Source organism: Nicotiana tabacum, chromosome 4 (genome assembly GCF_000715075.1).
Source record: "Nicotiana tabacum cultivar K326 chromosome 4, ASM71507v2, whole genome shotgun sequence".
NCBI lineage: Eukaryota > Viridiplantae > Streptophyta > Magnoliopsida > Solanales > Solanaceae > Nicotiana > Nicotiana tabacum.
The window spans coordinates 74,559,026-74,631,114 of NC_134083.1; the positions used below are offsets into that span (position 1 = coordinate 74,559,026).

Sequence of the window (72,089 nt, forward strand, 5' to 3'; positions counted from 1 at the left end):
CAGGCAAGCCAACACTAAATACTTAATTCATGTCTCATTTTAATATTTTTGAAATCATAGTTTTCCCCTCAATTAAATAGTAGAAGATGGAGTTTACAAAATACATAGTAATATCTTTAAAAACTCCAATACAGTGCAACCCATAATCATCACAAAATCCGGTGTCACAAGTGCATGAGCATTAACTAGGAATGTAAAATAAAATACAACAGCTGTCCGGAATACAAATTGGACAGGAAAAATATAAGTACTCTGAAGAAGACTCTGTTGGCTGCGGAGCGTCGTATAGAATGCAGCTCACCTAAGTCCCCTCCATAATCGCGCCTCTGCGCCTACAAGGTCGCTAAACATATGCGTACTAGCACAAAAATATACAGTAAGTGTAGCATGAGTACGTAAATCAACGCGAACCCAGTAAGTATCCCGTCTAACCTCGAAGAAGTAGCGACGAGGGGTCGACTCAGACACTTACTATAGGCTATAATTAATATACCAATGATATGATGAATTGTGGATTTTATGAGGCAATGGTAAACACAATAACATGAGGCAGGTAAATAATTCTCTTATTAATAGGGGATTTCAAAATTTATTTTCATCTTTTAACAATTTATATCTCCGGCCAATGAGGCCATATCAATTATCAATAATTCCAAAATAATCAATTAAGTCATGTGCAAATCATGCCGAGGTTGTACGGCCCGATCCAACATAATATTAAAACTGTGCATTGACAGAGGGTCGAATGGCGCGAACCATAGACTACCCGAACTTAAGCATAATAGTATCTACGCACGGACTCTCGTCACCTCGTGCGTACGTAGCCCCCATAAATAGGAGCACACCTTAATTTATTTCACCTATGGGGTAACTTTCCTCTTACAAGGTTAGAAAAGAGACTTATCTCGCTCTGAAACTCCATAACTGGCTCCCAAGCCCTTCCGACGACTCAAACCGATGCCCAACGCTCCAAAACTAGCCAAACAATGTGTAAACAAATGAAAATATACTCTAACACTCATAACAATTCAATTTACAACAAATTCCCAATTTCGCTCGGAAAGTCGATAAAATCACCCTCGGGCCCAGGTGCCCGGATTCCAAAATTTTTCGAAGATAAACACTACCCATAAAATTACAAACTCAAATATATAATTTATTCCCAATTCCATGTCCAATTTCGTGGTCAAAATTCAAAAATACCTAGTTCTAGATTTTTCTTCAAAATCCCAAATGTTCACTAATTTCTCATAATTTTCCAAGTAAAATTCTAGATATAATCCAAGTATTTAACTAGCAATAGGTGGGAATCACTTACCTTGACATAGATGATGAAGATGGAGCTCCAAAATCGCTCCTAGGTCGGCTCCCATGGAGGAAAATGAAATGAAAAGGGCCAAACTCTCGTTTAAAACAATCTGCCCAGATGTTGCCCTTCTTCTTAGCGTTCGCGTGACCAGTGTCGTATTCGCGAAGGCCTGTCCATGCACAGCACCGTGTTCGCGTTCGCGTTCAAGCTCTCGCATTCGCGGTAGCTAACTGCCCTCCTTCTTCGCATCCACGATCACTGCGTCCCGTTCGTGTAAGCTTGACCACACCTTGCCTTGCGTTCGCATTCGCGACCACACTTCCTTCACGTTCGCGAAGAAGGAAATGAGATACCAGAATCAACAGTTCCAAAACAGCTCCAAATGATCTGAAACTACCCCGAAATACACCCGAGGCCCCCGGGACCTCAACCAATCATACCAACCAGTCCCGTAACACATTACGAACTTGCTCGAGGCCTCAAATCGCATCGAATATCATCAAAATCACGAATCGTACCCCAATTCAAGCTTAAAAAACTTTAGAACTTCAAACTTCTACATTAGATGCTGGAACCTATCAAATCACGTCCGATTGACCTCAAATTTTGCACACATGTCACATTCGATATTACGGACCTACTCCAACTTCTGGAATAGAAATCCGACCCCGATATCAAAATGTCCACTCCCAGTAAAACTTCTCAAAAACCTTCAAATTCCTAACTTTCACCAAATGAACTCAAAATTACCTACGGACCTCCAAATCCACGTCCGGACGTGCTCCCAATAACAGAATCATCATACAGAGCTATTCCCAGGTTCGGAATCCCAAACGGACATTGATAATATTGAAATGCATTCAACTTAAATTTAAGAAATCTTTCTAAAAATGCCAACTTCCATAATAGGTGCCGAAACGTTCCCGGGTCATCCAAAATTCGACTCGGACATACGCCCAAGTCCAAAATCATCATACGAACCTGTTGGAACCTTCAAATCCTGATTCCAAGGTCATTTACTCAAAAATCACACCTTAGTCACTCTATCTAATTTAAAGCTTCCGAAATGAGAATTTTCTTTCCAAATCAACTCCGAACTTTCCGAAATTAAATTCCGACCACACGTACAAGTCGTAATGCCTAAAGTGAAGCTGCTCAGGGCCTCAAACTACTGAACGACACGCTAGAGCTCAAAATGACCGATCGGGTCATTACAAATCCGTGCTTGCGAATCACACAGTTTTCATGCATATTTCTGTGATATAGCCATTCCCCATTCATGTGGGGGATTGTTGGATTTTTAATCTTAGTTTAGCTTAAAAAAGGGTGAATGAGAAATTGAGGGAAAAATGAAAATTCGATTTTCCGTCCTTGATAAAGGAACATTGTCCCATATTGGAGGAGGAAAGCTCATTTGTTGAGTATATATATGATTACAATTCTTCTAGTTCTTAAAGAGTTGAGAAGAAGGCAAGCCTCGCGTCGTCGTCGTCGTTCGCTCGGCTTCATATTTGAATTTGGTCAAATGATCGATCGATTGATTAATTTTTTGGATCAAATTTATTTGTTAAATATTATTAATATTTAATCCAAATTGACCGTTTTTGTAACGGTAATTTAAATTTTCCCTCTGATTTTATTTTCCCATTTTATTTTTGCATAAATAGCCACAACCGTTTTACATGAACGGTCATCTTGAAGAGTTGCACCTCTTCATTTAAACCCAACCTGTTGGCTATATATAGAAGGTCATTTCTCAGATTTTTCTTACGAAATTTCTGAATTCTCCTCTTTCTTTTTTGCATTTTTTTCTTACAAAACAAACAACGTAAGTGTGATTTACACTGGGGTTTGAAGTAGCACTACACCAGTGTGTAATCCGTTCTATCCTGGGAGGAAATAATCCACAACCTCGGGTACTAGGAGGGGATTAAGTTCCTTAAATAAACATTGTGAATTCAATGGGCTTGGATTAAATTTTGTTTCTTCTACATTTCTATTTATACATTATTTTTCTTCTCTAGAATTATTTTACAAGTGCAGTATACTAATAATTTGAGTTGAAAAAATCGGGATTGGCTTTTCTTTTTACTGCTAGGTAGTACCGTTAGTTTTTAAATAAATTTTGTTAGTAAGACTAAAAGTGCTCTACTTTAGTAAACTTAAGGGATTAAAGATGCTCAGGGCAATATTTAAAGGATAAAAATGAACCTACTCTCAAAGATAAGGGATAACTTTAGCCAAAAACTCGCATGTCCTCTATAATTAGTTCATATCAGCGTTTAAAAAGGGGTCCATTAGTTTATGGCCCATTAACTATTTTATTTAGTTTTATGTAAAATATTCTACTTAAAAAAATACAAAAGATTTTCATAGAATTATTTTCTTCTATTCAAATTGCAAAGGATTTTATCGAGTCATTCCTTTCCAAACACATAAAAGGTTAGATAGACAAACGCTTGAACTAGACAACGATAATGCGACCGCACCTTCAAACCGACACAAGTGAACAAGTAAAAAAATAGAATGCTTGAGAGAATCATGCCGAAGGAATTCGACAAAATAATTCCGTAACTTCGGACAAGGGGTGCTCTCCTACTTTGACTTTGTTTATATACCCCATGCCAAAAATTAAAAGGTAACGAAAGGTGTATATTGTCAAATTAGTCCATACTTTAGATTGAAATTTTGACCAAATTAAATCCATGGTTATGATTGGTCTTCAATCTTTGGCAGATCTTTCAAAAGTCGTGCTTTCTTTTTGGATAACATGTTAACATCCTTGTGACATGTAAGTGGAGCTACTGGAATCCCTTCTTCTCTCAAGTTCGAGTCCTTTCTTTTTCTTATTTTTATTCTTCCTCTTCCTAAGTTTTCATGTCTCCGCTTTTTCTTTTTCTTTTTCTTTTTCTTTTTCATATCCTAAGCTAATATGTGCTCTTCGTGTGTCACGAGGAGTTGTCTTTAATATCAGCTCAAACGAAATTTGGGACAATTTTAAAAGGATATCAAAGATGGATATACAGGTAAATGCATCGATAATATAAATATATTTTTTATATAGATAAAATTTAAATTTGTGTTATATGTTAGTTATTTTTATCAGATTATTAATATAATAGTGCTCAAATGAAATAAAGGTCGATAGGGAGATAATTGCAAACATAAATGGTAGATGGAATACCAAATTTGGCAATTTGATCGAAGGAAATAAAAAGGAAGTTAAGAAATTTGTTCTTTCTTTACTTAGTTGGTTTGGCTAAAGAAATATACAAATGAAACTGAGAGAGGGAAATTCTTATTTTGGATCCATATGAGAAAATTAAGAGAGAGAAAAACTTAAAAAGTAGAAATCATTTCTCCTATGGACCTCACCAAAATTTACCTTTCTCGTGAGATTCTATAAATTCGTTTTCCTCCCTCCTTCCGCTCATTTGAATTCCTAACCAAATAACGAAAGAGAAATCCCAACTTTTTCTCATTATTCTTTTCTTCCCTCCTTGATACCAAGAACATGATGGTTGTTTCTAGTCCTTGCATAAGACACTAGTAAATTTTAGGTAAAATGGTCTTTCAATCACCTAAACTTGCAATGATGTTTTAAGCCGGTAAACAAACTTACGAATTTTCTATTTTGACATTTATACTTCACAATATAGTTACTAATAAACACTTCCGATTGAGCGTGTTCTACAATCGCCGTGACATGGATAACATGTCATATGCTTAGCTTGTTGTTGTTTGACACATGTAATTTGTGGGTCCTAACCTTTTCAGTTTATAAAATTCATTTTTTCTTTTTTCTTTCTCTTTCTTCTTCCGATGTTAAAACCAGTTCTACCATCACTAATACCATTCTACCGGACTACTCGCCAAAAAAAGCTCCTCATGTGCCATATTTCTTCTTCAAAGTATCAACTTATTTTTCTTTTATTATTTTTCTTAAAATCATTTCTAAGAGACTTCCAAAATTCATCACTTTCAGATCAAATCAAACTCCACCCATCCGACAACAGAAATCTATTTTCCATCTCCCCCAGCTTCACAAAGAAACCATCACTTTATCAGAGAGATATTTTTTACTTCAAATGGTTGGAGCTAATTGATTGATTCGAAGAAGAAGACCCAATAAATAGAAAAATTAAATTCTTTACTACCGATTTGACCCAATTTCAAATCTCAGAAAGCCGATTCTTTTTTCTCCGGCAACTTCTCCGGTGATTTGCTTCACATAAATTTGTGGGTTATCTTCTATATCTTTTTTCCTCCTCTCTAAATTCTTATACTCAGTAGAAGAATAAAACGCCATAAATTCGTTTGAAATAGAGAACAATAATAAAAAGAAATAAAGAGGAAAAATGGAGAGGGAAGATGGGTTTGGGACCCGAAAAATATAAGGATAAGAAACAAAAAGTAATGGGAGGAGAAAGGGATGGTGGGGCTGGGAAGAACTGAAGAAGTATTTGGGTTTGCCTTTTTATTTATTTATTCTTCTTTTATCTTTTTATTATTAATACATTCTTAATACTTTTTCTAACAAAACTAACATACTCACACGCCTTTTAAGCGTGAGTTGCATGTACTTTGACCATGTCAGATGTATTGACTCCACATAGGCATGGTCAAGGGTCAAAGACACTTATTAGTTATTCTTTTGTAAAGTATAAGTATCAAAATGGGAAACTCGTAAGTTTGTTTACCGGCTTTGAAAAATTATTGCAAGTTTAATTGGCTGGGAGGCCATTTTACCTAAATTTTACGAATGAGATGTGCAATTTGGTCTTTGAATTGATCTAATAAAGTCAAGATTTATCTGATTAAAAACTTCAATGTAACACTATCATAATTGTTATTCAAACATGTTATTTTCATACCAAGGACTAGGGATGTACATGGGTCGGGTTAGTTCAGATTTTCTAATTACCAAACCAAACTAATTGTATTGGGTTATTAAATCTAAATACCGAACCAAACCAACAATAGTCAGGTTTTTTAATCTCGGATTTTCAAGTTTTTTCATAAAATCTTCATAGCACAAAACATAAAATTTGTTCTCCAAATATTTCTATAATCCTAGTAAGACAGAACTATATAAGGTATTTTTTAATAAAATAACATAAATATGAGATGAGTCATGGCATTGTACTAAAATATTCAACAATAAAGATAATAAAATCACGTAAAATAAATATTATTAATAAGCCATAATAAAAACAAACATCATTTAAAATTATGACTAATAAGTACTACCACAATGTGGGATAATACTGGGTATGTTATTGTTGTTATTGTTGTTGTTGTTTTATTGTTGTTGTTGTTGTTGTTGTTGTTGTTGTTGTTGTTGTTGTATGACTAAGAAGTACTAGTATTATTTACATGACTAACAACTAAAAGAAAAATAAGTTATATATTTTGTTGATATCCAATTTTTCTCTCATATTTTTTCAAATAATATATATACTTTCAAAACATTATTTTTGCATCATTATTTAGCTTACAAATCTATACAAGAACTTTTTATAAATTTTCATAATTTTTAGAGGTTTAAAATTAATTTTCTTGCATTTAAATTACATAAATATTAAGTAATTATCCCTTTGAATTATTTGTGATGACTTAATTATACATAAATATTTAGTAATTATCCCTTTGAATTATTTGTGATGAATTAATCATCCAAAATTACTATTTTGTATCCTCATATATGTCTCATAATATTTTCACTTTATTTTATTTTATATATAATTACATTAGCATTTTAAAGCTATTTGCACAATCTTGCAATAATAGCCTATATTCATATACAAATGCTCCTTATTTATATTATTGGCGTCAAAATAGTATTTTTATATTTTTATAATTCTAAATCATTATTTTAAATCATCTTAGTACATAAAAATATTTTTATTCATTTACTAATTATTTTTATAAATTATTTTGATAAATTATGTGTGTTTAAAAGGTTGGCCCAATTTTTAAACCAATTTTCGGACTAAAAAATGGCCCAAGACCTTAGCCCAGTAACCCCAGTCCAAAGTCAAACAACCATTTTACAAGATCCGGTCGGTACCCGTTTTAATTAACCCACCCCGTTCATTTTAAATCCCAGCTGTTGATCTTTCAAGATCAACGACCCTCATTTATTCCCCTCATTTTAATTACCCACCCCAACCCTAATCCTCTCATTCTCTTTAACCTGACGCCCTAAAATTCTCTCTTCTCCTCTCCACAGAAACCCTAGCCGCCATCACAAATCTCTCCAAATTCGTCTCAACCATGGATTCTCTCCATGACTTCCTTACCTTTTGTGTGTTATCTCGTTATTTTCTACAAAACTATGGTATCACCTAGTAGTTGCCTAAACATGGCAAGTACTATCTCTCAGAATCCGGCCATTCAACTTCAATCGCTTGAATCTGGAAAGTATTTAGTCCAGATACATCATGACCAGGCTATATGGGTCCGATTAGCCAAGATTTTCGACCAATTTTCGATTTCTGTCAACTAGGGTTTACCTTCTTCTTTTTTCTAATCTGATTTTTATTGATTCTGCGTGTTATTACTTACTTATTTATATTTGATTTTACAGTGTTTCCTTGTTTACTTGTTCGATTTATGTCACTATATAAACCCCTCCCCATTCCCCTTTGAGAGAGAGCGGAATCGATATACTTTCACTAAAAATTAGAGCTTTGTTCTGTGATTCCCTCATTCTCTTATTCAATACTTTGTTTTTGGCCGGCTGAAAGCCAAGGCCACTGAGATTCTATTATTCGAACTTTCTCTTGGTGCGAGCATTGCCCAGGGTTCTTTTGAAGCTCTTGGGAACTTTGACACATTGAGATTATGGGTTATTGTGAAATTTTTGTTCTTTATTGTTGTCCGTTTAACTGGTAAGCCGCTTGACCTTTTGCAATTTTATTTTTTATGTGTCTCTGATTTGCATGTGCTCTCGCTTCTAAAATTTATGGCTTAATGCGTTTCTGGGCTACTTTATGCACAACTCTGTTAGTTTTACACTTGTTTTAAATCTCTTTAGCATTTAACTTCTCCTAATGTTGCTAGCTCTGAGATTGTCTATGTCTAACTTGGATAATCTGAACCCTCCTAAGCTCGTTTAGCTAGTGTATTGGGGGCCTGAATGTTCATGAATATGCTTACCTACTTTGTCCTGAATCTCTGTAATGAATGCCTCACATCTGTAATAACCTGTGTTAAGACCTTCACTATTAACTATCACTTGTTTCCCTGCTATTGTGTCACTCGGCATGCTCACTTGATCATATACTCCTTTAGTGATTGCTTGAGGTTTTAGAACAATTATCTCAACTTGTTTTCCCTACCATGTTTGAACTGTTTTGTTTCATGATATTAGGATGAATCCCTCGCATAACTTGGACCTTCTCTAGTTAATTAGTATAGTGTGTTAATACCTGAATGCCTACATTTGCTATTTGACATGAAGTTTACTCTGTTCTGAATCTTTGCAATGATAGTCTTGCATATGTAATGTGTTATAATCTGTGCTAAGACCTTTTCTATCAACTATGATCTACTCCCTCACAGCATGTTTCTGTTTTGCTTAGTCTTATATCCTTAATGACTATTTGAAACCTTTAGAATGGCCATCTTAGTTTGTGTTTCCATACCATGTTTGACATAATTAGGACCTTTAGGCTTCAAATCTCTAAGTCGGTGTCTTACTTAAACTTGTTTGGTATTATGCACCTATGTATGATAACTTTTGCCATTCCTGCAAACTTGTTTCTCCCTAGTGTGAGCACTGCTCGGGGTCCATTTGAGACTTTTGTGAACTCTGACACACTAGGGTTTGGGGTCTTTTAGCCACTTTCTCTACTACTGAGACCTGAACTACACCACTCAATTCCTTCTTCCTATTGTCTAATGAACATGTAAGCTGGTTGGTTTAAGTGATTTAATGCCTGGGTAATATGTTTGATCTATGGTTGTGTGATTTGGCTTTGAGCTCTTCTATGGATTCTGAGTTGTGCTGATGAATATGGTTCCTTGTCAAAAATATGGGTAGACCACGGGAGAATTGTTGAAGGACCACCAGTGTTGGGTATTTCTTTTGGGCATGTTGTGGGCCTACTGTCATTATTTGTATAATATTTGTAATCACATTCATTATTGGGCCTGTAATAACTTTGTAATAAACAATTGGGTGTTAGGAGAAACGGGGGATGGGTAAATTCTGATGTTTGCATGCAATTTTAGAAAACATGCCTATAGGATTCAATGATTCATCAACTATATATGCCATTCAATCTCTATGTGCACTGTAGAAATCGAGGCATTAAGAGAAGCACACACTCACACTACTTGTCTATTAGCAAAGCATGAGTTCAAATGCTTCAATTATCCCTGCTGCTACATGTTATTAGAGAACCTGCCCATAGGAAATAAATATCATTGAATTTTCCTTCAATTTGCATCGCTGCAGCATATCCACTAAAAATCATGCCTATAGGATTTTAATCATTTCATTCGCTATTGTATCGCATTGTTCGCCTAGAAAACATGTCTATAAGGTTAAAGTATAACAATAGAATTGGTTCTAATCGCCAATTGTTAGAGATCCTGCCTATAGAGTATTACTACTCGCCAAAAGTGTTAATTTTCTAAACGTTGTTTGCTGCTCGAAAAGCATGAATAATTATGGGCTTTCGTCCAATAGATTTCATTGTCACTTAGTGCGTAAATCACCTAGACACAACATTTATAGGTTAGATAACTTGAAATCTGCAATCTCAAATCAGCATGTAACAATCGTATAATTATTTGGAGATAAGCAGCGCCTAGCCTCTGAAACTTCTTGTATGTTTTAATGCATAGTCACAGAAAAATCATGTCTATAGGGCTTAAGGTTCTTAATTCTGAAACGGCCTAACATGAAAACATGTTTCGCGTGCATTTATTGCTTAAGTGTGGAGGCTAACTTGAGCCCTTAACTGCCCATATTTTAAGTCCAATATGTATTTTGTATGTCGCCTAGTTTTGACATTTCTTAGCCACCTAAGTAAGGTCTAGAACCACCCTAGTCGAGGTCCAATACCTCATGGACCATAGGAATGGGACGGGTAGTGCACGCATAGAGCACGACTTAGAATTGGATTAGCGCGCTTTAGGTAAACAACTTTAACATAGTAATCAGCTAGCAGGAGATGATAGTCTATGCCCGCTAAATAATATGAGTAACTCCCTATCTCAAGGGAGTTGCGAAGTATTATTTATGTTACACGGGGTGATCCTTTAGGCCAAAAAACTTAGGATCCCCATCCCCCTCTTTTATATGTTGTTATTAGATCCAAATAGTTGTATCCCTATATTCGTACTAAGTTCTGTACTAATCATGTTGTAATGAAATTCTTTGACCTTTACATTCGCTTTGTTTATTTGATCACTTAGCCTAATTATAATCTACATAATCTTAAGTTTGGCCAGGACCCACAGTTGTGGACCTCGAGGAGTGCCTAACACCTTCTCTTTGAGGTAATTTAAGCCCTTACCCGATCTTTGGTGACGTTGACTAGTCAAACAGAGTCATTTGCATAATAGGTGCCCTAACGCACCTTAAAAATCATTAAGTGGTGACTCTTCTCTTTTAATACCTATACTCCCACTAAAAAGAGTTGTCACAACGTCGAAAGCCCACTTTCGCGAGAAAACGGGGCACAACAGCATGACAACTCTGCTGGGAAAATACTTAGGCTCTTACCATAATGAACTTGGCTTATGTGGATTATTTTCTTTGTTATAACATGCACATCCTTTCTCTTCTCCACCTTTATTTGTTTAAATTTATTTTAACATGCACATCCCTTCCCCATTATTTGCTATGACTGCTATATCATGCCTCTCCCATCCCTACTCCCTTACTTGTTTTATTACATTCTTGCATATATTCCACGAACTAACTTCTTCCTTTGTCTTTCTTTCTTATGCTTTTCATGTTTTAACTTATTACCGTATTTGCTGCTTTTACATATTTATCATGCAAATACTTGGCAACGTGTTATTATCTCTGTATAAAGCATGCTCCACATCATACTCTACTCGTGCCAATTATCAACATAGCGGCACTAGATGAGTGTTTGCGCTCTTCCAGAATTACCCTTTTTAAATCGGAAAGGCTTATTTGTGGTAAACTAGTCGATCAGCGGTGCAGTCGACGGTCCCGTGCCTTTTCCTCTCAAGTTGTCCATTTGAGAGTACTAGTCTAGACCATTCTAGAAACCTTACACCACCATCAAATGTGCATGTATCATGTTAAAAGTTCGACGGGGTTTCCATAATCCCAATGGACACTACCATGTTATGTTCATTACTTGGAGAAAATGTGCCAATATGTTGATCATTATTGTGTAAATGGTCGAATTTGGAGGGGGAGAGGGCTAACTCTATTTGCTTGCACAAAATGAAGCACGAAGTCCCCAGGTTCGGCATGGTCCAAAACATCCCACCTCTTCTACTTGATTGGTGGAAAAATCTCGCGCCTTGCGATAAGAATCATGTGAGAAGGGTCCTTGGTAATCTGTCGTCCTTGCTAGATATCCGACCAAATAGGGTATTGATTGAGGCTGCTACCATATTCTGGGATGAGAAAAGGGTTGTCTTCCACCTTTGTGACATAGAAATGACTCCTCTCCTAGAAGAAATAGGAGGCTTCGCTAAGCTGCCATGGGATAGTCCAGGGTTATTAGTGCCAGAGAATCGCGCCCCTCGCGGTTTTCTAAAAATGCTAGGTTTCAAGAAAAATGATGAGTTGCTTTGTTTGAAGAAGTCATACATCCCATTTGAATTCCTTTATGAGCGTTACGGGCACAGTAAGTCATATCGTCTTCATCATGAGGAACTTGCCATTACCTCCTTAGGTTGGACGCACCGCCGAGTTTATGTATTCATCATTTGCTTCTTGGGTTTGTTGATATTTCTAATAAAAGGGGGAAGGATTCACACTCGTTTAGCTATGGTTGCAAGAACTTTAATGGAAGGAATCGAGGGAAAACCTACACCATCATCCCTATGATCCTAGCTGAACTGTACCGCGCTCTAGATCGATGCAAGCAGGGGTTCGGACATTTTGAAGGTTGTAATTTATTATTACAAGTCTGGTTATTGGAACACTTTCAGAGGGAAGAATACCGCCAAGATCTTCTGCGACGACCGTTGAATGACTACATAGCTTACCATCACCCAAAGAAAATGACATTCATCCCATATAGGTTTGCATAGCCCGGAGGTGTTGTAAGTTGGGTACGTTTCTTCAGCAATCTGACAGACAAGAAGGTACATTGGATGTTTGAGTGGTTTCCCAGCAGCGGGTTCATCATCAGGTCGAGGGATACTACTCATTTGGTATTGATCGGGTTACGAGAAATTTATCCTTATGCTCCTATAAGGGTAATGAGACAAGCAGGAAGAAAACATGTCATACCTCGGGTTTCCAACATGGTCCAGTACAATGCAGATTTCAAAAGGGACATCATTCCTTTAAAGTTTGAGGCACAACATATGTGGAGCCAGAAGGTCATTGTGGAAAGAGAGACTATCGAGCCAGACGGGTACCATGCTGGTCATGTGTATTTCTATCCATCATGGTTGGTAGATGATATAGCGGGAGACGTCAAGCCAGGGGTCAATTTGGAAAATAAGACCATTGATGATGATGCCGAGGCACATGTCAAGTATAGAAGGTGTCGCAAAAGGGTTTTTGAGTCTGAAGCTAGACATCTGGAACAACATAAAGTGGTCATGAAGGCAATTAATGAATGGAAGGAAATCACCACTAAGTCCACCGAGAGATTGGAATATTTGGAGCAAGGGTTGATGGAGTTTGAGGGAAAGATGAGGAAGAGGCTTTCAGATTGTTAGAACACGGATGGCAATGAAGGAGGGCATCTAGCAAAGTCTTACCTATTGTTGGATATGCGCGACCTGGGGAACCTGATTGACGGAATCAAGAGAGCCAAACATGGAGAAGGTCCCTCAGGGACCAAATAGATTTAGCAAATGATGTTCTTTACTATTTTCTAGCTTAGTTTAGATTTCGATTGTAATAAGGCTAAATGTCATTAGTAACTTCATTATTATTGTTGATTTAGTAAAAGTTTGGCTCGTTTTCACATTAATGAAATGACGCAATATTGGCATAAATTTTCTCCGAGTCTATGTGTCGCTTAGACCTACCTCGGGCACAATGAGGTCCCCAATTAGGACGCGAATTATTGCATGATTCTACAGAATATGTTTAAATACAACAAGCATTCTTTCAAATATCTCTACTGACTTGGTTACCTTTGTTTGTTTTTCTTTCTTTTGATTATTCCCATTCCCCAAGGTTAGTTTGTACATACTGGCATCATCTGTATATCACACTAGATCCAGAGGTCCTCCACCTCATCCTCCACCAAGTGATCTTAAAGATAGAAGCAAGCGGAAAGGAAAAATGGATGATTTTAGCGGTATCAGAAAAGACAATGCTACTATAGCAGAAAACGTTAAAACTTTAGATGGCCGAAGTATTCCGGCATAGAACGAACTGATCTTACGCCTGGAACAGAAAATCCTGGAGATACAAGGAGAACTTGAGCAGGTCTGAAACTTGGAAAATCTTTCCCTCACCCTAAACGTCCCTGATATCAACCAACAAAAACCAAATGCCCAAAACCCGGCACCACCCCAAAATATGCAGAACCAAAATCCACCATCGAATCCTCCCGCACCACATCAATACACCATAGCTCCTCAGAACCACAACCCTCTACCAGTACCTACTCCTCAACAACACCACCATCATCCGACTAAATACCCGCAAACCACCACTTATCACGCTCCCCAAAATGCGCCACAACCTACTCTTGATCCCCAAAACTCAACCAATGACCATCCTTATGCCCAGATTCCTGGAGTTCACCAAAGCAATCCCATATATGTGGAAACTTTATCCTACACCCCACAACAAACCCTATATATACCGAAATCAACCGAGAAGGACATGCTCATCAAGAACATGGCGGAAGAACTCAAGAAGCTCACTGGCAAAGTTCAGAGCGTCGAATATAGTAAGGGCATTGAAGGTATGAATTATGAGGACTTGTGCATTCAACTAGATGTAGAACTGTCGGAGGGTTACAAACCTCCCAAGTTCGAAATGTTCGATGGAACTGGTGATCCGAAGGTACATCTAAGGACATATTGTGACAAACTTGTAGGAGTGGGCAAAGATGAACGAATCCGTATGAAGCTGCTCATGAGAAGCCTCACGGGAGATGCTTTATCTTGGTACATCAGTCAAAACCCGAAAAAGTGGGTTAATTGGGTGAGCATGGCGTCAGATTTCATGGATAGATTCAGGTTCAACACAAAAAATGCACCAGATGTTTTCTACATTCAAAATCTCAAGAAGAAACCAATAGAAACTTTCCGCGAGTATGCTACTCGATGGAGATCTGAAGCTGCAAAGGTAAGGCCAACGCTTGAAGAAGAATAAATGAATAAGTTATTTGTCAGAGCTCAAGACCCGAAGTACTATGAAAGGCTGATGGTTATTGAAAACCATAAATTCTCTGACATCATCAAGCTGGAGAAAGAATAGAAGAAGGAATTAAGAGTGGAATGGTGACAAATTTCGAAGCACTACAGGCCACAAATAAAGCTTTGCAGTCAGGAGGTATCTCTAAGAAGAAAGAAGTGGGTGTTATAATGGTGGCCCAGGGTCTTAAGTCTCCTCTCACATACCAAACACCTCCACCCACATACTAGCCCTCACCCCCAGATACCAACAACTTGCCACCACCTACCACGCCTATAACACCCAACTCACATATTATCACTCACCACCACTCGCCCGCCAAAATTACCAAAAACCAAGACCAAACTTCGAACGCAGACTACCCAGACAATACACTCCAATCACTGAACCCATAGACCAACTGTATGAGAGACTAAAGGTTGCTGGTTATGTCACTCCCATTCCCGCCATTTCTATGGAAAACTCTTCTCAGTGGATTAACCCAAAAAAGACATGTGCCTATCACTCAGGCATGAAGGGCCATACCATTGATGAGTGTCGCACTCTGAAAGACAAGATTCAGACATTGATCAACAACAAGGTCATACAGGCAAAAGAAGTCTTACCCAATGTTCGTAATAATCCTCTTCCGGATCATAGAGGTGAGGGAGTGAATGTGATAGAGATCGATGAGGAATGGGATCTGGAAGGGTCAATTGGACTCATTCGGGAGGGGGATGATCCTAAAACATCTCTAGTCACCCTCACGCCCATTGTGGTACAAACCCAAGCACCGCTTGAAGTTAAGGTAACCGTACCAACACCGTTTAAAGTTGAGGTAACCAAACCCTTCACTGTGATGGTACCACCCACGCCATCTTACAAGTCTGATGCTATACCATGGGATTATGTTGTAGAAGTGAGAAGGAAAGGAAAAGCAAAAATGAAAGAAACATGTACAACACAAGGCATGACCAGAACTAGCAGGGTTTATACACATGAGCACTTGGAGGAACAAGCAATGAAGCTGCATCTAAGCCGCATGTCATTGAAACTGGCCCTGATGACCTTTGGAGAAAAGTGCAAGCAAAAGAATACTCTGTGGTTGACCATTTGAACAAAACTCTGGCTCAGATATCTATCTTGTCACTGCTACAAAACTCTGAGACACACAGAAACCCTGATGAAGGTGCTAAATGAAGCCTATGTACCCACCAACATCACTAGTGGGGAAATGGCCAACATGGTTGGGCAGGTACTGGAAAGCCACCAAATCACCTTTCATGAAGACGAGCTACCACCAGAAAGACTAAGTCACAACAGGGTGCTACATATCACAATGCAATTTGAAGATAAATTCATCACCAGGGTCCTGATAGATGGGGGTTCGAGTCTCAATATATGTCCACTGACCACTCTAAAGAGATTGGGTAAAGGCCTGCATGAGATACGAGCATGAAGCATGAATGTAAAGGCGTTTGATGGATCTCAAAGATCCACAATCGGAGAAATCAACCTCAGCCTACAGATGGGCCTAACCTGGTTTGATGTTGAGTTTCAAGTGCTGAATATATCTGCTACCTATAATCTATTATTGGGACGACCCTAGATACATGCCGCTGCGGCAGTGGCCTCTACTCTGAATCAGGTCTTGAAGTTTGAATGGAACCACCAGCAGATGATCATCCACGGAGACGAAAGTAATCCAATTTATACCAATCATATTGTTTCGGTCATCGAGAATAGGAAGAAGCTAGGTAGAGAAACATACCATCGCATTGAGCGCATCAATGCAATTGAAAAGGACAAATGGTGGAGCAACATGATAGAAAGCATACTAATATGGATATGGTATGAACCTGGCAAGGGTCTCGGCAAGAACCTCCAAGGGATCACCAAACCGGCACATCCGAAGCATCATGGTACAACTTTCGGACTTGGGTACAATTATACTTGGCAAGAGTACCAGGATTGGTCACCACCATGGCGCGGTCCTTATTATCCGCTGGAACAACCGGTACCACATTTGCACCAGACATTTCATCAAGCTGACATGATATGGGAGTCTGAGGAATATGAAGAGCTGGCATAAGGAAGCTATTTCTGGATGACGAAGACATGGATTGCAGTGCGATAGTTGAGGAGGAGGAGGAAGACCTTACCATTCAGACCGTTGAAAAATGAGCTGCTCTCAAGAATTGGACTGCTGCACCATCCAGGCCCGTCAATGGGGAATGTACTGCTATAAAATGATATTGTTTGGCCTGAAGAATGCTGGAGCAACTTACATGAGAGCTATGACCACTATTTTCCACGATGTGATACACAAGGAAATAGAGGTGTATGTGGATGACGTCATCATCAAATCCAGAAAAGGCGCAGATCATATAGCATACTTGAAGAAATTCTTCGATCGGCTTCGAAGATACAATCTGAAATTGAATCACGCAAAGTGTGCCTTCGGAGTCCCCGCCGGAAAATTGCTAGGATTCATCGTCAGCCGACGAGGGATTGAATTGGACCCGTCAAAGGTCAAAGCTATCCAGGACTTGCCACCTCCGAAGAACAAGAAATATGTGATGAGTTTCTTAGGGCGTCTCAACTACATCAGCCATTTCATAGCACAATTAATTGTGATCTGTGAACCGATTTTCAAAATGTTGAAGAAAGATGTTGCAACAAGCTGGACTAAATAATGCCAGAAAGCCTTCGACAAAATCAAGGAGTATTTATCTAAACCACCTGTTCTGGTCCCACCGGAACCAGGGAAACCTTTGTTGCTTTATTTGTCCGTACTAGATGAGGCTTTTGGTTATGTTCTCGGACAACATGATGAGATGGGAAGAAAGGAGTAGGCCATATATTATATGAGTAAGAAATTCACACATTTGAAGCACGGTACTCTTTACTGGAGCGCACCTGCTGTGCTTTGACATGGATAGCTCAAACGTTAAGGCACTACTTCTGTGCCTGCACCACATATCTCATATCAAGGATGGATCCGCTGAAATACATCTTCCAGAAACCCATGCCTATGAGAACGTTAGCAAAATGGCAGATATTGATGAGTGAGTTCGACATCATTTATGTAACTCATAAGGCGGTCAAAGGGCAAGCGTTGGTGGATCATTTGGCAGAAAATCCTGTAGACGGAGAATACCAACCATTGAAAACATATTTTCCCGACGAGGAGGTATTGTTTGTGGGAGAAGATATCACCGAAGCATACGATGGTTGGAGAATGTTCTTCGATGGAGCTGCAAACTTCAAAGGAGTGGGTATCGGAGCTGTCTTAGTGTCAGAAACAGACCAATACTATCCGGTATCCGCAAAACTCAAGTTTCCATGTACCAACAATATGGAAGAATATGAGGCTTGCATCTTGGGACTCAGGTTAGCCATTGACATGAATGTTCAGAAATTGCTGGTGATTGGAGATTCCGACCTTTTGGTGCATCAGGTTTTAGGAGAATGGGATACAAAGAATACCAAAATATTGCCATATCTGTACTGTGTGCAAGAGCTGATCAAGAGGTTCACGAAGATAGAATTCAAACATGTTCTGAGGGTTTAGAATGAGTTCGCAGATGCATTGGCCACTTTATCTTCCATGATACAACACCCAGACAAGAATTTCATCGATCCTATCCCAATAGGAATTCATAAGAAGCCATATTATTGTGCTCATGTTGAAGATGAAAGTGATGGAAATCCATGGTTCCACGATATCAAAGAATACTTGGCAAAAGGAGAGTACCTGGAGCACGCAAATCATACTCAGAAACACACACTCCGAAGGTTAGCTAACCATTTCTTTCAAAACGGAGGAATTCTGTACAAAAGGACTCTTGACCTGGGGTTACTATGGTGTGTCGATGCCAAGGAAGCATTCAGATTGCTCGAGAAAATACATGCCAGAACTTGCGGGCCACCCATGAATGGTTTTGTCTTAGCCAAGAAAATACTAAGAGCATGGTATTTCTGGATGACTATGGAAACAGACTGCATCAAGTATGTACAAAAGTATCACCAATGCCAGATACATGCGGATATGATACGAGTGCCACCCAATGAACTCAATGCAACAAGTGCACCCTGGCCTTTCTCCGCTTGGGGCATGGGCGTCATCGGTCCGATTGAACCCGCTGCTTCAAATGGGCATAAAGTTATTCTAGTGGCCATAGACTATTTCACAAAATGAGTTGAAGTCGCATCTTACAAAGCTGTAACTAAGAAGGTCGCTGCAGATTTTGTTCGGGATCACATTATTTGTCGATTCGGAGTACCATAGTCAATCATCACCGACAATGCCGCTAATCTAAATAGTGATTTAATGAAGGCCATGTGTGAAACTTTCAAGATCAAGCATAAGAACTCCACAGCATACGGGCCGCAAATGAATGGAGTTGTAGAAGCCGCCAACAAAAACATCAGGAAGATATTGAGGAAAATGGTAGATAATTACAAACAATGGCACGAGAAGCTACCATTTACTCTGCTTGGATATCGTACCACGGTTTGCACATCAACCAGGGCAATTCCCTAGTTATTGGTCTACGATACAGAAGTGGTTATTCCTGCCGAAGTAGAAATCCCTTCTCTAAGAATCATACAAGAAGCTGAGCTCAGCGACGCAGAATGGGTACAAAGCCGCTTTGAACAATTGGACCTCATTGATGGAAAGAGAATGGATGTAGTATGCCACGGTCAACTCTACAAGAACAGAATGGCAAGCTCTTTCAACAAAAAGGTCAGACCAAGGCAATTCACACCGGGGCAGTTGGTACTAAAGCGAATTTTCCCGCATCAAGATGAAGCTAAAGGGAAATTTTTACCCAATTGGCAAGGTCCCTACATGGTTCATCGAGTATTAATAGGAGGAGCACTTATACTTGCAGAAATGGACGGAGAGATTTGGCCAAAACCTATCAACTCAGACGCAGTCAAGAGATACTATGTTTAGGATTGCTTACATTTCTTCATTTGATGTAACTGGACTACGCTTGACCTGATTCCCATTTAAGAGGGGATACGTAGGCAGCCCTGTGGGTTCGGTCACATCTTAATAAAATCTTCACTTTGACATGATCAGAAACTGAGGCAGAATTTTGAGGAGGACCCTCAAAATTCTAAAGCAAGTCCAGCCAACTTCATCATATGCGAAATAGCCAAAGTATTGTCAGAAGTATTGCGCTTAAACTAGGGCAGAATTTTGAGGGGGACCCTCAAAATTCTAAAGCAGAGAGGTCACAATGTCTCTAAAATATGTCACAGTCATCGGTTCATCTAAATTACTTGATATCGCATACTACTACATTTCAAATAACTATATTTATCAAATGCATGCATATGTTTTCGAAAACTTTATTTCTATGACAACCAGATGTTACCCAGGGTAACTCAAACAGAATCTCAAGGCAGGAGCAAAGATAGAGCAAGAAAAAGAAAGCACGAACCAACCTTCCCCACATAACTCACAATTTTTCTTTGGATGCAGGCACAATAAGACAATATTATCCGCAGATACATCAAGTCACTACCTTCATGACGACAAATTACCTAGTGCAAACACCTCCAGCTAAGAAATACTCTACTTTCACACTGCCTTCTCATCATTTGCATGAGGTTAAGCTCTACCTCCATCCTAGCATAACGCTAAGCATTGTCTTTCCCTGCATGAGACTAGGCATTGTCTCCTATTCTTGCATGGGGCTAAGCATTGCCTCCCTAATTGCATAAGGCTAAGCATTGGCTTTTCCTGCATGAGACTAAGCATTGTCTCCTCATTGCATGAGGCTAAACATTGCCTCCTTAATTACATAAGGCTAAGCACTGCCTTTCTTCGCATCGAGACTGAACATTGCCTCCCTAATTGCATAAGGCTAAGCAATGCCTTTTCCTCGCATAAGATTAAATACTATCTCCACTACGCTATCTCTTTATTCACCTAGGGCTAAGCGATAACCCTCATCTCACACAAGACTAAGTCTTGTCTTGTCTCGATCTCGCATATGACCAAGCATAATATCTTTGCATTTCATGGGCTGAAACATCGCCATTTTGTCCAAAGGCGTCATCATCCTCATAGCCGGGAGACACCATTCCATGGCTTGAGGATCTCTCAAAATTGCACTCCATTATTCAAAGGCGTCATAGTCCAGAGGCACCATCCTCATATCCTGAGGACACCATTTCATGGCCTACAAATCCCTTATCACACGCTTCATGGACCAGGACATCATGGTCTAAGGATATCATCCTCATTGTCCAAAGACAACCTTCATGGTCCAAAGGGAATTTATAACACGTTTAAATTCTTGCAATAACCTGTATATATTCACATGCGCCATGTTTTAAGTTTTGCAGGTAATCCAAGAGGTAACCGTTCTCCAAACGGGAGCAATCTTCGCTCCGGTTTCCGTTCACAACGTTCACATCCTGCAATTATTTCAAACATAACCGACTACCATCAATCCCCGCCTTTCACTCTATGACCATTCAGATATTTGTTCAGTGATATATCCGCAACATTTCAAATTCACATTCATAATTTCGCATAAATTCATCTAATACTATCCTACCCAAAAGAGCCCTTTTCCAAAAACATACGATCATTCTTATAACAACTCCCTCGGTTTCATTCGCCGTTGGATCCAGAACTACACACGGCCTGATTCCCGTAACACCAGGGATATGTAGGCAACTCAGGAACCAGGGTTCGGTCCCCATTTTTTCAAATCATATCATCCCTCATTCAATTCGACCAAAATTGGCCATCATTTTCTTTACCCGACAACTCTTTCATCATTCTCGGGTAAAGTGGGGGCAGTTGTAGATACCCAAGTTTGCCCTCATATTTTTTCAAATAATATATATACTTTCAAAATATTATTTTTGCATCATTATTTAGCTTATAAATCTATACAAGCACTTTTTATAATTTTTCATAATTTTTAGAGCTTTAAAATTAATTTGTTTGCATTTAAATTACATAAATATTTAGTAATTATCCCTTTGAATTATTTGTGATGAATTAATCATCCAAAATTACTATTTTGTATCCTCATATATGTCTCATAATATTTTCACTTTATTTTATTTTATATATAATTACATTAGCATTTTAAAGCTATTTGCACAATCTTGCAATAATAGCCTATATTCATATACAAATACTCCTTATTTATATTATTGGTGTAAAAAGAGCATTTGTATAATGCTAAATTATTATTTTAAATCATTTTAGTATATAAAAATATTTTTATTCATTTACTAATTATTTTTATAAATTATTTTGATAAATTATGTATGTATAAAAGGCTGGCCCAATTTTTAAACCAATTTTCGGACTAAAAAATGGCCAAACACCTTAGCCCAGTAACCCCATCCCAAAGTCAAACGACCCCTTTACAAGACCTGGTCGGTATCCATTTTAATTAACCTGCCACGTTCATTTTAAATCCCGGTCGTTGATCTTGAAAGATCAACGACCCTCATTTATTCCCCTCATTTTAATTACCCACCCCAACACTAATCCTCTCATTCTCTTTAACCCGACGCCCTAAAATTCTCTCTTCTCCTCTCCACAGAAACCCTGGCCGCCCTCTCAAATCTCTCCAAATTCGTCTCAACTATGGATTCTCTCCATGATTTCCTTACCTTTTGTGTGTGATCTTGTTATTTTCTACAAAACTATGGTATCACCTAGTACTTGCCTAAACATGGCAAGTACTATCTCTCAGAATCTGGCCATTCAACTTCAATCGCTTGAATCTGGACAGTATTTAGTCCATATACATCATGACCAGGCTATATGGGTCCGATTAGCTAAGATTTTCGACCAATTTTCGATTTCTGTCAACTAGGGTTTACCTTTTTTTTTCTAATCTAATTTTTGTTGATTCTGCATGTTATTACTTCCTTATTTATGTTTGATTTTACAGTGTTTCCTTGTTCGATTTATGTCACTATATAAACCCCTCCCCATTCCCCTTTGAGAGAGAGCGGAATCGATATACTTTCACTAAAAATTAGAGCTTTGTTCTGTGATTCTCTCATTCTCTTATTCTGTACTTTGTTTTTGGCCGGCTGAAAGCCAAGGCCACTGAGATTCTATTATTCGAACTTTCTCTTGGTGCGAGCATTGCCCAGGGTTCTTTTGAAGCTCTTGGGAACTTTGACACATTGAGATTATGGGTTCTTGCGAAATTTTTGTTCTTTATTGTTGTCCGTTTAACTGGTAAGTCGCTTGACCTTTTGCAATTTCATTTTTTATGTGTCTCTGATTTGCATGTGCTCTCGCTTCTGAAATTTATGGCTTAATGCGTTTCTGGGCTACTTTATGCGTTTCTCCCCTAACTCTTTCAATATGTGGCTGCTTATGTGCTAGTTGAAGTCCTGCTGAACCTGCTTCTAAGTCCTGTGATCTGCTTGATTTGCTGCTCTATATGTTCAACTTTGCTATGTCTACTTTAAGCTATAAGTGCATTTCCTCAACTTCTGTCCCTTAACCGTTGTCCATTCTCTCTCATTTGTTACCTATGTTATTCTGAACCTATCATTCTTGGCCGACTGAAAGCCAAGGTCACCAAGGCTCTTGCTACTGACCTCCCTAGTGTGAGAACTGCTCGAGGTCCATTTGAGACTCTTGTGAACTCTGGCACACTAGGGTTTGGGGTCTTTTAGCCACTTTCTCTACTACTGAGACCTGAACTACCCCACTCAATTCTTTCTTCCTATTGTCTAATGAACATGTAAGCTGGTTGGTTTAAGTGATTTAATGCCTGGGTAATATGGTTGTGTGATTTGGTTTTGAGCTCTTCTATAGATTTTGAGTTGTGCTGATGAATATGGTTTCTTGTTGAAAATCTGGGTATACCACAGGAGAATTGTTGAAGGCCCAGCAGTGCTGGGTATTTCTTTTGGGCCTGCTGTGGGCTTGCTGTCATTATTTGTATAATATTTGTAATCATATTCATTATTGGGCCTGTAATAACTTTGTAATAAACAATTGGGATGTTAGTAAAAATGAGGGATGGGTAAATTCTGATATTTTCATGCAAGGGTAGAAAATATGCCTATAGGATTCAATGATTCATCTGCTATATATGCCATTCAATCTCTATGTGCACTGTAGAAATCATGGCATTAAGAGAAGCACACACTCACACTACTTGTCTACTAGCAAATCATGAGTTCAAATGCTTCAATTATCCCTGCTGCTACATGTTATTAGAGAACCTGCCCATGGGAAATAAATATCATTGAATTTTCCTTCAATTTGCATCGTTGCAGCATATCCACTAGAAATCATGCCTATAGGATTTTAATCATTTCATTCGCTATTGTATCGCTTTGTTCACCTAGAAAATATGCCTATAAGGTTAAAGTATAACAATAAAATTGGTTCCAATCGCCAATTGTTAGAGATCCTGCCTATAGGGTATTACTACTCGCCAAAAGTGTTAATTTTCTAAACGTTGTTTGCTGCTCGAAAAGCATGAATAATTCTGGGCTTTCCCCCAATAGATTTCATTGTCACTTAGTGCGTAAATCACCTAGACACAGCATCTATAGGTTAAATAACTGGAAATCTGCAATCTCAAATCAGCATGCAATAATTGTATAATTATTTGGAGATAAGTAACGCCTAGCCTCTGAAACCGCTTGTATTTTTAATGCATAGTCACATAGAAATCATGTCTATAGGGCTTAAGGTTCTTAATTCTGAAATGGCCTAACATGAAAACCTATTTCGTGTGCATTTGTTGCTTAAGTGTGGAGGCTAACTTGAGCCCTTAACTGCCCATATTTGAAGTCCAATATGTGTTTTGTATGTCGCCTAGTTTTGACATTTCTGAGCCACCTAAGTAAGGTCTAGAACCACCCTAGTCGAGGTCCAATACCTCCTGGACCATAGGAATGGGATGAGCAGTGCACGCATAGAGCACGACTTAGAATTGAATTAGCGCTTCAGGTAAACAACTTTAACATAGTAATCGGGTAGTAGGAGATGATAGTCTATGCATGCTGAATAATATGAGTAACTCTCTATCTCAAGGGAGTTACGAAGTATTATTTATGTTGTACTGGGTGATCCTTTAGGCTAAAAAACTTAGGACCCCCCTCCTTTTATATATTGTTATTAGATCCAAATAGTTGTGTCCCTATATTCGTACTAAGATCTGTACTAATCATGTTGTAATGAAATTCTTTGACCTTTACATTCGCTTTGTTTATTTGATCACTTAGCCTAATTGTAATCCACATAATCTTAAGTTCGACCGGGACTCACAGTTATGGATCTCGAAGAGTGCCTAACACCTTGTTATGGATCTCGAAGAGTGCCTAACACCTTCTCTTTGAGGTAATTTGAGCTCTTACCCGATCTTTGGTAACGCTGACTAGTCAAACAGAGTCATTTGCATAATAGGTGCCCTAACGCACCTTAAAAACTGTTAGGTGGCGACTCTTCTCTTTTAATACCTATCCTCCCACTCAAAAGAGTTGTCACAACGTCGAAAGCCCGCTTTCGCGAGAAAACGGGACGCGGCACATTTTATCTAAACTAATGAAAAAACTAAAAAATAGATATCCAACACTATTTTCATTCATAGTACAATTGAATTGAATGTCTTTTATTAGCATTAGTATTGATTTGATTTTGGTTTAGGATTTATTTGAGTTACTAACATTTATGGACTATAAAACTTATTAGAGCATCCAAAAATTATAAGCCCAAACTTGAATAATACGTTAAAAGATAAAACTATGAAAAAACTTAAGAAATATTTATAAACTACACTACCATAAATATTTTTATGTATTAAATATATTTAAAACTTCTATACATATAATGTTGGGTTGGTTTGGTTTCGGTTTGACTTTTTTTAGTTAAAACCATACCAAGCCAAATATGGTCGGGTTTTTTTTTCTCCAACACCAAACCATAGTCGGATTTTTTTTCTCGAATGGACTCGGATTATCGAGTTGATGCGGTTTGTCGGTTTCATTTGCAGGACAAATGAAAAGTGCCATGAACAACCAGAAAGAATAATCATTAGATAAGCGAATAAACAAATCAACCAATGATAATTAATCCTAATTTTCTTAAATTTTCGTCCTCCACAGTATCGATCCCCTTTAATCTTCATATCCTAAAATCAGTAATACCCTATCCTCCACCTTTTTAATACCCTGTTTACTTTTATAATTTACCCTTCTTTGGTACAAATTAGCATGTGTGGACTGAAAAACTCAAATTTGAGGACTGAATATCCTTTTTCGCCCCAGTGTAACTATAAAACTCAAATTTTACGACTGAATATAATTTCACTTGCCACAGTGTAACTATGAAACTCAAATTTGAGGACCGAATATCCTTTTTCGCCAGATTGAGGACTAAATTGAAATGTCAGAAAATCTAGGGACGAAACTGAACCAACGGTCGAACGTTACCGAACCTTTTGGAGAATATGACTCATTATTATACCATAGATCCGCTTATCTTCAACGGTCGAATTTTTCATATTTTAACGGCTACTCTCCTTTCTCTCTCTTAGCTACATTTGAATCGAAAAAAAAAATTCAACATCCTTTAGTCAGCTTCCAGAGCAAAAACATCTCATCTTTCGATTCCAAATCGCAAAACCACTGTTTGTTTCAGGCACTTTCCTTCATCTACCATAAATTTCCAACAACTTTTCTGTTTTTCCAATGTATTAATTTATAGGGAGAGTACGTAAATCGATGCCTAAAGCATGGTTTTTTTGTTTTATTTTTTTTAAATGTTTCCCTTGGGGATATTGAGTATTCGTATAATCAAACAAACTAGTTGAAGATTGAGGCGTAGCTGTAGCTTTGGTTGTATATGTTAGATTGGTATTTCAAAGGGATATATTAATTAACCTTTCAATATCTTTTTGTGTTGGTTTTAGCATAGAGATTTAGGGTTTATTAAAGGGATTTATCCTGGTTAATTATTTTGAAGTTTTCTAGCAGAGAATTGGTTATTGAGCAGTAATGAGGATTATTAAGATTTACTTCTATTACTGAAATTTGTGTTTGCGTTCAATTGTTACTGTTGCCTTCCATTGAAATTGCTCTCATGGTGTTTGTTTTTATGCTACACTGATCTAATTAAGATTTAATCTTTGTTAACAGATCCATTATCTTTAAGATGCCAGCTACTCAAAGTGATACAATTCAGCAAATGGAAACTACATGTGGATCACTGTTATATGAACTGCAGGTGGTTATCATGGATTTGCCACTATATCATCCTATCTCAATGCTAATCTTAAATTTCTAACATTTGTCCTTTTCTCCTCTCTTTAAAGATAATATGGGATGAAGTTGGGGAATCTGACACTGAAAGAGACAAATTGCTGTATGAGCTCGAACGAGAATGTCTAGAAGTATATAGAAGAAAAGTGGACCAAGCAAACAAGAGTAGGGCTCAATTAAGGCAGGCAATTGCTGATTCCGAAGCAGAGCTTGCAGCTATCTGTTCTGCAGTGGGCGAGCGACCGGTGCATATTAGGCAGGTCAGAAACAAAATGACATACAAGATGTTATTGTTTGGCAAATCTCTGACATGTTACTTTTTTGTGTATCCTGTTCATGTTGACTTAGAACTGGATTTACATGTTGATTTAGTTTCACAAGATCATTAATGGATTTTTACAATTAATCTTGTGCTCAGTCTGATCAGAACTTAGGTGGTCTGAAGGCAGAACTTAGAACCATTCTTCCAGAATTGGACGAGATGCGCAAGAGGAAATCTGATAGAAAGAATCAATTCATTGAAGTTATAGAGCAGATACAGAAGATGAGGGATGAAATTTTTATGCCCACTGGTTGTACTACTAGTGTGGTAGTAGATGAAAGTGATTTATCATTAAGAAAGCTAGAAGAATTACATGCAGAGCTACAGGCACTTCAAAAAGAGAAGGTCAATATTCTGCTGCACCCTAATCAGCTGTTCAAAATCCCCACAAACCCCAATCAAAATGGAAGTAAGAACTTAATATTTGACTGATCTTTATTATCCTTTTTGCGACAGAGTGAACGCTTAAAACAGGTTTTGGACCACCTAAGTGCTTTGAACTCACTATGCCTGGTTCTTGGTATGGATTTCAAGCATACTGTCAACGAGGTTCATCCAAGTCTAGGGGAATCTGAAGGAACAAAGAATATAAGTAATGATACCATCCAACATTTAGCTGCTGCAATAGGAAGACTACGAGAGGTTAAGTTGCAAAGGATGCAAAGGGTAAGCAGATGATTAAATTGTTTCAAAGTAACTTTTTTTTCCCAGTATGTAGACGTTGTTGACCTTCTGATTGTCGTAGCTGCAAGATCTTGCATCTTCCATGTTGGAACTATGGAATTTGATGGACACACCAATTGAAGAGCAACAGACGTTTCAAAATGTTACTTGTAAGATAGCTGCCTCAGAACATGAGATAACAGAGCCAAATATACTGTCGGTGGAATTCATTAATTATGTAAGTTATAGTAACTGTAGAATTAGATGAACTATTTGTCCTCATCCACTGTGAAACCAGTCCTTTGCCTACTGAGAGTGAACTAAACTTGATATTTTACTATGAAGGTTGAGGGAGAAGTGTCCCGCTTGGAAGAGTTGAAAGCAAGCAAAATGAAAGAGCTTGTTTTAAAGAAGAGGTCCGAGCTAGAAGAGTTCTGCAGAAGAACTCACTTGGTTGCTGATTCAGATAATGCGATGGATGTAGCTATTGAAGCTATTGAATCTGGTATTTATCTTGTGATCAAGAAAGCAAACCTAGTCTAACACCTATGGACTTTTTATGTGATTGACGTTAAGATCATTTGTCTTTTTCTTTCTCTTTAAAAGGAGTTGTTGATGCTGCTTCTATCCTTGAGCAAATTGAGCTCCAAATAGCTCAAGTTAAAGAGGAAGCTTTCAGTAGAAAAGAAATATTAGAGAAAATGGAGAAATGGATAGCTGCATGCGAGGAGGAGTGTTGGCTTGAAGAGTATAACAGGGTTAGTTTGCTTTTGACTTGCATTGACATGTACAACTATATACATAATTACTTAACGATCTCCTTTAATTCTTGCCTAGGATGACAATCGCTACAATGCTGGACGAGGTGCCCACCTTACTCTAAAGCGTGCTGAGAAAGCTCGTGCTTTAGTCAATAAGCTTCCAGGTATCAGTTACTTCTTGATTGTCTGCAGTCCCTTTTGTTTTGATAGCCTCATTTCTTATCTGAAATTCTTATTTTCTCATAGATGATCCAGTGATGATATTTCGTGTTTAGAAAAGATAAAGTTAGAATTGTTATCTAAGCTTACTGTTATTGATAAGCTTCCAGGTGTAAGTTACTTCTTGACAGTTTGTATCCCCTATTGTTTGGGGAGCCTCATTTCTATCTAAACTTGTTAATGTTCTCTACCATAGATCTGGTGATGAAATGTCAGTCTTGAGAATTACTTCCTGATAATGATCTCTGAACTTCTAATGTTGTTGAACAGCAATGGTCGATGCTTTGGCATCAAAAACAAAAGCATGGGAAAATGAGAGGGGTGTAGAATTCACATATGACGGAGTATGTACTCTCCACTTTTGTCTTCTAAAATAAGTCAGTTTTCTGGTATAAGTTACACAGACTTGAGCTCAATGTCACTCAAGTTTTTGATTTATTTCCTGCTAGATCCGTCTTCTCGCTATGCTTGAAGAGTATAACATCTTACGGCAAGAAAAGGAGCAAGAACGTAAAAGAGAACGTGTACGAACTACGAACTCTCAATTGGCTTTTTGTTGATCCTAAATGACTGCTTATCATTAAGAGTCATTACTAAAACCTCCACCAAATATTATCTTATCTCAGGACCAGAAGAAACTTCAAGGACAGTTAATGGCAGAACATGAGGCTATCTATGGCTCAAAGCCCAGTCCTATGAAGAACCAAAGTGCAAAAAAGGGTCGTAGAATGTCCTGCAGTGGTGCAACCAATAGAAGGCTTTCTGTTGGAGGAACAATGCTCCAAACTCCGAAGCCTGAACTGCTTCATTCGACCAAAGCGACTCCAAACACACATCAAGCAAAGAAATCTGATCTCTTTCATCAAAAAGATCAATTTAATCATTCCACCAATGATGGATTGACAGCTTTATCAGGAGGTAATCTTCTTACATTTTTAATCTCCTTAATAACCCTTGATTAACTTGGTGGAACTGTGGTAATTAAGCCCGAGAAAGGTATGACTTTTTTGGGCGTTCCTGATTTATGTTATTTTTGTGAGATGTATATTAAAAAATTCTAAATGCAAAGGTCCTTTCTCAATCTAACGCCTTCTTCGTGTAGGGAGGAAAACTTTGGATCTTGCTGGACTTCCTTCAAAAAAACAGTCCATAAATGGTTGTGAAATAGAAAAAACTATGACACGGAAACCTTTCTCACCCATTTCTTCCACTGATTCATGCAAGTCCAATGCAACTAACATTTTGGAAGATATGAATAGAAAGCATAATGACATGGCAACTAAGACGACGCTTCCTGGTAGCCATATCCCATTTTCTACTCCAGTTAAGACACTTTATACCACAGAAGAAGAGAACAGAACTCCTATAGCAATGCCACCAATTCCTGTGCCTTCTACTCCATCAACTGTGTCTGCACCTATGCAGACGGCTATAACACCGGCTCATAATGTTGCTGTTCCTTACAATTATTCCAAGCCTGTTGAGGAGATTCCTGAAGAGATTGAGTATTCATTTGAGGAGAGGAGGGCTGGATTTGTTCTTCCAAGAACACAGCTGAAGACTGTATCACTGGTTTGACACCAACCAGAATTCATTATCAACTAATGCTTTTAATTATTGTTTGGTAGTTAGTAGTCAATTCATATTGGTTAAAAAGTCAATTCATATTGGCTTCTTTAACGTGTACATAGTCTTATGAATATTGGACGTGCACTATTGGATTTTATAATATTTTTCTCCCTGATAAGCAGTGGAAGCTTCACTTTCAAATTGGGAATGTGTGCTCACTGAGGTCCCCAGAATATGTTCTTTTCCTTATCACCAACATATCCAAAAAGAAAATGTGCTGCACATCATTTATAGTGAATACTTTCTGGACTTAATGCCAAGTTGACCAATTATAGTGGCTCATAGTTCCTGTATTCTTGGAATATCCTGCAATTTGACTTCTTTAGATCTGCCAACCAATTTGGTCAGGACACCACCATTATCCAGAAAAAAAAAAAAGTAATCTGCATTCTGACTTTCAACATTGAAATTAGTGCTAGGATAAAGCTCCATAATAAGGACATCCACAGTCTTTAGATCTGCCTTTTCCTGCTTTAACAAGGATAAAAACTTCACAGTGGCAGTATAATTTATCAAAAATAAAGGGTGTCAATATATTTGGAATGGTCAACATTAATTCACCTAAAAAGACCTGCCTTTTTAGATCTGCCTTTTCTGCTTTAACAAGGATAAAAACTTCACAGTGGCAGTATAATTTATCAAAAATAAAGGGTGTCAATATATTTGGAATGGTCAACATTATAATTCACCTAAAAAGACAAAGACCGGGTCTGAGATTGGAAAATTTGTATTGCTCCAACGTTAACTTTACAGCTTTAAATAATTAAACAAACCGCAATTTAAAAGTGAACGGAATTTTCTTTCCCAATTTTTTTTTAAAATATTACATTCAATTCACTTAACTTTGCTATTTTTAAAAGCTTCATATATTAAATTCAATTCACTTAACTTTGCCATTTTTAAAAGCTTCGTATATTAAATTTCCAAAACTGACGTCAAACCATTTACTTGATCCAAATTAATGCTACTTTAAATTTTGCAATAGTATTGCTTATTTTACCCATATTTTAATTAAATTTCAAAATATTTTTCGTCCTTCACCTTTTTCCTTGCAAAAACCCTAATTCCACCAACTCCTCAAAGAAATTGTGAAAGCACAATTAATTTACACATTTTCTTTCTATTTTCATAAAAATAGTTTCTTATTTTAAGCTGTCTGTACTTTCCTCTGCAGTAGCAGAGTTTATGCCACAGTTCAGAATATCAGTAGTCATTAGATTTCCACTGCAGAAATTTGACGGAGTCAGATTATTATCTTTTTGTAGACAAAACTGATCCTAGCATTTGCGGATTCTTGGTACTCACTTGTTATATATAGCATTTGGAAAAAAGATTGTATTTTTATTCTCTTGTAATTCTGAGGTTTTGAGTTATTGAAAAAAAAATTGATCTTTAGTTGTTTTGGGGGACTTAAAAGTCATTTTGGAGTTTTCAGGGGTTTAAGGGTTTTTTGGTTATTTACTAAGTAGTGTACTAGTGTGGAGTATATGAATGAAGGAGAAAGGAGGAGTTGGTAATTCTGAAGCTCCTGAAAGCTACAGAGTGGCCCTAAAAGTATTACTTAATAATGAGTTTAGTGGATCAGTTGTAGCAGCCACAGTAGCAACACCAGTGAGTGTGGCAGCTACTTCAACAGAAGAGAAGAAGAAGAAAAGGGAAGACCTAGGAAGTATGGACCAGATGGTAAAGTGGCCGCGGTCGCATTGTCACCAATGCCAATATCAGCTTCAATTCCTCTTACTGGAGATTTTTCACCTTGGAAAAACAATGGAAGTCACCCCGTTGATTCTCTTAAGAAGAAGAACAAGTTTGAGGTCGAAACTCCAGGTAACATTTTCTCCCAACTTGTGTCTGACTGAGGCGTAGTTGTTTTATTGTTTAGAATTTGAATGGAATTTTGATAGTGATGATCGGTTAATCGGATTTAGAATTTTCTAAACGTTGGCTCATGCTGTTGAATATTTATTTGTGATTATTGATTAATGATGTTTCACAGTATGGGGCTGGATCTAGTGGTGTGGATATGTTTGCTCTATTTCTGTTTGTTTCTGTTTTGTTTATTGGATTGTGTTGTTGTAAGTATTTACTAACTTAGAGTTAGACTGGGTCCACATTATCAGGAAGGATCTTTGATGGCATTTATGATGTTGAAGAAGATAGTGAAAGGGGAGAATATTTTCTTGCATCTAAAGCTGCTAGTTTTCTTCTTCTTCTTCTTTTTTTTTTTTTTTTGGGGGGGGGGGGGGGGGGTGTAGAAACAGTTTCATGCATTGAGCAAATAGAGTTGGACCACTTGCTGTTTTGTCTTCTAAACTGAAATCACCACGCATGTCTATCTTCAGACAATAATTTTTAAACAAATAACCAAGTGCATACAGTGAAGAAGCTGATAATTTTTAAAAAGGCAGGAAAGTGACGGAATTTGTATTGTTCTGACCCATGAGACGTATTATAGACATGGTATATTGATATTTTTTCATGACAGACGAAATACTGAACTTGGAATCAGTTTATTCAGTTATAATTATAGAAGTAATTATACAAGCTAATGATACTATAAAACTCAGATGGAGTAATATTCTTTTACCGTCTCACTGATCGTTTATTCTTTTCGATTTCAACAAGATTAAAGTTTATTTCTAGCGGCAATGCGTTAAGATAGTTTACTCTCTCAGAGTGATAAAAAGGTTATCATCATTATGCAAAATTTATAGATATGTCCTCATGAATAAATGCAAGCGAGTAACAAAACTCAGTTGATTATGCTTTATATCAAATTCTGGAACTAGAATACAAATCTACGCATAGATATTTTATCAGTAGATGTAACTCTCTTATTGAAACTATATCAATAGATGTAATATAGTTGTCATATATAACCATGCTAGAGATGAAAGGCCTAAGTGAGTCTATTAGTACAGAGGTGGATCCAGAATTTGAAGTTTATGAGTTCCTACAGCCACCTCAAATTAATATATTATAATAACCGGACTAAGGAAAGAGTACCGATATTCAACATATATATTTAAAAGAGTAACAAACTACTTAAATACAACATAAGCACCGATATTTGGTTCTTTTTATAGTTTGACTTTTAGTCATTTGTTATGTTTTGCTTATCAAAGTTAAGAACACACACACACAAAAAAGAAAAACAGAATAAAGTGTAGATGTAGGACTGAGGAGTGTTTTGTAAAGTTTTGTGGAAAAAAAGGAAAAAACAAAGGGTTGTAGATTGTCTTTGAGGAGATTCGAACTCACATAAGTGGGCAACAAGAATGAGACGAACTTGGGCACCAAATCTTACCACAGAACTAGCAGCACATTTTTGAATTGGGTTCCCATCTAAATGTTATTATAATATCAACGGATTTCTTAATACAAATACGGAACCTGAACCGTTATGAAACTTTATTGCTTATGGTTTTCTCCAATTTCCCGTGGAAACTGGTTAAATTTGGTCTCTATGTGTTCTGCGGTCAAAATAATACTATCTTATTATTACCTTATAAAAAAAATACTATCTAATTATTACCTTACCTTATAAAAAAATATAATTATAACTTCAAATTCTGGATCCACCTCTGTACTAATAGACTCACTTAGGCCTTTCATCTCTAGCATGGTTATATATGACAACTATATTACATCTATTGATATAGTTTCAATAAGAGAGTTACATCTACTGATAAAATATCTTTTAGTCATTTGTTATGTTTTGCTTATCAAAGTTAAGAACACACACACAAAAAAGAAAAACAGAATAAAGTGTAGATGTAGGACTGAGGAGTGTTTTGTAAAGTTTTGTGGAAAAAAAGGAAAAAACAAAGGGAAAAGTAGATTGTCCTTGAGGAGATTCGAACTCACATAAGTGGGCAACAAGAATGAGACGAACTTGGGCACCGAATCTTACCACAGAACCAGCAGCACATTTTTGAATTGGGTTCCCCTCTGTTATTATAATATCAACGGATTTCTTAATACAAATACGGAACCTGAACCGTTATGAAACTTTATTGCTTATGGTTTTCTCCAATTTCCCGTGGAAACTGGTTAAATTTGGTCTCTATGTGTTCGGCGGTCAAAATAATACTATCTTATTATTACCTTATAAAAAAATACTATCTAATTATTACCTTACCTTATAAAAAAATATAATCTAATTATCTTGCCTATCAATTTTACTTGTTCGAAGCTGATATTATATTCTAAAAAGTTTAGTTTTCTGTGTCTTGAAGGTTTAACTTTGTTTGGCTATTACTAAATTTTCTATTTCCTTAGGTGAGAGGATGGAATACTTTGTCGGGGCAAATCTTACCGCGCATGTGATCATTGTTAATGTTGGCGAGGTAAGCCTTATGTATTAATGATTTTCCGATGTTCATACTCCAATATTAATGAATTTCAAATGTTCATACTCCGTTATGCCTGATTTATGACCTGAAGAATGAAAGGATGGTGTGCGTTAGAGTTATAGAGAGGCTAATCTTATCTGTTTCTTTCATTTATGACTATAATTATTAAATTTTTGGAGGAGGGATACAAGAAGAGGTTAATCTGATGTTATGGAATGCTTCTCGAAGTTTTCTTGTGACTTTCCTAATCCAGCCAAATAGTGGTGTAAATTTATGTTGCTTGTACTCTTCAAAATTCTTGTCGCATCAGTGTCGACATGACTTGGGTGTGGATGTGGAATCCATACTTGGATTTGGTCAACTTACCTTGGGTACTTGTCTACATCTATGACTGGGAAGTATAGATTGATTGGGTTTGGTGTGTGATGTTTATAAAGAATTTAATAATTTTAGATCTATAACTTTAATCAATCGGAATATATACTTTATATGTCGTACTATACATTTATTGGCCCTATCACATCATCCGTATCCGCACTCGAGTCCGTAACCCCAATCCTAAATTTATGGGATGAAGTATCTGACCTCTAGATCCGCACCCATATCGGATACCTGCATCCGCTGAGCAACATAGGTGTAAATGAAATTGAAGGTACAGTTAACCTAACTAGTGAAAGATCATATCCCCTTCTAGGTATACTATTTGGGAAGTGGGTTCAATCTGGCTCTTAGCTGGTGATATGTGCTCGGGAAATCAGATAAAGGACGAAGAGGAATAATGGGTCGGACACGTTGATCAAATATATGATTCTGTATGTCAAGTTCGAATTTCTCTAATGGAGCTAATTTGACTAGTCAAAAAGGAATAAACTATAAAAGGTGAATATTAAGCAAAAAAGAATTTCCATATGGATATAAATTGGATATTGGCTATATATGTCAGTCAGCCAAAGGCATCAGACCAGTAGTGAACACATGACACCCTTCTAGTGAAGACAATAGAGAAGATATATTGGTGAACAGTAAGAAATTACTCCTGAATTTGACTTGGACTTGAGGTATATAATTTTTTTATCCTTTTCAGGAGAAACAGGTTAAAGCACTTGAATAAAGTATGGTATTCTGCTTGGTGAAATTTGGTCTGAAGGAAGTAACATTTCCTGAAGCTTTGTTGTGTTTAAACGCAGCTACTTGTTAAAAAAAAATAATCCTTTTACAAGCTTAAAATGGCTTCCTTCTTTGTTCTCCATCTCCTCCTTTTCTTTTCTCTCCTCACCAACTGAGAGCTTCATTTGTATGATGTGAATCAAATTAGGTGTGTTGCCTAGACCCTTGGGTGCTAGGATTAATTATATGGCTGATGCTAATTCTCAAAAATAAAAATAAAAAATCTATGGCTGATGCTTATGTCGTAGAGAATGATACATACATGTCATAACTCTATTCTGTATCTAAAAAAGTTTCTGGTATGATTATCTATTGAGGGGAGCCTTGGCATAACTGGTAAAGTTGCTGCCATGTGACCGACCAGGAGAAATTTGGTCTGAAGGAAGTAACATTTCCTGAACCTTTGTTGTGTTTAAACGCAGCTACTTGTTAAAAAAAAAAAGATCCTTTTACAAGCTTAAAATGGCTTCCTTCTTTGTTCTCCATCTCCTCCTTTTCTTTTCTCACCTCACCAACTGAGAGCTTCATTTGTATGATGTGAATCAAAGTAGGTGTGTTGCCTAGACCCTTGGGTGCTAGGATTAATTATATGGCTGATGCTAATTCTCAAAAATAAAAATAAAAAATCTATGGCTGATGCTTATGTCGTAGAGAATGATACATACATGTCATAACTCTATTCTGTATCTAAAAAAGTTTCTGGTATGATTATCTATTGAGGGGAGCCTTGGCATAACTGGTAAAGTTGCTGCCATGTGACCGACCAGGAGAAATTTGGTCTGAAGCCGTGAAAACAGGCTCTTGCAGAAATGTAGGGTAAAGCTGCGTACCATAGACCCTGGTGGTCCGGCCCTCTCCGAACCCGGGCGCATAGCGGGAGTTTAGTGAACCAGGGCTGCCCTTTGTGGGATTATATTGGGTTGTTGTTGTTGTTTGAATTTCTATTCCCACTAAAGCAGGAGTTTCTATGTTATCTCTTCAAAGGTGAGAATTTATTGGTATATCAAGAACTAGCCCTTTTTGTTAGGGCATGTGCCACCTTTTGCTTTGCTTGCAATTCATGCGCACTTAGCCTCTTGCTGGTTTCATGCTGCTTTATACTGCTGAATGAAATGAAGCACATTATCACCATGGTTTTTAAGCCATCATAGGCTGGGCAGCCCTAGATTTCTGATAGAAAATTGTCAAAAGGTAGATTTTTCGGGAAAGGAAAGTCAAAGAGGTCAATGAGTTAGGGAGAGGTAGTTTTAACAGTTACTCCTTGTTGTGATTATTACTTCCTATCCGATATAATTGATAAAATATACTTGAACTGTAACTGGATAAGTAATTAACATGGCTCAGTTCACCTGCTTTCCTCAATAAGTTTTCTGCTTTCTCAATTATACATATTTGCATTTAACAAATGCCTATGATATAAATGTGAATGGTTTGATTTTCAACAAGAAGATATCTCAATGTCCGGATGTAGACATCTTTCTTAGGTCTTTAACAAGTGGCTGGTGCTTACTGGTTATTTCTGTTTTTAATAAAGAAGTGCTGAGTGCAAAACCACATATCACTAATTATTTTATTTAGCATGTGTTGAAACCAATTCTGCTATGAAATATTTATATCGTTTCTATTCTTTCTTCGATGTTGAATGTTAAAGGAGAGCTGCATATGGCTTCATTCAGTTTTAAGTCTTTCTAATTATCAGTATAAATATACACTTTATTCAATTGATTTGTTTTACTTTCTTGCAAACTATTGTTTATGTCATCCCTTGCAAAGTGTACTCTGTGAGAGAGAGAGAACGCGCGCGCGCGCAGAGCACCCTTTTTTCTAATCCTCAGAGTTTGTTTCCTATGATTCACGTTCAAAGTTTTGTAGTAACTGTTCGATGCATGAGCAGTTGGCTTCTCTAATTTGGTTTTATTGTTCAGTTGTGCATATCGGTTCTTGCTTAGAAAATTGTTGGTTGATTCACTGAGGAGAATCCCTCGAAAAATGTATTTCAAGAGCAGAAGAATAGCAAAACGACCTTCTAGAAGTATAGTTTTTTTGAAATGGAGTCTTTTCCATGGTCTTATACTCTTCACCGCCAGATAAAGTTACTCACTCTCAGGGAAGAAAGATTATATACAAGTGTTTATTTCCTTTGTGAATTTGCCAGATTTTTTGTATCTTCACTTTAGCATTCGGTGTATTTTGATTTATTCCAAGATGAAAAGTTAACATTATTTACAATTTATTAGAAAGAATAAAGTTATGTTATTGAAATTTTAAATGGTTATCTTAGGAAGGTAAATATTTCTATATCCGTTATTTATATTTTATTCAAACAACTAATCATACAAGTATGACTGTTAATGTTTCCCATGAACAAAAGTTGAGTACTTTTTTTATTTCTCTTCCCTCTATTTAAATTTGCAGATATTTGTTTATAAGCTTTATTTTATCATTTTAAGTAGTCATTTTTTAAATAAATTTACTATAACTTACTCGCGCAAAGCGCGAACAAAATTACTAGTTTTTCTAATAAAAGTAGTTCCTAATTTGTCCGCGGTGATAGTGTCCATGGCAAACACAAGTGTTACATCTACAATAACATGATAAAAAAACTTTTTTCTTGTTCCTTCCTTAGCTAGTAGGTTTGCTATCCTATTTTGCTCCCAATGGTTATGTTCGAGGCGTGGGTCTCCTAACCTCCTCATCAACAATCTGCATTCACTTAAGCGCTATAAATATTATTAGGGCCAAACTTTAAAAATTAGCTTATTTTTAAAAATATTTTTTTTAAAAAGTGCTTTTCAAAAAAGTCAGCTTGTCAAAAATAGCTTCTGCTTTTACTCCTAAGAAGGTATTTATCAAATTTTATTTGCCAAAGAGGCATATTCTAGGTAGAGTCCATCAACTATTCACTTTTGCAACTTCAGTATTGGATTAGTATTAATTTCTCACTGGAGAACGTAATTGATTTTTACACTTTCTATGCATTCAACTTGTTCATATAGATCATTTACTTTTATTTTTCCTATTGCCGAATTAGACTTACTTGGGCTGTATTTGGTCAAGATGGGTTGACTCATTAAATGGGTCATTGACTAATTCTGTCTAAAGTTCACTTGAATTAAGATGAGTTAGGTCAAAACGGGCTAAACAATGGGTTGTAATCCAACCCGCCAAAATGTGTTGTAACCCAAGCCTAACTGTACTCTTTAACAGCAAAATTTGTTCTTTACGCTTAACGACAAAATTTGTTTCGTGTGGGGATCAAATAGATAGAAAGACTATAATTACGTAACATCCATTACAATAGAAAGATTCTTCTCAATCCACAAAATATCGTTGTTGGCCTATTATCCTATATTCTTAATAGCAATATGTGTTAAGAGTAGAGATCAAATATATAGTTAGAAATTTTATAAGGGTTTCATAAGAAGTGACTCTTGTTCTTCTCTTTCTCACGAAAGATTGTAATTTAAGAATGTACCCACCAAGAAACTTCTTGTAAAGAAGTCTCAAATTGGCTTTTACTAATACATCCAAATGGGAAATAACCAAAACAACAGGAGTGTACGAGAATGGTAGAAAGGCCATTTGTCCGAAAGCTGGTGTGAGTTTGTGAAATTAAACAAAAAGTATGCACCAACAATATCAAAGTGATGTATAGTGATAGCAACCATTGACTAAAAAATACCTTATCACACGATCCATCGGAAACAAACTCTTTACCTTTTAGGCGAGAGTAAGGTTTACGTACACACTATCCTCTCCAGACCCCACTTATAAGATTACACTGGGTTTATTGTTGTTTTTGTACCGGGGGAATAAAAACTATTAAGACAAAACAGGACAAAACTTCCCTTAAGTGAAATTTTTTTGTAAGATGGGGTGACAATACCGAATGTAACATCTCTCCTACCTGATGAATCATCGGGACATGCCTCTAGCATCCATCGCATTTTCGAACGAACTCCTTTGCATCTTTTTCCACCACCTCAAACTCCATGTATTTTAAATTCAATAGCAGGAAAATAGAGAAAAAAGAAAAAAGGCTAGTGGAAGGGACTATAAAATGACAGATGACAAGGAAAGAAACAACAAAAGAACTACGCAATATATAGCTAAACAATAAAGATACCTGTAAAAGAACTATAATTATATAAATCAAAACTAACATTAAAGAAAAGACAACAACAAAAGCTTTATTAATAAAAGTAAGTATAAAACTAAAGGAAAGAGATAATCGAGAGGGTTTGTACTATGTAGAGAGCTTTTGTTGAATAAATTTTTATAAAGCTTGACTTTTAAACTATAAAATTTGTCTAAGAAATAATTCTTAATTAAGAAATTACTTTTAAAATCAGTTGTTTATTCTTACATAAATTTTTAAGTTATAAGAGTTATTTATCAAAAAACAAAATTAGATTAAAAAAGAGTCAAATAAACCACACGGATAGTTTTGTTTGCCAAATAGTTTGGAGTATTATCACTTCTAGCCCGCGTCGGAAACTATTTACATAGGTAGCCGAAAAAGTAGATAAAATTTATATATAACATACAGAATGTATATATATACAAAAAATATACAAATTTTATATATTTTTCGGCTATTATTTTTACAGTGGCTATACAGTGTCATTTTTCCAAATAGTTTTGGGAAACAAAATGGGCAAATAAAAATATTTAAACATGGATCTGATCCATGAACATCTCAATTTGAACACCCAAGATCCCTAGGCTACCTCACCCAACTGTATTAAGGATGTTCAAAATATAATATATAATTATATAGAGTAGTATTTGACCTATATACGCATTATAATTTTCCGGCAAAGGATGTTCGCTTAGGATCCGAATTTGCTCCAGTAACACATCCTCCATTATTTTTCAATAGGGATCTCTAGTTTGTTTGGTATTGCATTTCTATAAGAAATTTATCATCTTTCAATCTTGTAGAGAGTTTGATAATATTCAAGAAAAGAAAATGTGTTCCACCATAAGTTGAGAACCCACGCGGTGGGATTCCTTCTGTTTATGCTTCAAGTAAGCTAACAATTTAGCAATAAGGTACCACAAATACAACAGCCGATCCAATCAGGACGATGGGCTCTGCTGGTTAGATTCCTCTCCAGGCATCCCTGACATTGAGTTGTTCCCAGGAAAGGAAATAGAAGCAGCAACATGGGGACTTAGCCCAGAGTAAGCTCCATTAGCGCGTTCTTCAGAAATGGGAGGGGCAGGAATAGCAGCAAAAGCAGCTGCATGCTCGATCCACTGCTTCTCTCGATTCTGCTCCAGCTGGTGACCGGCTGGAAAGCTACCAACAATAACCTGATGCACTCAAGATGTTACAGATTAGTTTTGCAAGCTCACTAACATGGATGCATATTGCGCACAAAAAAAAAGAGAGATCAATTATGTTTTTTGTGTTGCAATGCCAGTCAATCATCTCCACTGTCGTAAATTCCAAAGATCATAAATAGTCCCAAAACTGCTTGTTAGCCTAACAACTTGTTGGGATAAGAATAGCAATGAGCTAAGAAAGCTGGGTAGTTCCATTCTAACCTGAACGAGGCTAGCGGCTACCAACAAGCCTGCAAGTCCTCCTCCTATAACCTGACCATCAGGGTCTGAAAGAGAGACACTCAGTCCACCAGATCTGCTTGTTGTTACTCCATCATCACTTGGCATAAATGATCCCCTTAGAGAGAGAATATCAAAACGACCCTGAAGCAAAATCATAATTTGGATAAGAAGAAATGCTAATGATGAACATTCCATCATAGTTCTTGCTTTCATTCCCAGTGGGAAATAAGTATTTCGATTCATATAGTAGAAAAGAAAATGGCATTTCTTCCCTCAAGAGTTGAAGGTCCGTGCTTTAAATTTACAAGTAAAATGTAACTATTACTTTTAAAAAAATATTCCAACGGCAAAAATAGAACATAGACAGAACAGGGTGCCTTGGCAAAACAACAAACAACATATTGATTTTTTCCTTGTTTTATTCATTTGGTATGTATGTGGTGCAGTAGCCCCGTAAACTGATTGAAGGTACACATCAGCATCCAAGGGTGTTATAAAAATGTATATGCTGCAGCAAAGAAATCAAGCGCATCCATACATGCAAATCAGCATAGTAGAAGTAAACGGCTCACACCTCGTAGGTCAAAGTTCCACCAGAAGAATTAGTCTGATGAAGTGTAACATTTGAAATTGCACCATTTGCAGCCAGCACACAAATAGCTCTAGATTCTTGTTGAGCAAATGAAATTATCTTCATGCTGACATCCTAATACACCAAAGAAATCAAACGAAATTGGATTTTAAATATTCTAACAGAGGTACAAACAGCGAAGGAAGTTTCAGCTATAACAATTGTTTGCCAACAGTAAGATGGCACTTGTCCTGCACTTGGCGTGTTTCATCAAATGCATACTTTAACCTGGCGGACAAGCTGCACAAGAAATTTTTATGCATCCCTCAATTGACTGCATAACCAAGCTCCAAAATCAAATTGGAAAGAATAAACTCTCCAATATTTGGACAGACAATTACAACCTCCATCTCATTTTGTTTGACCTACTATTTACTTTGTATATCCCAAAAATATTAGTACTTTCTAAAAACGGTGAGGCCCTTCATTTCTATGTGACAACTTTAAACATTTCATGCCTTGAACATATTTTAACATATATCTACCAGAACACAGCACCAGTGCATGTGCACAACTAGGTTGCGATAAACAAGTACATCATTTCTAGATAATTATGACTATAGACATCAATAAATGTTCTAAGGGCAATATAAGCTTTTGGCTCTGCCAGATCTAGTATTTCAGTTTTCCCAGGTATGATAAGCATTGAATAATATCAAATTGTTTATTACACACATATTCGAGATTCCAACATTGTCTTTCGTATATTCAGATGTTCAATACTGCATTCTTGAAAACCACAAAAGAGACTTGATTTCAGGTACAATCTTGAAAGAAAAAAAAAGTTGTCTTGATACAACCACTGTGGCACCAGAATAAATATTTCATAGCAGAATGTTGACATTTTTACTGATAATTAGAAAGACTTAAAAAGTTGGCAAATAAGCACATAATGTATTTGAGTCCTAATTTGTATATACAAACAACATTTCAACCGTTTAAAATTTTTTTAAAAAAATCTTCAAATTTCTGCACTTTCTATAAAGTTTCAAGCTTTTCGGTCATAACTGTCAAAATTAAGCAGCGCAAACGTTGAAACACCTCTCAAGGCTTATTTCTTATGGTAACCTAAATAATTTATGCGATAAAATAGCTACTCGATGAACAAAGTGAGAGAGTACACCTCGGCATACAACATGAATTTGTGACCATTTCACAATCCAAACAAAAACGATCAACTGATAAATTAAGGAAAATTCAAAACTACAGAAATATCATTTTTTTTATGGAATTACCCAAATGAAAAGATGGACAAACCTCAATGGAAGCAGTAGGGGCAGAGCCACCTACCACCATAACTAACACCTATCTACCTTGTTGCTTCCATGGTGAAACTTTGGCACAAAACAACACCATTCTCTTTATCACAAAATCAAATAAAATAAGGTCGAAAAAAGAAACACCAAATTAATATTTGTTTCTCTACTTCCATCTTAGAAATCGTACTGATTAATATAATTAAATGTTAACAGATTATGTAACGAAACATATTGTATATATTAACTGAATTGGTGTAAACATTAGGCATGCGTGAATGTTACCCATAAAATATTTATTTAAGATATATAGCTACTATTGCTTTCGAAACCTTATCAAATTTTTAAGTTTATATTAGCAGTCTCAGTGATACAAATTCCGATAGTACTCGGTGAACAAATCCGATATGCACAGTAATTAGATAGAAGTAGATTAACGGTTAACGGAGAATAAAAAGGGGAGAAGGAAGACATCACCAACTAATGATAATAGTGGTTGAATTTTTTCCTACAATTACTGAAAACAAAATGCTCTCTTCCACTTTGTGATCGAATCTGCAAGAAAGTGAGGCCAAATGACCAGAAGCTTGAAAATTTGGTAGCGGCAAGTACTTAAAACACAGTCCAAAATCATTTTTTCCTATTATTAAAACGATCAAGAGAGTCAATGATTATAGAATTTGCTGCATAAAATTTGGATTAGAAGAACAGCTACTGGCCATTGTATTTGAATCCTTACCGTGAACTGCTCTAGTGACAATGCAACGGAACTGATGTCATAATATTTTTGACAAGGTCACAAAGGTTTTTGAATTTTGCAACTGCTCCTATATCTATGATCTTCTACGTTTCAAAGTAGTATTCTGTGTTGAATTTCTTGAAGAGAATGATGAGATGTTGAAGTAGTAGGAAAATCTATTTCGAAAATGAATCAGCATTATAGAGTGTTTTATAAGAAAATCTGGAGTAATTGAGGCATTTGTTAGGTACTTATTAGGTTAAGTTGGATGAGAGATGGGATCCAATATGCAATGTAGACTGTAGAACGCCTAGAATTTTGCAGATGTGAAGGGTTACCATTATCAATGAAGGAAGAAGAAACGTTTCGTTTGTCATTTAACTGGCGGTTTCTATGAGCTTTGTTATTTAATGAGATAATAGAAGTGGAAAAGCTCAAAAAATGGGAAAAAAAGGATAAAAGTAATTCCTCGTTAATAAGGCAAGCCACATCAGCACGCTGTTGCCCCTCAATTATAGATAGGCCACTAGGCAACCTCATATTAGGCCACTTGATAATTTATGACAAAGTTAGTTATATTTGGTAATAGTTAGTTTTTTTTTGGAATTTAAATTTTAAAAAAATTAAATTATGCATTATATGTTGTTAATAATTAGTTACTCTCTTTGAATTAATAGATTTGGAGTTTTAAAATTATTCTAAAATAAAAACGAAAATAAGAAGAAGAAAAAAACTGCCAATTCAAATTGGAAAGCAATTTCTTCGTAATATGGTAGTCTATATCTATAAAATATTACAAATATATTTTTTGATACAAGAAATAGTTTGATTTCAAATTTAAAGATAAAAATATTATTGATTTGTTGTTAATAATTAGTTACTCTCTTTGAATTAATAGATTTGGAGTTTTAAAATTATTCTAAAATAAAAACGAAAATAAGAAGAAGAAAAAAACTGCCAATTCAAATTGGGGAGTAGTTTCTTCCTAATATTGTAGTCTATATCTATAAAAATATTACAAATATATTTTTTGATACAGGAAATAGTTTGATTTCGAATTTAAAGATAAAAATATTATTTTAAATTTATAGACAGAAATATTTGAGTTGAGATAAAATAAAAGTTCTTTTGCTTATGGCAAATAATACAAAAATAATAAAAATATAATGATATTATGACAAAATAGTAAAATTACTTATCTGCTTATATTTTTAAAAAAATCAAAATTATAATTTAAATATGATAGTATTTAGATTATATGAAAATAGAGATAATATTAGGATATTTTAACTTTGAATTAATTTATAAAAATAAAATAAATCAAATAAATAATACACAAAGATATTATTGATAAATTTAGAAAATTGAAGTATTGTGAACAATAAAAAAGTTAAGCTCCAACCTTTAAATTATTTTAAAATTTTAAAAAAAAAACTAAAAAATGTCAATTTATCCCACTGCATATCGTGAAACAATAAATTTTATATAATTTAATTATTGAATTTTAAATATACTTAATTATTTTTTTACGAAAATAATAATTTTTATATATTCAAAATAATTATATTTTTTATTTGAAAGTTACCCACACATAATAACTTCATATATTATATTAAAAGAGTGATAGTGAAGCATGAGGTCAAGTCAAGTGTCATATAGAGAAAATGCTACTTCGCACATTAAAGGGTAAAATTTAACTAGATTTTATGATAAAATTTAATCTATATCTATATTATAGATTTGTATAGATAATTTGGAATGCTAAAAAAAATTAAAAGCTAAAATACACAATCTTTAATATTCTTATTAGATTATATCATTTCGAGATTTTGTATATAGATAAAGTCAAAAATAAAAAAAATAAAAAAATATAGAACAATGAATGAATTCCAAGTAAAGGAGTATTAAATTAATAATCAACGTTGTTAAGAGTATGAAATCAATATTATCTATGTTATATTAAAGGAGGTAATAAGCAAGGTCATTAAATCTAAAAACAAACTAATAAAAAATTCACATGATAGTGCAATCATAGTGAGCAACAAATAAATCAATAACGATAAAGAAACAAAAGAAGAAAAAATGGTATGAAATATAAAATGATAATATGTATTAGAATTTCAAATCAGAAAGCGTTTTTGAGTTATAATGACAAAGTTGGAGCTTTAAATTATTTTAAAATAAAAAAAAAAAACTAAACAAATGTCAATTTATCCCACTGCATATCATGAAAATAATAAATTTTATATAATTTAATTATTAAATTTTAAATATACTTAATTATATTTTTTATGGAAATAACTATTTTTATATATTAAAATTATTTACTTTGAAACCTTTATATTATTTATTTGGAAGTTACCCACACATAATTTAACTTCATATATTATATTAAAAGAGTGATAGTGAAGCATGAGGCCAAGTCAAGTGTCATAGAGAGAAACTGCTACTTCGCACTTTAAAGGCTAAATTTAAGTAGATTTTATGACAAATTTTAATCTATATCTATATTATAGATTTGTATAGATAATTTGGAATGCTAAAAAGAATTAAAAGCTAAAATACAAAATCTTTAATATTCTTATTAGATTATATCATTTCGAGATTTTGTATATAGATAAAGTCAAAAATAAAAAATAAAAAGATACAGAACAATGAATGAATTTCAAGTAAAGGAGTATTAAATTAATAATCAACTTTGTTAGGAGTAGGAAATATATATTATCTATGTTATATTAAAGAAGGTAATAAGCAAGGACATCAAATCTAAAAACAAACTAATAAAAAATTCACATGATAGTGCAATCATAGTGAGCAACAAATAAATTAATAACGGTAAAGAAACAAAAGAAGAAAAAATGGTATTAAATATATAATGATAATATGTATTAGAATTTCAAATCAGAAAGCGTTTTTGAGTTATAATGACAAAAATCATACATATCTAAAATATCACATAACTTAAATCTTAATAGATAAAGTCAAAATTCAAAAATATTAGGTAATGAAAGAATATCAAGCAATAAAGCATAGTGTTAAAAGATAATTAATTTTAATAATTAAATCTTATTAAAATTGTAATAAGACGTCAAATGAGAAGTAAAACTTAATTTCTAGGCATATAATACAAAAATACCAATTATTTAAAAAAATATGGTAGATTTATAACTAATAAAGAAAAAATTAATTTATATTTTTGATGAATTCAAATGAAAATGTACAACAGAAAAAACGTTTCAAGAAAAAGTTTTAGGAGTAAGAAAAAAAAAGAATATATATATATATATATATATATATATATATATGTGTGTGTGTGTGTGTGTGTGTGTGTGTGTGTGTGTGTTAAAAAGAGATAATTAACAGAAATATTAAGACAAGTAACGTCATAATAACAAATAAAGTATTACTAAATATAGTAGATTATGTAATAAAAAAAAAGTGAGGAACTAGGCATATAATACAAAAATACCAATTATTTAAAAAAAATGGTAGATTTATAACTAATAAAGAAAAAATTAATTTATATTTTTGATGAATTCAAATGAAAATGTACAACAGAAAAAACATTTCAAGAAAAAGTTTTAGGAGTAAGAAAAAAAAAGAATATATATATATATATATATATATATATATATATATATATATATATATATATATATATATGTGTGTGTGTGTGTGTGTGTGTGTGTGTGTGTGTGTGTGTGTGTGTGTGTGTGTGTGTGTGTGTGTGTGTGTGTGTGTGTGTGTGTGTGTGTGTGTGTGTATAAATATAGTAGATTATGTAATAAAAAAAAGTGAGGAACTAGGCATATAATACAAAAATACCAATTATTTAAAAAAAATGGTAGATTTATAACTAATAAAGAAAAAATTAATTTATATTTTTGATGAATTCAAATGAAAATGTACAACAGAAAAAACGTTTCAAGAAAAAGTTTTAGTATATATATATATATATATATATATATATATATATATATATATATATATATATATATATATATATATATATATATGTGTGTGTGTGTGTGTGTGTGTGTGTGTGTGTGTGTGTGTGTGTGTGTGTGTGTGTGTGTGTGTGTGTGTGTGTGTGTGTGTGTGTGTGTGTGTGTGTGTGTGATTATGTAATAAAAAAAAGTGAGGAACTGAAAAGTTATTCGATGATTATATGAATCTTTTTCTAATTTCATCTAATTTTCTTATTGGTCATGTTTCATTGGATAAGAAAAAGAAAAATAAAGTTTAATTCAAGCAATATGAAATAATATGGTCAAACAAATTAGATCACACAACATGATTTATATTTTTCGCGCATCGCGCGAGTGGTATACTAGTATAATCTATATATATATAGATTATTACTTCGGCATGTAATAGTAATTTAGGTTTTGACTATACTCCTACTTGTCGGGTTCAAAGCGACCCGAACTCTTATGCAGATATACAAGCACCTTTCCTACAAAACACAAAAAGAAAAGAAAAGAAAAGCGATAACAACATTATTGTTGTTGTTAGAATGCGTGGCAAGTATTCGTAGTCCAATGGTTGCTATCACTTACATCAGTAAGATTCAACTTTTCAAAACCTACAAAAAATATTCTTTTAAGGGCCTGTATGGAAAACCACTTTATAATTGGATTTGATGTAATTGAGTATAATCCACAGTTTTGACATATTTGTCTGGCCAAGTAATTACTTGATCATCATGTAACAGGTGTAATTGAGGGAGTGTAATTACACTCTTCAATTCTCAGGTAGGGGCTGAAAATTGCTGATAATTACATGGTGTAGTTACAAGGTTATTTTCTGAATCTCTTTTCTTTTCTTTTTAATTTACTTTTTATTTATATTCTCTTTTTCTTTTTAAATTTTTTTTTTTAAATTTTTTTTCAAATTATTCTTTTTATATTTTTTATCTTTTATTTTCTTATTTCTCATTTCCCAACCTTTACTTCACGCGTTTCTACATAATTTCTCATATTTTGTTTCTTTCTTAATTATTTTTTTATTTTATTATTACACTTAGATATATTATTATTCTAATTTTTCTGAAAAAATTATACCTCGTAATCTTAAAAGAATAATTCATCCACAAATTTGACTTATAATGAGCATGTCACTAAAGTTTTGTTATTGGATGAGGTTATATGCAAACTTAACTATGTTAAAATGATAGATTACTTTTTAATATTTAAATAATATTCTCATTTTTCATCATTTATTTTTTGTGATTTTATAAAGCTGCTCATATTTTTTATTTTTCTTTATTTTCTTCATCTAGAATAATTGTGCTATTATTCTAGTTTTAAAACTATACCTCCTAATATTAGAAATAATGAGTCATTATAAACTTGGCTTATTAAGTCAGATTGCATGTCATTATAAAATTGATAGATTATTTTTTCGTAAAATATTTGAGTAATGTTATGACATTATATTTATAAAACATACAACCATGATGTTCTTGCAAAATATGCACTTTTAGTTTTTATAATTAATTAAAGTAAAATATTATTAATTTGAAAAATATGTCAATTATTTTTACAATATTAGTTACAAAATATATGATTAGTAATTAATATATTTTCAAGAAATAATATGTATCTTAAATGTCAAAGTTAATATCATTTATAAAGGCATATATTTGATAAATCCTAACTTTTAATTTTTAATAATTAATTTTATATTTAAAATTTGATTTAACTGTGTAATTACACTTGTGCAATCAAACAGTACACTTGTAATTACCCTGTAATTATATTATGACAAACAAACAGATTATCGTAATTACTACCCTAATAATTATACCAATTCCAATTACCTAGTGGCTTTCCAAACGGACCCTAAATCTTCTTGTCTTCTCCATTCACGACTGACATCTACTCTAATAATATGTGAAGAAAAGCAGAAAAAGGTAAAAGAAAAGAACAAATTCTGTAAACGCATACAATAAAGTCGATGTAACTGGCGCTTTTTTATGCTAAAAGGGGGTCTTTTCAATTCAAAAGTCTACAATCAACAAGTATGATAGTAAATGTTTTGACAAATTCTCACAGAAATTTGACAAATTGTAGTAAATGTTTCAAGATTAATGCTAGATTAAGAGTGTAATTAACAGGAAAAGAGTATCATTTGCACCTAAACCTTATAGTATCTTGTTGAACTGGTATAAATGTAAAGGTAACTAACTATATTCAGGGACAAGTAAATATCTTAGTCTACAGAGGAGTTAATATGACAAAAATAGCAAAGGACTTCAGCCTTCAGAGTTTTCTAATCTGAATTACTAGTACTGTCAAAAACATACATGGATTTAGATTAACCATAACTTCATCATAAAATTCAATAACTAGTAGAGCTATTGGTCCAAAAGTTTCAGTAAAAGCAGATACCGAAAGCCTTATCCTTGGCGCTAAATTGCTAGACAATGGAATAAACTACTGTTTAAAGAAAAACCCAAATACAGTGGCCTCACATGTAAAAGTTTTTTTTGAGGAAATTGCATAGTTCTTATAAGTTTGAGATCTTTAATGGAACTTGCTCTATAGCTTAATTCAAACTAGACACAGACATATAATATAGAATCTGCTGCAGAGAATGAAACTCAACTATATAAAAGAAATATTCTTAAATAATCATTGATTTCTCCAATCTTGCACGAAATGAAGAGTATCGAGAAGCAATCCAACTTCACTTTCTCACTTTTCTGATTGAACCAGAAAATATGAATAGTGCAAGAACTCAAACCTTACTAAATGACCAGATATTATCAAATATGCACAAGCAAAACACGACCATTGAAGGCTTCTGGTCATCAAACAGAAAATGCTCTGGACAACAAACAGGTCTATAAATCATTTTAAGTTCAAAATTTGGACAGGAGTCTGAAATTCAGCCCTGTTACAAAATTGGCATCCATGCTCTATTTGTATAATTTGTACACTTTCTTTTAGTAAGTGAAGCTAACTTGTTTTTGCTTAAAGAGCAAGGCCACAACAACAATTTTGGGATTCTGCGAATGGAAAAATCAGGTAATCTCCACCATGCAAAGGCACAATCATTTTACACTTAGTAGCTCAACATCAAATACCAACCATGAATTGGGTGGTATGGCGCCACCAGCACCTTTAGATCCATACCTGTAACAAAAGAAAGGTGCTCATTAGGCAACAGCAATTCAAAGGATGTCTATAGACAGAAACAAGGTAAATTGCTTAGAAAAGGATTAAATTGGTTCTGGATTTCTTTACTCAACTGATGCACTTTTCTCCCCCAAGCAAGGGAAACTTTAGTCAATGCCCTAATTAGGGCCATGTTGAAGGTTTTCATGCTCGTGAACTAATGATAAATGGAGATTATACAGAATTTGCTAATAGAATACAAACTTAAATGACATACCCCATGGCTGGTGGAATTGTAAGTCTTCTTTTGTCCCCAATGCGCATGCCTGGCAGTCAGATTTAGATAAAATCTTAGTACTCAACACAGGAAATGTAACAATGAATTAGCGAAATGATCAGGTTTACTTATCATGTTAATTACCATTTACACCGACGTCCCAACCCTTGATAACTTGACCAATACCTGCAAGCACAAAAATGCAAGCTTAACACAGCACAATAAATAGAGGCCGTCTTCTTTAAATACTATAAAATATAATACCTAAACGGAATTCAAAAGGTGTTCTTTGCCCAATGTTGGAATCGAATATTTTGCCATTCTTCTTCAGCTTGCCGATATAGCGTACACCAACCTATTCAGTGGCAGAAAGTCATTATTAATAACAAGTGTGCTCCATACAAAGTTCATCGAAGAGAACTCAAAGATTGAGAAACTTTAAATCCTGATTGACTTAATTGTGACTAACAAGATTTCATTCCTTTCCACGGCAGAGTGAGAGAACAATTGATCACACAGAGTCAAAAAAAGAAAACTATACCTTACTTCCTGGGAAAGCTCTTTTCCCATCCGGCTTGCCCATTGCCAACTCCTCTATGACCAATCCATTTCCATAGGTCCTCAATTGAGAAGGCTTAGTCTCTTCATTTCCCTCCACCTCCTGTGATTCATTCTTTTTATCTTGTTCAACCTCTGTATCTGCTTTTCCATCCTGTTGATTTTTCTTGTTCTTTTTCTTTTTCTTCTTTTTCTCAGTATCCCTGGAACAAGTTTTAGTGGAAAAATAAGACTTCTTACTAGTAAAAGCAATAGAGTTTGATAAAAGATAACAGTCAGAGCACATGGAAGCTGGCCAGAATCTAGAAGAACGTGTAATTGGATAAAACTTTAAGCTAGATGGCGCCTTTAGTTATGCAAATAACAATCCAGATTCCTCACGAAGCATATCAGTCATTAACCTTATTCTTTTCTATTCTAGACTACAATAGATCAGAACTTACTTTTCATCAGTTGACCTCTGACGATCTTCGGTTTTACCTACTGGAACTGGCTCATCATTAGCCTCTGCATGCTCTGAATTGTTGTTTGATCCATTTTCACGAGTCAACTCCTCCTCATCCATTACCTTTTTCTTCTTATTCTTTTTATTTTGCTTAGCGTTGTTTTCCAGCACCACATTGTCTCCTCTGCTTTTAGGATAAGTAGAAAACAGAACTATCACTAAAATAAATCACGAAAGGTAGGGTTAATCACTGAGATCGAGAAGATAGAATATCGTACATACAAAGGCACCATTAAGAATTTGGTCTTCACCAATTAAGAAATATAGCCGCATGCTAAATTCAAAATTCACAATACACACTAAAGTAAAATGCTTCTCACCTTTGACTATCATTGACTTTGCTAGTATCACCACGACCTCTTTTTTTTACGCCTTTCCTCTCATCAACATTATCTCTTGCCTTCTCATTCAATACTTCCTCGTGGGTATCCTGATCTTTAGTTCCATCTGATTTTAATTTTGATCTCACTAATTTAGCTTTGGTTTCATTGGGAGCAGATATCGGGAAGCCATCCTCATCTTCACTCTCCAGCAAAGGACTGCCAGTATTACTCTTGGCAACTATTTGGCGCTCAGAGTTCTCTGTGTCATCAGTCCCATTTGACTGATTTTTCTTCTTCTTTGGTCTTTTGGATTTAGCATTTTCATCTTTAGGCTTTTCATCCTCCACTATCTCTTCAATTCTCACTTTTCAAAATGCAAACAAAATGTAAGGCATTTTAAAATACAAGGAAATATGCATTTCACAATGCATAATCAAAATAGGCTAATAGACTAAACTTCGCAATACAACTGTTCTGTCATATAAGGTCCTTAACATGTCAGCAGTTCCCTAAATACACTTCATATATATTCAAGATCAGATATACATACTCACTCGAGGAATCAATGGTATGAACATTTATTACTACTCATTATCAATGTTCAGTAAAGAACCAATTCCATAATGGAAAGCCAAGTTTTCAACTTTTTGGGTGGAAAGGTGGACATGGTCATGGGAGCAACAGAAAAATATTCAACTATGATAACATGTTATCTGAACAAATCCTCATTCTTAATCACATGAATTAACTATTTGAGTTATAGGTGCAACATCTTTGCCAAACATCATGCTTACAGAAGTCATAAAAAAATTAATATTGACAAAGAACATGTCCTAGAAATTAAATTCTTCCTCCAACAGATTTTGTTTTCTTTCTATCAGTCCCCTGACAGTGATTTTCTTTTGCTAAGGAACAACCTAGAAACAAAACATAGTTTCATTTTTATCAAGTCCTGAAATAGTTCCACCAACTGAAAGAAAAATATTTTTCTTTTTCTCTTTGATAAGAATGGCCTGTGAATTAGCTAGCCTAACCCTAGTTGGCCCACACGTTCAAAACTTGAGGAAGTATGGGCCTGCTCCTCTACTCTGCGCCCACTTAAATACCAGACTTCGTGTTAAAGGGTGGTTGTAATGATTTAAGGCGAACCTTATCTTTTAAACCACTCTATAACATTTCTCTATATTATACTACTAAAAGTTCAAACACTTCAAAAAGTTAGCTATATCTTTACTTTGTAACTTTAACATACACCATTGGCAGTTTCCTTCAAGACCCAAAGAAAAAAGTATTAAGCAAAGTTACCTCCACTGATGGGAATAGGTGAAGGTGGATACATGCTAAAATCATCATCAGTTGAGTCATCCTCATCTTCATTTTCTGTGTCATACTCAAATTCGATTGAATCATCAGACTCGCTATCAGTCTCAGCAGCAGCATCCTCATAAAGATCACTTTACACCAATGTCAAGGAATGCATAAAATAGACTCAAGCCTTCAACAAAACAGATTCTTTTACGTAATTCCATAAATCAAAATCGTAAAATTAAAGCTGAATAAAAAAATAGCATCTAGAGGATACGATCCATATTCATTTCCACAGCAATCCTCACTCTCTCCATAAAAGAAACCAGAGAGATGAACATTGTGAGAACCAACAACTGAAAAGGTAACTTCTTCCTCCTCCTCAAACTCGAGATTCAATGGGCATGTCTCCAGTTTTTCTGGCAGTAAGGAACACAAGTAAATCGGCTTCTTATCACCTACTATACATTGAACGATGCTTTTTTTGTTTGTTGAGCCAGTGCCTAATGTTGCCTGAATCATTCAGAAAACAAATGACATAAGCATAATAATGAGAAGGAAAAATAATGTGCCTTAAACAAGTGCAAATGGACATGGGACACCAAAGATAACTTCCACATATTTCTAGATGAGCAATCTCATCTTTGTTTATACACCAATAAAGCTTAATGCTCCGTTCCGAATTTAGTACAACAACAACAACAAACCCAGTGAAATCCCACAAGTGGGGTTTGAGGAGACTAGTGCGTAAGCAGATCTTACCCGAGGGTAGAGAGGCTGTTTCCGGTGGAAACTCGGCTCATGAACAGAAAAGGGAGCAATAAACAAATAATAGTAACAACAACGTAATATGACAAAGAAAGCAAATGGCCAAGTAATAACAAAGATCTAGGAAAGGAGGATCTAGTGTTAGGAAAAAAGTTAGGATTATGCTTTGTACACTAAAACATAATTCGACCAAATTTTATGACCGAAAACCTAAAGGATTGATATCACTAGGTGAATTATTAAACTATTAAGACTAACTGAAAAAAGGGTACTACTCTTCTTCCTCCACTACTGATATTGACTGACATGTTGATAGGATAGTAGAGAAAGTTGAGAGTATATCCGGAGAAAGAAAAAAAACCTTTTCAGGATACTAATTCTTTATTTGATAAAATTCCCATGTATTCTGACAAAACAAGATATCAATAACCCAATATGTGACAAGCATCAATACCACCATTTCGTAACTCTAAGCACTTCAATCACATCGACGAAAAACATAAGTAAATAACAAGAATATAAAATTCCAACAATATGTAAATTCTATCAACTTAGAGACCTAGGAAGTTGCTCCGAGGACCTACAATCTCTTGGGACAATGCAAACTTAGCGATTAGTTGAAGAAAGATTTTAGTCATGTTATCACTTTTTCTTTACGTCCTATGCTTTTCTAGTAGTTAGTTAGCCTTTCAGAGATTTAGATGTCGGTAGAAAATATAAAGAACTTCTAGTACTTTTTATTTTGTATAATATTAGTATGAGATGAGTTTGTACGGAGTAACATGGTCAATGAAAATTCATATAACCGACTCCAACTTGTTTGGGACTGATATATAGGTATTGCCGTTTATCCAAATTATATCACTTCTAAATACTAGAATAGTTCAAATGAAAATACAATTAGTCACATGAACATCGTATGGGGAAAGCGAGTGTTTAAACTATTGAAACAAACCTGAGATACATGAAGTCTTCCACGCTCTCTTTCAAAGTTATGAGTGAATGGTTTACCAGGCTTCAATTCAACTCCTGGAAGCAGACACAAAAGAAAATGAGACTTATAAATTTATATGATTAATGCATTTCGTTTCTTCTGTTCAAAATTGGAATTCATATATGAAAATAATAGGAAGACTCATACTGACCCCAAAACGCCATTGCAAAAGGAGAACTGGAGCTGCAGGGTTTCTCTAAAACCCTAAACAATAGACCGTTTGGTCGCCATCACTAAATATGAAGTATTTATGGGCCTTTTGGATACTGACTGAAGTTGAGCCTTTTTTTGCGATACAGATGGAAGTTTCTAGAAGTACCAGTCTAATTTTTATTTTGGGCCTTTTTCTAATTTTGACCAAATATTCAAATGATCGGAACTTTTGAGGTCCAAACAACGTAAAAATTGCATGGGCGTCATGTTTGGTCGCGCCCTTTTAACTTATATCCATTTTATTTTTCCGTTTGCATCCTTATCTATTTTTTTGTTAAAAAAATTTTAAAAAAACGATTTTGCCCTTCTTTAATAAAAGACTATTGACAAAACTATAGACTGCAAGGCAAAACTTCAGCATGTTTTGGTATGAAGTTGTAGCAAATGAACTAAATAACTTCAGCATGCATTAGAAAAAACTAATTAAAAAATTACATACTGCAAGACAAAAACTTAAGCATGTTTAGTCTGAAGTTTTAGCAAATGAACTAAAAAACTTTAGCTTGTTTAGATTGAAGTTTCGGATAAAACTCATTACAAAACTGTAGACTGCATGACAAAACTTCAGCATGTTTTGGTATGAAATTTTAGCAAATAAACTAAATAATTTCAGCATGCATTAGCAAAAGCTCATTAGAAAATTACATACCGCAAGACAAAAACTTAAGCATGTTTAGTCTGAAGTTTTAGCAAATGAACAAAATAACTTCAGCATGCATTACCAAAAACTCATTAGAAAATTACTTACTGCAAGATAAAAACTTAAGCATGTTTAGTCTGAAGTGTTAGCAAATGAACTAAATAACTTCAGCATGTTTAGACTGAAGTTTTAGCAAATGAACTAAAAAAAATTTAAGCATGTTTAGTCTGAAGTTTTAGCAAACGAACTAAGTAACGTAAGCATGTTTAGTCTAAAGTTTTAGCAAATGAACTAAATAACTTAAGCATGTTTAGTATGAAATTTTAGCAAATGAACTAAAAAAACTTAAGTATGTTTAGTCTGAAGTTTTAGTAAATGAACTAAATAACTTAAGCATGTTTAGTCTGAAATTTTAGGAAATGAACTAAATAACTTAAGCATGTTTAGTCTGAAGTTTTAGCAAATGAACTTAATAACTTCAGCATGCATTAGCAAAAACTCATTAGAAAATTACATACTGCAAGACAAAAACTTAAGCATGTTTAGTCTGAAGTTTTAGCAAATGAACTAAATAACTTTAGCATGTTTAGTCTGAAGTTTTAGCAAATGAACTAAAAAACTTAAACATGTTTAGTCTGAAGTTTTAGCAAATGAACTAAATAACTTAAGCATGTTTAGTCTAAAGTTTTAGCAAATGAACTAAATAACTTAAGCATGTTTAGTCTAAAATTTTAGCAAATGAACTAAATAACTTAAACATGTTTAGTCTGAAATTTTAGCAAATGAACTAAAAAACTTAAGCATGTTTAGTCTGAAACTTTAGTAAATGAACTAAATAACTTCAGCATGTTTAGACTGAAGTTTCAGATAAAACTCATGACAAAACTGTAGACTGCAGGATAAATAACTCCAGCATGCATTATCATGAAGTTTTAGCTTCAATGTGAAACAACTTCGTGCTATATAAGTATGAAGTTTTAACTTCAACATGAAACAACTTCATGCTACATTAGCATGAAGTTTTAACTTCAAGGTGAAACAACTTCATGCAAGTGTGATTCTAAATATGAATATGGACAAGTTTTTGATTTTTTTATAAAGTTGTTGAGAGGATAGGAGGAGATCTTTTTTCACGAATGAGGTTGCAGATCACGCGATTAATGCGTGATGCAGGTTTTATATCTTTTGTGAGGGGTATAGTTATCATATTATTACAGATTTTTTGTCAGATGGCTACTAAATCAATAATTTTTAAAAATAAGGTACAGGTTAAAATGTGGCACAAATATAGGGTACGACTGCAAAACTACCCCAAACAACTGAAAGTAAAAGGGATCTTTACACAAATAGCCAATCATATTCATTATTTACTTTTCATAGCCGGTATACATGAACTATATACTGATTATATATAGTTATCCACATATTATACAAGAATTATTCATATATTATACTTTCATTTACTATTTTAAATTTAAACGGTTTGGTGGACGGCTATTTAAGTTAATTCTTCAAAAAAGTAAATGAGGATTTCATTAGTAAAAGCCCGTGATTTCTAATGGACCTCTGCTTCAATAATCAATATTCACATTCCTTGGACTTTTAAGCTGCAATAAATACATACTACATAGGTTACACTGAGTGGTAGTTTGGCTCACTCACTATTTATATGAAAATTACAATGCAAATATTATTTATACAGTACGAAATAATATAGGGATTGCTATGTAATAAATAATAATGGATAAATTGTATGTGGTGATTATATAAGAAATTTTTAATCTTTAATTATTCTTATTCAAGTACTTAAACTTTTACACTGGTAGAAGCAGAAAAGTAACTAAGCTTGATCAACTCAATTACTGATAAAGAAATAAAATTTGGACTTAACTCAACTAAAAAAACTAGCTCAAAAAGTGATTACTACACCTACGAGCACGATAGCTGAAGGCGGACATGGAGCAATTTTTGCCAAAAAATTGTAGGTCTATCTTTTACCTTTGATTCCATGTTTATTTCCCATATATCCGTGTTTTAGTATTTGTTTCGAACACTATATAAAAAGTTCTCAACAGATATGGGACTCAACAATTACACAGCTCCATATTTGTTCAACCTCTCACATGCCCAAGTGACATTGCGAACTGGGTGTGAGGGGGGGGGGGGGGGGGGTCGTAGGTTTATTTGTGAAAACATAATGACCAACAGAAAAATATGTAAAATTTGGGCAAACATTTGTTCAACTTAAAACAGGCTGAAACTTTCTTTAGAAAAAAGCAAGTTAAATGCTTAGTTACGTAGCTGGCCCCCATAACAATAGATAGAACATTTATTTTATCGCTCATGAATTTCAGCAGTAATGCTCATTTTCACATTATTTTACATCACCATAACGCCAGTACAAATTTATATGTTTCTTCAGTTGTGGCAATTTATACAGATATAGCAAAGGAAGACCATTTCTTCTTGCTTGAGTAAACATAGAAACCCATATACGGTTTAGTTTCTAGCTAAACTTCTATCCTTTTTGCTTTTTTACCCTCTTTCTTTTTTTGTTTGTTTCTTTAAACTTTTTTATATTTTCCTTGTCCTTGCTGTGACGATATAGGACCCGGCAAAAAGTAGGAACACTTTAAATTTTCGAGTTTTAACATTTATAAATGTGTAAAAATTTATACATCAAAATGATAATGAGAAATAATTATTCATAATAAGTGAGATTAATAACCAAAAATAAACCAGATAACTTACTACTACAGGCTAAAAGACAGAGATATCTAGTGTAAATTTTTTACTCTACCAGTATTTATAATTAAAATCCAAATTCTAAGTTAATAAATTCTTAGAAAGAAAAACAGGAGTGGTATGTCCTTGACGCGAGGAATCACTAAGCAACTGTATCTCTACCCAAAGATACGTAGTTATGAATAGTCTTTCGATAACTTTTATGAACTGATCTTTTTACTTTTGGCTGAAGTTTTGTAAACTAATTTGATTGCAGGCACCGTCGCGTACTAAAATGGTGCTAATTGAAGTACAATACAAGACTAGCTAACAAGACCTAACAGAAATTTTGAATCTCCTTAGTTGTTTTGGAAACATATTGATGCGTAACACGTATATATATATATATATATATATATATAACAAGACGTATTTAGAATTTAAAGTTTATGAATTTTTAAAAGGAACTCAAGTATTATACTAATAATGACTAAGCTCATAGTAAAATACTTATAGATATTAAACTTTATGAGTTTCATTCTTTAAGGTTATTAGCATTGAACTTATTATATTTTTTAATTATGGGTTCAAATCCACTATGTGTTGCAGTTTTAAGAATTTTTACACATAAAATTATGCTCAACATCAAAAGTTACGAGTTCAATTCACTATAATAATTTTTTTGCCCCTAAAATATATATTAGTTTGAGCAAATATAACTAAATTCACGTGAATCCGTACTGATATTGTTGATCCGGTACCGGAAACAAGTAGAATTAAATAATTCAATTCCAAACGAACAACGTGTTTATTATCTCCTTATTGACTGTTGCTTATGGTTTAATTCAACTAAACCATTCAAGTGCTTATAACCACCATAATCCAATATACTAATCATGCATATTGCTCACTTTTCTGCTCCTTTAATGGAACTGATTACGGGATAACAAACATGTAGCAATTAGTCGTGCTTTTATATTAACAATCATTATACACTTCACCAAATGCTAAAGATTTGTGATTTAAATATCAACTTTTCTAATTGTTTCGGTATAAAAGCTTTCTACCATTATAATGATTTTGTGTGATGCTTATTATGAACTGCCATGACTTCGTGTAATTTAGTATATATGGGGTGATTAATGCGTCTGACTTATTATCCCACTAATTGAGCATACATTATGACCTTATTAGCTTAGTGATACTCTTTTTGTTAAATACATATGTAAAATCCACAAGTAATTATTGAAAATATCGAACGGCAATGCACTAATTAGTTTTTAGTTGTTCATTATTGCCCGAGGGATGGTTACGTTAGCTACAATAATATTTTAAGGGCAATAATAATGTGGATACTCCTAAATTTCTCATGGAAATAAGACTCCTTAGGTAAAAATTATGTGATACTCGGGCACTTTTAATTAGCTCTTATACTACTTGGTCATTTTTAAAAATGTTTAAGGCAAAATACATAAGTTGGCACTTGAACTATACCCCAAATTCTTGTTACACATATCATATTACACACGCAACCTTTCAAAATTGTGTCTAGTACACACCACTTTTTTCTTGACCAATTTTTAAAAATAAGCGTAGTGTCATGCACCAATAACGCCATGACACGTGTTAATAATTTTTTTAAAAAAGATTAAACACTTAAATCAATTTCTCTTTTCCTCGTCTCTTTCTCCCTCAGAAGAAAGCCACCATACTTAAAATTCTTCTTTTTTTAAAGACCCATTTTCTTCATCCTATTTGTTCTTCTTTACTATATTATTTCTCCTTACTCTATAAAATTTTCACCATTTTTAGTTTCTAGGTTTTGTTTGTTTTATTCGCTGTGGAATCACCATTGTTACCGATGGGTTTGTCACTGTAACAATGGCCGGAAAATGGAGGTCGCCGTCGTTTGCCTTTTTTTAACCAAGCGAGGCCAGATTTGAACGAAGAACACCAGCTTGCCGTACGCGGAGAAGATCTGAGCTCGTCGACCATGAACTGACAACGGATTCCGGGGACGACATGGGCTCCAAATGGGGAAGAAGGGCCTGGATATCTTTTCTTTTTTATTTAATTATTAAATTAACAAAAATAAGAGGACAAATAAGATTTAGACATGTGTGCTTATATAAGGATTTGGACAGATAATGCATTGGTTTGACGCACTCATTTTTTTGTTAAACACGTGCGTGCCATCTCGCAAAAGTAGTGTGTATTAGGCATAATTTTAAAAAGTTGCGTATGTAATATGATATATGTCCTCATAAAGTGTGTAACTGTAACGACCCGATCGGTCGTTTTGAGAATAATAGCCCCGATCCCCTATTAACTATTTTTCCCAAAAAGATTTCTGCTATTGTGACTTGCCGGGATGATTGGTTTTGAGTTTCGGAGTGTTTTGGGACACTTAGTCCCTAAACGAGAGCTTAATCCTTAAGATTTGGACCGTAGTCGGAACTATATGAAGACGACTCCAGAATGGAATTCCGTCAGTTTCGTTAGCTCCGTTAGGTAATTTTGGGTTTAGGAGCGTGTCCGGATTGTGTTTTGGAGGTTCGTAGCTCATTTAGGCTTGAAATGGCGAAAGTCAAATTTTTGGAGTTTTGGGCCGGTAGTGGAATTTTTGATATCGGAGTCGTTTTCTAATTCTGGAAGTTGGAGTAGGTCCGTAATGTTGATTATAACTTGTGCGCAAAATTTGAGGTCAATTGGATGTGATTTGATAGGTTTCGACATCGGTTGTAGAATTTTAAAGTTTCAAGTTCTTTAAGTTTGAATTGGGGGGTAATTCGTGATTTTAGCGTTGTTTGATGGGATTTGAGAGCTCGACTAAGTTCGTATGGTATTTTAGAATTGGTTGACATGTTTGGTCGAGGTCCCGGGGGCTCAAGTGTATTTCGGATGCTTAACGGGTGAAAGCTTGGACTTAGAGGAATTTCTGATTTTTTGTTGGTTCTCGTGTTTTCGCACCTGCGGTGGGGAGTCCGCAGGTGCGGCCTCGCAGAAACGTGGCTTGCAGGCGCAGATGCGAGAAAGTCGAGAGTTGGCCTGGGGTCGCAGGTGTGAGGAAGTTCCGCATCTGCGATGCCCGCAAATGCGCAAGATGCGCAAAAGTGGAAGGGCTGTCCACAAGCGCGAGCGCACATGTGCGGCCTTTTCGTCGCAGGTGCGAAGGCAGGGGGGGTAAGTGAGTTACGCAGATGCGCACATTTTCCGCACAAGCGCACCCGCAGGTGCGAGCCCAGGTTCCGCAGGTGTGAAAATACCTGGGCAGTGATTAAAACCGAAGGGCTTCGCGATTTTTATCATTTTTGGCTTTTCAAACTCGGGTTGGGGCGATTTTTGAGAGCATTTTCGAGGCATTTCTTGAGGTAAGTTCCTTGTGCTTATTTTTGGTCAATAATTTTACCTTGCCATGTATTTTTCCACCTAGTTAATGTGTATTTAAGGTGGAAATTGGAAGTTGGAGACTAAGGATTTGGGAGTTTGAATTGTGGATTGGAGGACCATTTGATGTCGGATTTTAGTAAATTTGATATGGTTAGACTCGTGAGTGAATGATCTTTCTAGTTTTGTGAATTTTGTTGGGTTTCGAAATGTGGGCCCCAGGGGCCGGGTTTGAGCCAATTTATAATTTTGGCCTAATTTTATAGTTTTTCTTGTGGGATTCATTCCATTAGCGTGTATTGATGGTATTGTACAGTTTTGAATAGATTCGGGCCATTTGGAGTCAGATACTCGTGGCAAGAACGTGATATCAAGTTGATTTGAGTGGTTCGAGGTAATTGGCTTGCCTAACCTTGTGTTGGGGACTTTCCCCTTAGGATATCTTGATATTATTTGGTGTGTGGGCGCCGTGTACGTGAGGTGAGGAGTACGTACACAAGCTATTATTGCAAAAAAAAAATCATGTTTAACCTTTATAAATCATAAATTGCTTCTCTTATTAATTGTACTAATATGTTTAATTGTGTAGTTTAGACTAAAAAAACATGCTTATGTGTTTTAACTGGCTAATTGACATTCTGTGCGTCATGTTCAGTTAAGTCCTTATTTGCCTTATCTGTATCCAGTATAACTCGATGTCATACCTGTCATTTCATCTTGCGTTGCATATTTAAATTGGGACTACGGACGTATTCCGGTAGATTCTCCTGTACTGCATATTTACTTTGGGACTACAGACGTATTCCGGGAGATCCCCCAGCACTGTATATTTACTTTGGGACTACGGACGTATTCCGGGAGATCCCCCTTGTATTGCATATTTACTTTGGGACTACGAACGTATTCCGGAAGATCCCCATGTACTGCATATTTACTTTGGGACTACGGACGTATTCCAAGATATCCCTCAGCACTGCATATTTACTTTGGGACTACGGATTCCGGGTGATTCCACTGTACTGCATATTTATTTGAAACTACCGGATGGTATCCTGAGAGATTTCCCACTGTGTTTACCTTGTTTTGAGCCGATAGCTCCCTTAACTGTTAAATTTTCGAGAATTTCTTTAACTGTGTTACCGTAAATTCTACTTATATCTTTTACTGTTTAATTTATTATATTTACTCTGGTAGGGCCTTGACCTGACCTCGTCGCTACTCGACCGAGGTTAGGCTTGGCACTTACTGGGTACCATTGTGGTGTACTCATGCCCTTCCCTGCACATGTTTTTGTGTGTAGATCCAGGTGCGAGCTATCAGCCTCGGGGTTAGTACGTGTTGCTGATTCTAGGAGACTTCAAGGTACTTCTGCTTGCGTCCGCAGATCTTCGGAGTCCCCTTCTACTCCCTCGCCTAGATACTTTCTTTATTATCCTCAGACTTTTATATAGAGCTACATAAATTATAGCAGCTTGTGACTTAGTGATATTCTGGGTTTTGGGAAACTATTTTGCATATGCCGAGTGGTGCTACTCTTGGCTATTTATAATATGTTGTTTACCTTCAAAATGTTGTGTTTACTTTATATTTTTCGCAATATTAGGCCTACCTAGTCGTAAAGACTAGGTGACATCACGATACCTTACGGAGGGTTAATTTGGGGTCGTGACAAGTTGGTATCAGAGCACTAGGTTCGTAGGAGTCGCGAGTCACAAGCCGATTTATTAGAGTCTCGCGGATCGGTGCGGAGACGTCTGTACTTATCTTCGGGAAGCTATGTAACTATTAAGAACAATCATATTTCTTTGATTTTCTTATCGTGTGAGTTATTGACAAAAAAAAACAAATTAAGATTCTATTCTATTCTTTTTCACAAATGGTGAGGACCCGCAATGGGAGGATCGGCGATCAGGCACCCTAGCCCCCTGCCAGAGCCACCAGAGGCCGGGGTCGGGGTAGAGGACGACCATGCGGTGCAGCCCGAGCACCTGCGAGAGCTGCGTCAGAGGAGACCCCAGCAGCTCCAGCTGGAGGGCCAGCGCCAGAGATCCCTATTGCTACTCCAACTCTCCAGGAGACTTTAGCTCAGGTTTTGAGCATGTTCAGCACTCTGGCTCAGGCTGGACTATTTCCGATAGCTTCCGCTACATCTCAGGTCGGGGGAGGGGCACAAACTCCCGCAGCCCGTACCCCTGAGCAGAGGGTCCAGGTTGATCAGGCCCTAGAGTAAATTCATATGCCCCAGTGGCTCCGGTTCAGCATGAGATCAGGGTAGCTGCTTTTGAGGCAGAGCAACTCAGACTTGAGAGGTACACGAAGTACCACCCACCTACTTTCAGCAGACTAGCTTTAGATGATGCTCTGGGTTTTCTTGAGGAGTGTCATCATATTCTCCGCACTATGGGCATTGTGGAGACGAGTGGGGTTTCTTTCACCGCTTTCTAGCTGAGGGGAGCAGCATATCGGTGGTGGTGTGCCTATGAGCTGAGTAGTCCGGACGAGGCAGCCTTACTCACTTGGACTCACTTTTCAGAGATGTTCTTGCATGAGTATGTTCCTCAGAGCCTTAGGGATGCTTGGCGTGCAGAGTTCGAGCAGTTGCGTCAGGGTTCTATGACTGTGTTAGAGTATGCAGTCTGTTTCAGTGGGTTAGCTCGCCATGCACCGGCTCTGGTTGCTACAGTCAGAGAGAGGGTCCGTCGCTTCATTGAGGGACTCCACCCCAGTATTCGGACCAGTATGGCCAGGGAGTTGGAGATGGACATCACTTATCAGCAGGCAGTGAGCATTGCCAAGAGAGTGGAGGGCATGTTCGCCCGGAACCGAGAGGAGAGAGGGGCCAAGAGGTCTCGAGAGACTAGTCATTATTCAGGAGCTCGTGCACCAGCAACACGCTATGGTAGGGGTTTTGTGAGTTGCCCTATTCATTCAGCTCTTCCAGCAGCCAGCGGTGTCCCAGCTCCTCCTAGACCTCAGGAGCCCTATTATGCACCGCCAGTATCCAGTATGCTTCGAGGTGCTATTACTAGTCAGTCCAGTAGGCCAGGTCCGAGTCGGTCTCAGCCGCCACGTCCTCCGAGAGGTTGTTTTGAGTGTGGTGACACTCGTCACCTGGTTAGAGATTTCCCCAGAGCCAGGAGGGGTGCACCTCCACAGACTTGTCATCCTCTACGTGCTTCACCGGGTCCTCCGGCCCTTCTTCTAGCACCAGCTGCTACCCCACCTCCTCAGCCAGCTCGAGGTGGAGGTCGGGGAGGTCGAGGTTGCCCTATAAGGGGAGGCCAGGCCAGGTTCTATGCCCTTCCATCCCATTCAGAGGCCGTTGCTTCAGATTCAGTCATCACAGGTATCGTCCCTGTCTGTCATAGGGATGCATCAGTATTATTTGACCCAGGCTCTACGTATTCTGCTCCATATTTGGGGATATCTCGGGATTCTTTGAGCTTCCTTGTTTATGTATCTACTCATGTGGGAGATTCTCATTGTGGACCACGTATATCGGTCGTGTTTGATTGCTCTTAGTGGTTTTGAGACCAGAGCCAATTTGTTATTTCTCAGTATTGTAGATTTTGATATTATCTTGGGCATGGACTGGTTGTTGCCCTATTATGCTATTCTTGATTGTCACGCTAAGACCGTGATGCTGGCTATGCCAGGTTTGCCAAGATTAGAGTGGAGAGGTACCTTAGAGTATACTCCTCGCAGGGTCGTTTCATTTCTTAAAGCTCAGCGAATGGTTGAGAAGGGGTGTGATGCGTATTTGGCCTATGTGAGAGATGTCAGTATTGATACCCCTACAGTTGAGTTAGTTCCAGTAGTGAGGGACTTCCCAGATGTGTTTCCAGCTGATCTTCCGAGCATGCCGCCCGACAGAGATATTGATTTTGGCATTGATTTGTTGCCGGGCACTCAGCCCATCTCTATTCCTCCATATCGTATGGCTCATCCTGAGTTGAAGGAGTTGAATGAGTAGTTGTAGGAGTTGCTTGATAAGGGTTTCATCAGGACCAGTGTATCACCTTGGGGTGCTCCGGTCTTATTTGTGAAGAAAAAGGATGGTTCTATACGTATCTGTATTGATTATCGGCAGCTGAACAAGGTTACAGTGAAGAACATATATCCTTTGCCTCGCATTGATAATTTATTTGATCAATTACAGGGTGTTAAGGTGTTTTCCAAGATTGACTTGCGTTCTGGCTATCATTAGTTGAAGATTCGGGAGCCGGATATCCCGAAGACTACTTTCAGGACCAGATATGGTCACTATGAGTTTCTTGTCATGTCATTTGGGCTGACCAATGCCCCAACAGCCTTTATGCATTTGATGCACAGTGTATTCCGGCCTTATCTTGATTCCTTCGTCATTGTGTTTATTGACAATATCCTGGTATATTTCCGGTCTCGGGAAGATCATGAGCAGCACCTGAGGACCGTGCTTCAGACTTTGAGGGATAAGAGGTTGTATGCAAAATTTTCTAAGTGTGAATTCTGGCTTGATTCAGTGGCATTCTTGGGCCACATAGTGTCTTGTGATGGGATCAAGGTAGATCCGAAGAAGGTGGAGGCAGTGCAGAGTTGGCCTAGACCGTCATCAGCTACGGAGATCCGCAGTTTCCTTGGTTTGGCGAGGTATTACCGTCGCTTTGTAGAGGGATTTTCATCCATTGCAGCACATATGACCAGGCTGACCCAGAAGGGTGCTCCGTTCAGGTGGACCGAGGAGTGTGAGCAGAGCTTTCAGAAGCTCAAGACAGCTTTGACTACAGCCCCAATATTAGTATTGCCTACAGGTTCAGGGTCATACACTGTCTACTGTGATGCCTCGAGGATTGGCCTTGGAACGGTATTGATGCAGGACGGTAGGGTGATTGTCTACGTGTCTAGACAGTTGAAGGTGCATGAGAAGAATTATCCAGTTCATGATCTCGAGTTAGCAGCTATTGTTCACGCCCTGAAGATCTGGCGTCATTATTTGTATGGTGTTCCCTGTGAGATTTGCACTGATCACTGGAGTATGTAGTACTTGTCTAGGCAGAAGGACCTTAATTTGCGTCAGCGGAGGTAGTTGGAGCTACTTAAAGACTATGATATCACTATATTATACCAACCGAGGAAGGCCAATATAGTGGTCGACGCCTTGAGTCGCCGGGCAGAGAGTTTGGTGAGCTTGGCATATCTTCCGGCAGCTGAGAGGCCCTTAGCCTTGGATGTTCAGGCCTTATCCAACCACTTTGTGAGATTGGATATTTCAGAGCCTAGCCGGGTATTAGCTTGTGTGGCTGCTCGGTCTTCTCTTTATGACTGTATCAGGGAGCGCCAGTACGATGATCCTCATCTTCTAGTTATTCAGGACAGGGTTCGGCAAGGTGATGCCAGAGATGTGACTATTGGTGATGACGGTGTGATGAGGATGCAGGGCCGGATCTGTGTGCCCAATGTAGATGGGCTTCGGGAGTTGATTCTTGAGGAGGCCCATAGCTCGCGGTACTCCATTCATCCGGGTGCCGCGAAGATGTACCAGGACTTGAGGCAGCACTATTGGTGGAGAAGAATGAAAAAGGACATAGTTGGGTTTGTGGCCAAGTGTCTCAACTGTCAGCAGGTTAAATATGAGCATCAGAGACCGGGTGGATTACTTCAGAGGTTGGAGATCTCAGAGTGGAAGTGGGAGCGGATCACCATGGACTTTGAGGAAGTTCGATGCTATTTGGGTGATCGTGGATCGGCTGACCAAGTCAGCCCATTTTATTCAGGTGCTGACTACATACTCTTCGGAGAGGTTGGCTGAGATTTATATCAGAGAGATTGTCCGCCTTCATGGTATTCCAGTATCCATCATTTTAGACAGAGGTACACAGTTCACATCACGGTTTTGAAGAGCCGTACATCAGGAGTTGGGTACTAGGGTGGAGTTGAGCACAGCCTTTCACCCTCAGACGGACGGGTAGTCCGAGCACACAATTTAGATTCTTGAGGATATGCGCTGTGCCTATGTGATGGAGTTTGGAGGGTCATGGGACCGATACTTGCCACTTGCAAGTTTGCTTACAATAACAGTTACCAGTCCAGCATTCAGATGGCACCGTATGAGGCTTTGTATGGTAGGCGGTGCCGGTCCCCAGTGGGATGGTTTGAGCCGAGCGAGGCCCGATTGTTAGGTACAGATTTGATCCAGGATGCCCTAGTTAAGGTGAAGGTGATTCAGGAGAGACTTCACACAGCCCAGTCCAGACAGAAGAGTTATGCAGACCGTAAGGTTTGTGATTTGGCATTTATGGTTGGTGAGCGGGTCTTGCTTCGGGTATCGCCTATGAAGGGTGTCATGAGGTTCAGGAAGAAGGGCAAGCTGAGCCCGAGGTTCATTGGTCCTTTTGAGATATTGCGGCGAGTTATGGAGGTTGCTTATGAGCTTGCCTTTCCTCCCAGCCTAGCAGGAGTTCACCCGGTATTCCACGTGTCTATGCTCCGGAAGTATCACGGTGATCCGACTCATGTATTGGATTTCAGCTCTGTTCAGTTGGACAAAGATCTATCTTATGTTGAGGAGCCAGTAGCCATTTTGGACAGGCAAGTCAGAAAGCTCAGGTCAAAGAATATTGCTTCAGTAAAGGTTCAGTGGAGGGGACAGCCGGTCGAGGAGGCGACTTAGGAGACCGAGCAGGATATGCGCAGCCAGTACCCTCATCTTTTCACAGTTTCAGGTATGTCTTTATACTCGTTCGAGGACGAACGATTATTTTAAGAGGGGGAGGATGTAACGACCCGACCGATCGTTTTGAGAGTAATAGCTCCGATCCCCTATTAACTGTATCCCCCAAATCTTTTTTCTGCTATTGTGACTTGTCGGGATGATTGATTTTGAGTTTCGGAGTGTTTTGGGACACTTGGTCCCTAAATGAGAGCTTAATCCTTAGAATTTGGACCGTAGTCAGAACTATGTGAAGACGACTCCAGAATAAAATTCTGTCGGTTCCGTTAGCTCCGTTTGGTAATTTTGGGTATAGGAGCGTATCCGGATTGTGTTTTGGAGGTTCGTACCTCATTTAGGCTTGAAATGGCGAAAGCCGAATTTTTTGAGTTTTGGGTCAGTAGTGGAATTTTTGATATCGGGGTCGTTTTCCAATTCCGGAAATTGGAGTAGGTCCGTAATATTGATTATAACTTGTACGCAAAATTTAAGGTCAATCGGACGTGATTTGGTAGGTTTCGACATCCGTTGTAGAATTTTGAAGTTTCAAATTCTTTAAGTTTGAATTGGAGGGTGATTCGTGATTTTAGCATTGTTTGATGGGATTTGAGAGCTCGACTATGTTCGTATGGTGTTTTAGTATTGGTTGAAATATTTGGTCGAGGTCCCGGGGGCCTCGGGTATGTTTCGGATGCTTAACGGATGAAAGCTTGGACTTAGAGGAATTTCTGATTTTTTTCTAGTTCTGGTGTTTTCGCACATGCGGTGGGGAGTCCACAGGTGCGGCCTCGCAGAAGCGTGGCTTGCAGGCGCAGATGCGAGAAAGTCAAGAGTTGGCCTGAGGTCACAGGTGCGAGGAAGTTCCGCATCTGCGATGCCCGCAAATACGCAAGGCTGTTCGCAAATGCGCAAGGTGCGCAGAAGCGGAAAGGTTATTCGCAGGCGTGAGCACGCATGTGCGAAGGCAGAGGGGGGTAAGTGAGTTGCGCAGATGCGCACGTTTTCCGCACAAGCGCACCCGCAGGTGCGAGCCCAGATTCCACAGGTGCGAAAATACCTGGGCAGTGATTAAAACCGAAGGGCTTTGCAATTTTTATCATTTTTGGCTTTTCAAACTCGGGTTGGGGCGAATTTTGAGAGCATTTTCGAGGCATTTCTTGAGGTAAGTTCCTTGTGCTTATTTTTGGTCAATAATCTTGCCTTGCCATGTATTTTCTCACTTAGTTAATGTGTATTTAAGGTGAAAATTGGAAGTTGGAGACTAGGAGTTTGGGAGTTTGAATTGTGGATTGGAGGACCATTTGGTGTCGGATTTTAGTAAATTTGATATGGTTAGACTCGTGAGTGAATGAGCTTTCTAGTTTCGTGAATTTTGTCGGGTTTCAAGATGTGGGCCCTGGGGGTCGGGTTTGATTTCGGGTTTTGGCTTAATTTTGTAGTTTTTCTTGTGGGATTCATTCCATTAGCGCGTATTGATGGTATTGTACTGTTTTAAATAGATTCAGGCCATTTGGAGTCGGATACTCGTGGCAAGAACGTGATATCAAGTTGATTTGAGTGGTTCGAGGTAAGTGGCTTGCCTAACCTTGTGTTGGGGACTTTTTCCCTTAGGATATCTTAATATTATTTGGTGTGTGGATGTCGTGTACGTGAGATGACGAGTACGTACACGGGCTATTATTGCAAAAAAAAAATCATGTTTAATCTTTTTAAATCATAAATTGCTTCTCTTATTAATTGTACTAATATGTTTAATTGTGTAATTTAGACTAGAAAAGCATGCTTACGTGTTTTAACTGCCTAATTGACATTCTGTGTGTCATGTTCAGTTAAGTCCTTATTTGCCTTATATGTGTCCAGTATAACTCGATGTTATACCTGTCATTTCATCTTGCGTTGCATATTTAAATTGGGACTACGGACGTATTCCGTGAGATCCCCCTGTACTGCATATTTACTTTGGGACTACGTACGTATTCCGGGAGATCCTCTAACACTGCATATTTACTTTGGGACTACAGACGTATTCCGGGAGATCCCATGTACTGCATATTTACTTTGGGACTACGGATGTATTCCGGGAGATCCCCATGTACTGCATATTTACTTTGGGACTACAGACGTATTCCGGGAGATCTCCCA

The 72,089-nt window shown here is 36.4% G+C and overlaps 3 protein-coding genes and 1 long non-coding RNA gene across 7 annotated transcripts; 2 read left to right on the top strand and 2 right to left on the bottom strand.

Moving 5' to 3' along the window:
- The first annotated feature begins 26,352 nt into the window (after window positions 1-26,352).
- LOC107767637 (65-kDa microtubule-associated protein 3-like) lies at window positions 26,353-31,015 on the top strand. 2 transcript variants are annotated; one of them, XM_016586703.2, is made up of 13 exons: window positions 26,353-26,508; window positions 27,006-27,093; window positions 27,182-27,388; window positions 27,547-27,795; window positions 27,907-28,116; window positions 28,196-28,351; window positions 28,459-28,618; window positions 28,720-28,871; window positions 28,951-29,038; window positions 29,364-29,437; window positions 29,543-29,617; window positions 29,720-30,011; window positions 30,196-31,015. In XM_016586703.2, exons 2-13 carry the CDS (start codon window positions 27,022-27,024, stop codon window positions 30,669-30,671), a joined length of 2,211 nt encoding a protein of 736 aa, XP_016442189.2. In that variant the 5' UTR covers window positions 26,353-26,508; window positions 27,006-27,021; the 3' UTR covers window positions 30,672-31,015. The 2 variants fall into 2 exon arrangements, with proteins under 2 accessions (XP_016442189.2, XP_016442190.2); XM_016586704.2 differs by having other exon boundaries at window positions 26,403-26,579.
- A 1,395-nt stretch (window positions 31,016-32,410) lies between these two features.
- Window positions 32,411-38,309, top strand: LOC142180325 (uncharacterized). The gene is made up of 3 exons (XR_012708795.1): window positions 32,411-32,549; window positions 35,004-35,071; window positions 38,170-38,309. It is a non-coding gene; the product is annotated as an uncharacterized LOC142180325 (long non-coding RNA).
- Window positions 38,310-41,139: 2,830 nt separating this feature from the next.
- Window positions 41,140-44,830, bottom strand: LOC107773777 (AT-hook motif nuclear-localized protein 1). Of its 2 annotated transcripts, XM_075252010.1 has the most exons (5): window positions 44,445-44,830; window positions 44,183-44,260; window positions 42,393-42,524; window positions 41,798-41,959; window positions 41,140-41,563 (listed from the first exon to the last, which is right to left on the bottom strand). In XM_075252010.1, the coding sequence occupies exons 3-5, from the start codon at window positions 42,513-42,515 to the stop codon at window positions 41,327-41,329; spliced, it is 522 nt and encodes a 173-aa protein (XP_075108111.1). In that variant the 5' UTR covers window positions 42,516-42,524; window positions 44,183-44,260; window positions 44,445-44,830; the 3' UTR covers window positions 41,140-41,326. The 2 variants fall into 2 exon arrangements, with proteins under 2 accessions (XP_075108111.1, XP_075108110.1); XM_075252009.1 differs by lacking the exon at window positions 44,183-44,260 and having other exon boundaries at window positions 44,445-44,826.
- Window positions 44,831-51,273: 6,443 nt separating this feature from the next.
- On the bottom strand, window positions 51,274-56,588 carry LOC107773065 (peptidyl-prolyl cis-trans isomerase FKBP53). 2 transcript variants are annotated; one of them, XM_075252013.1, is made up of 11 exons: window positions 56,447-56,588; window positions 56,257-56,330; window positions 54,811-55,046; window positions 54,534-54,682; window positions 53,226-53,592; window positions 52,844-53,029; window positions 52,384-52,603; window positions 52,107-52,197; window positions 51,987-52,028; window positions 51,843-51,891; window positions 51,274-51,583 (listed from the first exon to the last, which is right to left on the bottom strand). In XM_075252013.1, the coding sequence occupies exons 1-11, from the start codon at window positions 56,457-56,459 to the stop codon at window positions 51,502-51,504; spliced, it is 1,509 nt and encodes a 502-aa protein (XP_075108114.1). In that variant the 5' UTR covers window positions 56,460-56,588; the 3' UTR covers window positions 51,274-51,501. The 2 variants fall into 2 exon arrangements, with proteins under 2 accessions (XP_075108114.1, XP_075108113.1); XM_075252012.1 differs by having other exon boundaries at window positions 52,844-53,032.
- Between the last annotated feature and the right edge of the window lie 15,501 nt (window positions 56,589-72,089).

Excerpts from the sequence above, each read along its gene's own strand:
- LOC107767637 (XM_016586703.2), top strand. The coding sequence starts at position 27,022 with ATGCCAGCTACTCAAAGTGATACAATTCAGCAAATGGAAACTACATGT. Across the intron at positions 28,619-28,719 it reads TATTGAAGCTATTGAATCTG|GAGTTGTTGATGCTGCTTCT; the intron begins GTATTTATCTTG and ends TCTCTTTAAAAG. Across the intron at positions 28,872-28,950 it reads GGCTTGAAGAGTATAACAGG|GATGACAATCGCTACAATGC; the intron begins GTTAGTTTGCTT and ends ATTCTTGCCTAG.
- LOC107773777 (XM_075252010.1), bottom strand. The coding sequence starts at position 42,515 with ATGAAGATAATTTCATTTGCTCAACAAGAATCTAGAGCTATTTGTGTG. Across the intron at positions 41,960-42,392 it reads GTGGAACTTTGACCTACGAG|GGTCGTTTTGATATTCTCTC; the intron begins GTGTGAGCCGTT and ends ATTTTGCTTCAG. Across the intron at positions 41,564-41,797 it reads TAGCCGCTAGCCTCGTTCAG|GTTATTGTTGGTAGCTTTCC; the intron begins GTTAGAATGGAA and ends TGAGTGCATCAG.
- LOC107773065 (XM_075252012.1), bottom strand. Across the intron at positions 54,683-54,810 it reads TGTGGAAATGAATATGGATC|TGATCTTTATGAGGATGCTG; the intron begins GTATCCTCTAGA and ends ATTGGTGTAAAG. Across the intron at positions 52,198-52,383 it reads GAGCTTTCCCAGGAAGTAAG|GTTGGTGTACGCTATATCGG; the intron begins GTATAGTTTTCT and ends GCCACTGAATAG.